This window comes from Camellia sinensis, chromosome 5 (genome assembly GCF_055761805.1).
Source record: "Camellia sinensis isolate YWXY chromosome 5, ASM5576180v1, whole genome shotgun sequence".
In the NCBI taxonomy this organism is placed as follows: Eukaryota; Viridiplantae; Streptophyta; class Magnoliopsida; order Ericales; family Theaceae; genus Camellia; species Camellia sinensis.
Window position 1 is genome coordinate 213,357,911 of NC_138965.1, and position 51,330 is coordinate 213,409,240.

The window sequence follows — 51,330 nt, forward strand, 5'->3', positions numbered from 1 at the left end:
AGCTGAAGAATACAAAGAGTTGGTTTAATCCAGCCAACTATCTAAGTTAGTTTTTTCCAGCTAACTTAGAATAATGTTTGGTTATTCCGACCAAACGTCCTGCAGCCTTTATCCTGGGCTTAGGAAGGGTGTTGGTTTATTCCAGCCAACCATCTAAGTTAGTTTTTTCCAGCTAACTTAGAATAATGTTTGATTATTCCGACCAAACGTCCTGCAGCCTGGATCCTTATCCTGGGCTTAGGAAGGGTGTTGGTTTATTCCAGCCAACCTCTAAGTTAGTTTTTTCCGGCTAACTTAGAATAAAAGGTTTGCCATATTTCTAACTTTACTAAAGCTAACTTTTACAGAGAACAATGCATGCTGAAAAGAATTGATTGTTTTATTGAAAGAAAAAATTACATATGTTTGAAAGAGAAAATGCTAAAAATAAAACAACCACCCACCCTCCACCTGAATTTCTAGTCTTCACACTCTTCAAGCTCTCCACAAAACTTCTCTGATAAGTTCTTAAACAAACAAAAATAAATGGACAATATTACCCTTCAAGTCCTCTCCACAATACTCCTACCATTAGCCACCTTAGCCCTTTACTTCCTCCATCGGCAACCACCACTTCCGGCAGCGGCACCTCCACCGTCACCGCCTTGGCTTCCGATAATTGGCCACCTCCACCTCCTCACAATCAAGCCTCATCACTCCTTAGCTCAACTGGCCCACAAACTCGGCCCCATAATCGACCTCCAACTCGGCCGAGTCAACACAGTGGTCATCTCCTCGGCCCAACTCTCGCCCAACTCGTTCTCAAAACTCACGACCACGTCTTTGCCAGCCGGCCGCCGCTCCTGGTGATGCAGTACCTGTCGTTCGGCTTCTCCGACGTCACGTTCTCCCCCTACGGCGCTTACTGGCGCCAAGCTAGGAAAATCTATGTGACTGAGTTACTAAGTTCGAAACGAGTCAGCTCGTTTGAACTCGTCCGAGACGTGGAAGTGAACCCCCTGATATCCTCCGTTTCGACTCGAACTGGTTTTGAACTTTTGACTTCCTTTCATAATTTAATCAAATATTTATATTGAATATTGTTTCATGTTATTATATTGAAATTTAATTATTTACATCTAATTATCAATTCTGTAACATCATGATTTTATTAGTATATTTCATTTCTTCCAAATCTGTCCATATCTACCTATCTAATTTGTATATATGTACTAATATATAGCAAAGATTCAGGTCTATTTTGGCGAGTCACATTTTTAATTAAAAAATAAAAAATTAATTACCTTGTTTGGTTTCCAGTTTTCCAAAACACTTTTCAGAAAATTCTACTTTCTTATTTTTCGTGTTTTTTTGTTTTTACTATTTTTTTTAATATTTTAAGCAATTTTTTTACTTTTTAGACAAACCTAACATAAATACACCTAAAAAGTAAAAAAATTACAAATTTTTTTTTTAAAAATTTACTAAATACCAAAAATACAAAAAAATACAAGAATTCCGTATATTTTTTTGTATTTATTAATTTTTTAAATAATTTTTTCACCATTTTTTTACTTTTTAGATACATCTAAGTAAGGTGCATCTAAAAAAGTAAAAAAAAATGTTAAAAATTTAAAAAATATTCACTAAAAACCAAAAACCAAAAAACACAAAAACTAAAAAAGTCAATTTTCAAAAAACTTAATCCAGAAAACTCAAACCAAACACAATGAATATGTTCTCTTTATTTTTTTTAATACATTTTTAAAATATAAAAAAATTACTATAAAAAGTCAATTCTCAAAAAAACCTCAAGTTAATATTTTGAAATCTTTACTTTAAATTACACAATATATAAATAAATATTTATTTATAGGATAAATTTGTGAAGATTCTTATCTGAATTTAAAAACCGAAATAGGTTTGAACTAAATTTTTTTTTTTGAAACAATTCATAGATCTAAGCAATTATATTGTCCTAGAAGTATTTTGAGCAAATCAAAAAATTGTAATTCTACCCTCGACAATGCTACGTAGCTCAAATTTTATGGCTCAAAAGTGGCTCAAATGGCCAAAACGACGTCGTTTTGAGTACAGAACAACATAAAAATGGCCAAAACAACGTCGTTTTGGCCATTTGAGCCACTTTTGAGCCACAAAATTTGAGCTACGAGACATTTTCCTTCTACCCTAACTCAAATGAGTTTTCTAAAAAATTAGAGACATGATTTGAAATATGACATTATCTCTGTTTTGGATCATTTTAATTTATGACTTTATCCTAATATTTTGATGATCGTGAATACTAAATGAAATTATAAATAAATTAATAAAACCAATTTTAAGGTAGACTCGTCGGTATTATTGTGTTATTTTGTAGAATTAATGACACTAAAACCCTTAAATTATCAAAATATTAGCTACTCTAGATGTATGAATTTTTACATTTTAGTCCTTTCATTTATAAAAATGCAATCACTCTTACTCCCTTTCACTTTTCTAAAAAGTGAAAATTTGCACGGATTTAATAATTGAGATTTCAACATGTAGTAGCTTATTAATTGTCAAAGAAAACAGATGAGTGTGATATTAACTAATAATTAAGAAGATATTGATATAGTTAATCATATTAATTTTATGAATAAAGATTGGGACCCTCTTTCCCCCACCCCCTTTTGACCCCCTTTCTTTTTTGATTGGTCACTTCTTTTTTTTTCTTTTTTTTCTTCTCCTCCAATCACCACCCGCTACGTGTGTGTGGAGTGGTGGAGGTTGAAGTTTGAGAGAGTTTAAATCACGGCTGTAATTTTATATTCATTAACTTCATATGCTTACCATTTATTACTTCAATTTGGATAGGGATTTTCTCAAGTTAATATTTGAACTCAACCGTGATGGAGTCCATAGCAAAAGTCGTTAAACTAGTTATTTTGTAAAACCTTCCTTATATATGCCATTTATGAAAAAAAAATTAAGTTGATTTAATAATTATAATATTTTTATTTTATTGCATCTATCTTCAAAAAATAAATGATCTATTTAAAAAAACGTACATACTGTTCATTTTTTAAAAATAAATGTGATAAAATGAAAAGACTATAATGATCAAATAAATTTTTTTTTTTGGGCCTGGCCTTCCTCCAATCCCAGATTGGACTGGAGGGTGCTATTGGGCTCATGGGGGCTCACCACGGGTCCCATTTCGATAATCCAAACTGTTTAATGTGTAGAATTCGTCAAATACTATATGTGTGTATAGAATCGCGTTGATCAAATATCAATAACTATGTGATCACATCAATTTTGTATAAAAAAAATAGGCGGTGAAAAAATAAACGGTTGACAGAAAATTGATCCGATAGCTATCGATATCAAATCAATGTGATTTTTTACAGGCATATAGTACTCGATGAGTTCTACACATTGAACTTTTCGAATTTTCGAAACAAAATCCGTGATGGGTCCCTACGGGCCAACAACACCCTCCAGTCGGATCTGAAACTGGAGGGAAGCCCGTGCTTTTTTTTTTTTTTTTTTGGAATGATATACCTGTGACTTCCTAACACAACGGTCCAGTTCAGATTTTGAATTTGAGATAATCACAATCCTTAATTTTATTGTAATGTCTAATTCATTTCACCTTTTTTTTAATGTAGGAGTTGCAACAAACATAAGCGAGTTATTCTTCAACCTAGCAAGCGACATTCTCTGCCGAGTCGCTCTCGGGAAGAGATTCATGGGCGAGTCCAGAGGAGAAGAGAGAAAGAAGCCCGATTTGGCCACCATTTTGACAGAGACACAGTCGTTGCTCGCTGGGTTTTGCATCGGCCATTTTTTCCCGGAGTGGGAAAGGGTTAACTCAGTGAGTGGAATGAAGAGGAGGTTGAAGAACTTGGAGGAGTTGAGAGAAGTATGTGATGAGCATGTGAAGAAGAGAGAGAGAAAGGGTAATATACAAGATTTCGTGGAGGTGTTGCTTAGGGTTCAAGAAAGAGATAACCTTGAGGTGCCTATTACTCATGATAACCTCAAAGCTCTTGTTCTGGTACTCTCTCTCTCCCCTCTCTCTCTCTCTCTCTCTCTCTCCGTAATTACTCCAACAAGCTGCCAACCTTCAACGTCAGATATTTCCGTGGAGTGCATGCATGCAGGGTGTGACATAGTTATCACAATTTTGATTCGGATATTAACGCTTGTTTCTCTGTCTGGGTAAAAACTATTTTTTATAAATTTAAAAAAAAAATATATTTTATGATGAAAGTGATTGTGGTGTGATGAAAGTGGAGGCGGAGGTAATGGTGTGGCAACGAGTGGTGGTGGCGACAATTATAGTGACGGTGGCCGTGGTAATGGTAGTGTGATGGTAAAAGTATGAGTGATAGTATGATGATATTGATAAGATTTTAATCTGAAAAATATTTTTCCTGTTTAAAAGTAAAATCTATTTTTTGTCCAAATAGATTTATTTTGCGTTAACTATGAAAAATATTTTCCATTAATTTTCATTTTGTATTATACCAAATAGCCAAAAATAATATTTTCCTTACCAAACAAACCAAGCTGAAGATATTATGATTCTATGACCCCAGTTTAGCCCAAAAAATATTTAAAAAAAATATATATTAGAATTTAGAAGTGATTACAAGTCTAGTATAAAAGTTTTCATTCTACCAAATTTCATTATTTTTATTATTATTATTATTATTATTATTATTATTATTATTATTATTATTATTATTATTCTGATTCTAAGATTCTAGCCCTTGAAATTTAAAACAAGTCTTGTCTAAGAGAAATTATTCAATATGTTGTGATAGTGCTTTAAAATACAGCACGAATTTTGTTAATTGATAGATGGTATTGAGTATTATCCCAGAAACACCGTAGTAGTTCTTAGATCATACCTCAAATGCCAATGGCTGCTACCTTGAACATGTGTATGTTATAGGACATTTTTGTTGCCGGGACTGATACAACATCATCAACCCTAGAATGGACGATGAATGAGCTAGCTAGGCACCCAACAGTAATGGTGAAAGCAGAAGAAGAAGAAGTCCAAAAAATTGCATCCACAAAAGGGAAGGTGGAGCAAACTGACCTCCACCACCTCCATTACCTGAAAGCCGTGATAAAGGAAACAATGCGACCCAACCCACCAGTCCCCCTCCTGGTTCTCCGGGAATCCATGGAAGACTGCATTCTCAACGGCTACAACATACTCGCAAAAACTAGGGTTCTGATCAACACTTATGCCATAGGCAGGGACCCAGTGTCGTGGGAGAATCCCCTGGAATTCAATCCTGATAGGTTTGAGGATGCTGATGCCGATGCCGATGCCGATTTCAAGGGTAAGGATTTCAAGTTTCTACCGTTTGGAGGAGGCTGGAGAGGTTGCCCGGGTTTTTCATTTGGATTGGTGACGGTGGAGATTGCCTTGGCTCGGCATCTATATCATTTTGATTGGGGATTGCCTGATGGGGTTGGGGCTGAAGATTTGGACTTGGAGGAGATTTTTGGGTTGGCCATGAGAAAAAAATCAGCTCTAGTTCTTGTTCCTAAGTACTCTCAGTCAGATTCTGCTCACTAGGACACTAGTGTGATGGGGCCAATGTTAAGTTAGGACTTGGCCTGTCTTGAGGGAGCGCCTGCAATTCTCCTGTGCCCGTGTAGGTGTTGTTGTCCCCCTCCCTGGTGGGTAGGGGCTCCTCTTATCACTTCAAAGGAAGATTACTACAGTTGGTTACCCCTTCTAATTATTTTGTTTGAAAAAAAAAAATATATATTCATATATACTCTTGGGTTGAAGGGGAGTTATACTCAGTGAGGTCTTAGTTCTGTACTTTCCAAGCATGTTGACAGTGTTTTTTCCCTTGTACAAAAGTGTTCCAAATAATGAATTTTGGGGTTTGATGTGTTCATACTCTAGATACGCACCCTTGTCAATGTAACATAGATCTTCCTCAATTCCGACAATTCAAACACTGTAACCTTGTTCGATGAAATGTTTTAGAAAACTGTTTCAAAAAATATCTTCTGAAAACCAACTTAGGAAACACCAAAAAGTTTCAAATTTTCAAAACTGTTTTTGCACAAAAATTATTAGAAGAATGATTGTTTTCATAATTTTTGTTTCCGGAAACATCAAAAACAAAAACATAACCCAACAAACACTGTATAACACTTCATTAATGTGCAAAGAAAAGCTAGCAGAGGCTCAATTCTGATGGAAGCGATAACACACTCTTTTCAGTACACAAAGATCTATGGACAAAACTGTGCAGTAAATCTGTTGTGAAAACTCACTTTGTTTTTGCTGGATAGTGATTTTGAACTATATGAAGCTCTTCAATCTCACAGATCCTCCGGCCACCGCAACATGTCGAGTGAATTCTTTTCAGCTTCAGCTTTTTACCCTGGAAAATCAAAAAATCATCAAGATAACGATCAAACGGCTGTTAAAACGAAGGCCTCGTTTGGAAACAAACTACATTAATAATTTTTTGACTTTTTACGAAAAGATGTGCAGAAAAATAGAGAGTGATGTGACTACTTATAGTGAATATTTGGCTAAAATACTTATTCATATAACTCACTTGGATTTCTCTTGGGGGTTTTCCTCCAACTCCTCTGTTGCTGTTGAATTTAGGGCTGTCATTTTGCCAAACGATTCCTTGGCATCCCCGAAGAAGTCCTTCACTTTATCGAGCACTGTTTTAAGCTCATCTTTTGATGGGAGCTGATAATTGCATTTGGGGTTGAAAGTTATTTTAAAAAACCAAAGAAGGAAAGCAAGAAAACCAACTGGCAATCCGATCTGAGTTTAGAGAGAGTGTGTGCAATAGGAATATGAAAACCAACTCTCATAAATCCAAATTACAAATCAAGATTTGCATATTGGATATACCATCATTCTCATTTTATGCAAGCAATTGTCTTACATGGATTCTTCTATTTTCCTTGAAGTACTAGTGTCTATCAGATACACTTGGATCTTCCAATTTTTACTATGCTTAAAGAAGAAACTTACGGAGTATTACATTTTCTAACAAAAATTCCATGCTTTTACTAAATTCTATTGAATTTTACATTTCTACATAATTCACATCATTCTATCTAAAAATATTATATAGGGTCTTGCTAACACGTGCCCTAGGACACAAGTAAAAGAAAAATTATTTATAAAACACAATACACTTTTCACTAACTTTAATGCCCTTTTATTGAAATCAATACATTTTTTAATATTTTTACATATTTTCAAGACACTTTTTATACATTTTCCAACCTTAAAAACGTCTAGGGGGCACTTGTTAGCATTTGCCTATTATATAATATGTAATATATGTAAGTGTCCATTATATCTTCAGGTACCTATATCCCATTTTCAGATACAATATCTTAAGATTTAAGTTTATAAAAATCTGACACTTTTCATTTATAGTTCAATAACCCAATATAACTAAAACCACATATCTATTGCCCACCTCAATAACATCTGTGGTAGAAATAGCTGATCTCAAATTGTTATTCTCCTGCATAAATTAGCACGTCGAAAATTAGAAAATAAGCTGGCAGAGACATCTTGCTTGTGCAATTTAATCTTTGTGATGGCAAGATGGAAGATTTGACAATAGAATGTTATGCAGTGTAATGTATAATTTATAGGGACATTACAACAAGTTTGTAGCCATATTTGAACTCGGTGGCTGACCGCAACACGCGATGCTGCTTAAGTGCTGTCTTCTGTATCTCCTTCTCATCCTGTTTAAATATAAACCACCTGTCAGTTACATATAATTAGACAAATACTCCAGATCTCTAAAGAAATAAAGGAAAATAAAAAGGCACTACTAGGGAATGATCACCGGACAAATTTTTTTATCATAACAAATGAATTCATACATCAATAGTTGAAAAAGAAATGATTTGCTAGTACATAATCTGTTGTTCAGGACATGCTTAGAACTGAAGCCAAAGTCTTGGCAATGGCAGAAAAACCCCCTCCATTGTGTCAATAAAATAGTGACTTAACAGAAAAGTTACAGCAATTTCTTTTCATGCCACTCATCAGAAAAAAGGAAAGACCATTCATCCAATTTGCTTGGAGAACAAAAATTCTACATGAACAGGGACCAACTTGGGGGAAAAAAAATATTTCATGTAACAAGTTTTAGCTACAATACAAAGACAAGCCTACAAGAAATGAATTGATAAAAATAAGGAAATTAAGTCAGTCTAACAACATAGCTGCAGCAAATGTGTTGCATTGAAAAGTCCATATTAAACATAACACCGCATCTAATACTCGTACCTAATACATGTAACAACATCTACAACTGATACATATTTATATTTTCACTCTTATTTCAACTTCAGCTGCCAACATGCGCATTCATTTCATTTATCATTGAAGTAAAACATAAATTACACAATCAATCAATCAATATTATCCCAAAAAGCTAGGACCTTGAACAGCCTTGTAAGTTTATTACAAATTCAAAGTAAAGATGACACAAGTTCTCAGTGAAAAGAAAACTTACTCTGTAAATAACTGCTGCAAGATTCCTAGCAAGAGTATCTTTATATATATACTTCCCCACAAAATTATCTTTCGCTGCAACCATAATCTTGGCAGTTGTACCGCCACTTATAATACTGAGTGGGTACCAAAGATAAACCTGCCCAAGTAATAATGTTAGTCCCTAGTGAAAGAAAGTTGACAATTAAAATCTATAATCAGGATACTCATGATCACTAATCAATTGTTTAGAAGGATTGTTCTAGAAAATTGTTAAAATTATCAGAAAGTATCACAAAGAATTGAGAGAGAAAAAGACAGATAATCGGGCCACTAAGATTGTGTTTGAATCGTGAGTATATAGTGGGATTGTGGTGGAAAAATCGCTCTACAAATACAAAATCGAAACACAGGACAAGAAAAATTACAAAGACATTTAAATGATGGAATAGTAATCACTTGGAAAATAAGTGACAGAAACAAAACTAAAGGGTTGAGAGTTGCATATCGGTCCTGTTTGGTAGGGCTTATTTTCAGCTTATTTTAAGCTAATTTGATGTGTTTGGTTCAGCTTAATAATATAGCTTATACCTTTTTGTAAGTTAAAAATCAACTTATTCTTTGAGTGGGGGAGAAGAATCTTAATTTATAAGTTAAAAATCAGCTTATGTTCACAGTTATAAGGTATAAGCTGTTAGACTATGAGTTATAATCACTTTCCCATAGCTCTACCAAACGGGTCCATCATAGAGCTCTTTTTGGCTGTAGCTAAGTTGTGTTATTTATTTATTTTCTTTAAGCTGGGTTCATTTTACCTAGTTTTACATTTTTTTTTTCCCTCTTTCAAATCCCTTCAAAAATCCCCCCAACCAAACGCACCTTAGGAAATTTTTTTTTCCCAACTTTGAATTGAAATATTTTATTTTTTAGAATAGACTTACCTAATATTTTTTTTAAAATTGATTTATTTTTGCCTTTAGCTAACCTTTTATCTAAATTATTATTTTGATTTTTAATCTCAGGATGTCTGTGGATTATAACCCAACTTATTTGCTAAAAAGCACTCATTTTGCTTAAAAAAACTTATGGCATTTTTTTTTTTTTTGGGGGGGGGGGGGTTTTCAAAAAGCCCACTTTAGTTACCAAAAAAAAAAAAAAAAAAACCTAACAATGTAACAAACTAACAATCCTTTGATTGGTTTGAGTTTTTTAAAAACATTTTTTTAGAAAATTCTATTTTCTTATTTTTTGTATTTTTCTATTTTTACTAAATATTTTTAATATTTTAAGTAATTTTTAAAAAAATTTAGACACACTTACTATTAAAAAGTATATTTTTCGTAATTTTTTTAAAAAAATTCACAAAAAAATAAAAATACAAAAAAATACAAAAATTCACTAAATACCAAAAATACAAAAATTCAGTATATTTTTCATATTTTTATATATTTATTAATTTTCAAAATATTTTTTCATAAATATTTTATTTTTTAATACATATAAGTATGCTGCATTTTAAAAAGTTAAAAAAATACTTAAAATTTTAAAAATACTTACTTAAAAACAAAGAAAACACGAAACTGAATTCAGAATACTGAAATGAAGTTAATTAGGTATTGATTAAGCTAAATCCATTTTCAGGCATACAAATTTCTGTTATACAGCAACTGAGACTCATCACAATAAATCGATCAAAAATCACTCCAAGAACATAATTTTACAGACCCATGACATGAACTTCAATCAGCAAAATCAAAACCATTCCGATTAACAAAAAGAAGGAAAAAACAGAGAGAGAGAGAGAGAGAGAGAGAGGACTAACATTGGCCATGCGGATGAAGACAACGAATCTAGGGTTTCCATCGTCTTCAATCTTGGGAAGAGAAGGAGGCGGTGGACGTTTGAACTGACGAGCCATCATTCCTTTCTTACCCTTGGCTTTAACCACCAACAATCGTTGCCGATGATGATGCTGAAAACAAGGGTTTTGAATCGTCCGAGAAGAGACCAAGGAGTGCTTGATTAGGGCTTCTTCATGTGCTCTTCTTGAATTCGACATCGGTACACCAACCAGTGCGTTCAAAGACATACCAACAGCCTCCATGTCTGTTCTACAGCTCTGCAATGCAACTATGGCGCTCTCTCTCTCTGTAGATTCTCTCTCGAAAAAGTGCAGAGTGTTTTTGATAGGTAGAATGGAGAGACAAGTCATCGAATTGGTTGATGGAGGATTATCCAGCCGGAATTAATATTGGCCAAACACGTGGCAGGCTCAGGAGGACAGAGGAGTTCAGTCATCCGGGCCCACACGATGATGCTAATAAAAAATAAGTCGATAATTTATTCGCCGTCTATTTTTTTTTTATACAAAATTGATTTGATCACATAGCTATCGATATTCGATCAACGTGATTTTTTACAGCCATATAGTACTCAAAAATTTTTACATATTGACAATTCAAATTTTCAAAACGAAACCTGTAATGAACCTCCATTAACCCAACAAGACAGTCTAATTTGATGATAAACTAGACCAAAGCCAGACCCAAAATAACAAACATGAATTAGACGAAAAGTGAATTGAATGATTAGAATTTATTTTCAAAATTAATTCATCATAACTGAATATTGAATTTATTCTCAATCACTAAGCCTTCCTTGCATTTTTAATCTTGGGTTAAAATAGTTACAAAATAATAAAATAGGTTAAAAAATTAATAAAATAAAATATTACATCTAAATTATAAATATTTTATTTTTTCTTTTATAAAAGTTAAAAAAATAAAAAAAATTATCTCAAACGAAATTTTTTAACCCAAGTTAAAATAGTCAAAAGTCAATCCACATCTTAAACGAATCCTAATTGTGTTTTGTGTGAATCAATAGAGAAATTATTGATTGGTCTTGAGCAATACATCATGTTTCAACCGAATTATGATTGATAAAATGATAAAATTCATGAATTTATGTTAGATAATTATAAAATATGGAGGAGTATGATAAATTGTGATTAGTGATAGATTATTTTGAAAAGTTGGTAAAAAGTGACTTTTTGATTTTTAACTAAGCTTTTGGATTTTTTAGACAAATGATTTGGGAAGTTAGTAAAAAGTTATTTTTGGCTTTTTTGATTAATATTTGTTTATGATGTCAAATCACAATAAAATAACCAAACTATCCTTATTCAATTTAAAATATTTACAACTTCACTCATGTAGCACATTTTGATCCATAAGGGGTAGAATTATAATTTCACCAGTGACTGAAAACCAACTTTTCAAATGAAAAAAATACAAAAAAAATAACTTTTCACTTTTGCTACAAACCTAAAAAAATTACTAAAAGTCCAGTTCTCAAAACACCCCATAACCACGTGGTGTTTTTGGATCAATTAATAATTTTTCAGATCAATAAGTGATCTAATATATTACATATGAGTAAAGTATTTGCATAATTTAAAAAATTAATAAAAAATTATAAAATACTAGAGTATTTGGACACAAAAATTTCAATTTTTTTTTTATTTTTATTTTTTTGAACTGATACGTCGTAACAAATTAGTGATGAATTAAACTCAAATTATAATGAGATAGATGTAAAAAAAAATTTAAAAGAATAAGTGATCAATGTAGTATAAAATAGCACTATGATATTTTAGCATACCATATGCTACATTTCGTAATTTTCAAAAATAATTTTAGGGTTGCAAAAATTCAATAACAATATTTTCATTTGTCTTTACAAGTTTTTATATAAATATATTTTTATCTATTTTAATGTATACATATATTAATATCATGGGTAATAATTAGCATTTTTTCATTATTCCCAAGTTTTGTGATAATAAAAACATGATAATGATATTAGTACTAGCCTAATTTTTTTGGATTCTCTCCCTTCTTTTGGAGTCTATTAATTAATTTCAAAATTTGTAATACAAATTGAATAATTTTATAAACATTAACCTCTTTAAAAAAAAAAAATAATCTTACTTAGGCCTCGTTTGGGAACCTCCATTTTAGCCAAAAAGTCAAAAAATTACTAAATTAGCCAAAAAGCCAACAACCAATACCAAAAAGCCAACAACCAATACCAAAAAGTCAAAGATTCTCTTTTCTCTCTATTTTTTGCACATCTTTTCGTAAAAAGTCAAAAAGTCATCCCAAACATACTAGTTTTTTTTAGCTCATATTTTAGCCAAATAGCCAAAAAGTTACTAAATTAGCCTGTTCCCAAAGGAGGCCTTAAAAGTACAATAAGCCTATGAATGGTTGCCAAAAGTTGCAATGATATTTTAGTACATTGCTTACCAAAATTAATCTCTATTCTCTCAAACTCTAACCTTACTCCCATTAATGCTATAGTAGTTGTCAATTGACACAAAACTACTGTTATTTACTTTGTACCAAAAAATTGGAAAAAAAAAAAAAAAAAAAAAAAAAAAAAAAAAAAAACATGTTTATCTCAATTGTTCTCCACTTCAACAACCTACCAATCACATGATTCCGTTAGTCTGTGTTTAGAGCATAGATTTGAAAAAGAATTTAGAAAAAAAAGAAAAGAAAAGATAGGTAAAATATAAATTAATATAATATAATTACATGTCACACACTTTTTTTTTTTTTTTTTTTGGTTTATAAATTTCTACTCAAATTTATATTCCAAACACAACCTTATTTTCTCTGAATCCTACTCTGTTTCTCTTCTTCAAGTCATCAAATCAAAAGCTTTAGAAGCATTTCCAACAAGAAGCTGCAACAATGGGCTTTGATTTCCAGCCAAGAACCAGGCAACCCTTCTCTTCCACCACCGTGTATCCCTCGCAAAAATTTATTTCTCCCAACCATTGCTTCGCCTGTGATAGCATCTTGATGGGTGACGGTTGAAACCCCGCCCGGCTCATCCTCCTCCGCCACTGGTCCAACCTTTCGTGCCTCTCCACCCTGGCCGGCCCCTCACAGCTCACTATGTTCTTAATCTCCTCCGCGAAAAAAAACTGCTCCATCTTCACTCGCCTCGTGTCATACCTGGCATTGTTTTTGAATCGTGAATCATTTTGTTAACACTTGCTTTATTTAGCATAATCATATGATTAATTAATTTCCTTTTTTATTTTATGAAATAATACCGTTTTATATATTATACTAACAGAATTAAATTGCAATTGAATTATAACCATTTACTCAATTTAAAATTTAACAGCACTAATCGAATCATTCTAATTACGACTTCTATCAAATCGTGAATTGCAAGATTTGTAACAACGTACCTTGGCAGCATAGCATCTAATGAGTCAAAGATTGCTGCGTAATAGTGGAGAGCCTCCATGAACCTCCCAAGAAAGAATGGTCCATTATGGCTCGAGTCCTGCTCAACCAGAACAAGAGCCTTCGGGTTTAGCTCATGCATCGTTTGCAGCATCGAATTCAACGCTCCTCGGCTCTCTTTCACCACACAGTGTAATTGAAGGACGCTGTTGATAACCAGAACCTCACTGCCACGGACACCGAACTCCTTGGCTTGCAGGTTTTCCAGATTGCTTTCCACTACCAAAAATTCAAAGTTCAAATCCAAGGTACGTGCATACCGCTCTAGCTCATCACCGATGCCTCTGAGATGCTCACCACAACTTCCAACACCAGTTATGCGAACACGGCGTGGTGGTTGGCCTGCCCGGTTGACTAGACCGTGCATCAACCTCCGCCATTGGTGGCCGTGTCGTAAACAAAGTGTCATACCCAAGTCCACAATATGAACAGAACTCTCTCCCTCAAGGGCTTCCAATATTGCTGCATTGGCTATGAAATGCCCAAATTGTATTTGTGGACAAATGTCATATACAAGGCTTAAAGCCTCTTCCTTTTCCAAAGAAATAGCCATATTTTTCGGAGGTGTTGCCGCGGGCACAATTCCCCTGAGCAGATGAACAAGCGCAAGGCGGTCAGAGAGGCCCTGGACAAAGCAGGACGCCACTCGTTGAAAAGATGTCCCGAAAACCAATGCTTCGCTTCTGAGTTCAGACAGTAATGCTGAGGCGTGGGATTTGTCGCGACAAGCCACAGCCTCGGCACAGGCGAGGAGTAGTTGGACTAATCTCACCCCATCTCCGGTTACTTCTTCCTTGACATGATCATCTCCCTCGTCATTTACCAACGCTTTAGCTGCCTCATTCATGGCCTCCACCGCTAGGTATCTTTGCTTATACGCCCATATATGATCCCGGAAATGGAGCCCTGGCAAGCTATTCAAGCTATTTGCACTCCGACTGAAAAGGGTACTACTATCACTACAAACACTATTATTGATAGACTCAGCACTTCCTATCAGCCACAGCCTCAGCCTCTTATGGGTTCTAGTTTTGTCCGAGCAAGGAGTGTAACAGGTGGAAGAACTATTCTCCAATTTGGGCAAGCGAGGGAAGACGTAGGTCGACACGTTCAGGTCAAGCCCGATAGCGTCGTCGCTTTTCTCGTTGTCGTGAAATTTGGATTGAAGGTAGAGACCAGAAGCCATCCTCTGTTGTATCAGAAATTATGTAGAGCAGAGCAGAGCAGAGCTGAGCTCTTATTTTTATCAAAAATGAATGCAGCAAAGCTCCATCGATGACAATCTGCCGAACTAGCGCATTTGTACAGGGCTCACCTTGTTAGGTAGAGTGATGAATTCAATGTTCTCGAATATTTAAACATGGCGAAAAGCAAACGAAAGGGATGATTTGTAATTACCCTAGATTCCAGACAAGCAACAATGTTCAGCATAGACCAATCAAAATATATTCCTAATTTCCATCACTTTCCTAGGATTCTTCTAGGGTTTTTATATTTGAGTATATTCTTCATTGTTTCACAACCCACACACCTACTACGATGCTGCAGTCCATCTGCCACGCTTCATTTTCTGACAACTTTTCAAGTAATTTTCAACTCCGAGAACTCAACAATCATCAGAGAGAATATACCACTAAATTTCTTTTTGTATCAATGATTTTTCTCCAGCAAGGCATAATAACTTTTCCACAGTAAATATCAATCTATAAATTAAGGGCATGGGGGACAAAATAGAGTCTGAAAAAATTGCTGCATTTTGATTTACATTTTTGTAAATGAATGACAGAGAAGGCAAAGGTATACATTCAATTTGAGTTTCAGTTTCTTCCCTATACATATTTATAATAAATCTCAGTAGCGAGAAAAGAACACAAACGAATGAATATGCCTACTCAAAAATATTCTCAAAAACTGTTTCCAACCTCCTCAATAAGAAAACTCATGACCTCTAAGTGATATATACTTCTTCACCCATATAGCAATATCTTCTGCACAAGCCAGGGCTTGCGGTGTCTTGAGGAGCACGTCGAGGGTTGCAAACTCGTGCACGGCGTCCTTGTAATCGAGAAGGGGAGCGTCAACATTAACTTTTCGAAGCTCTTCTGAGTAAGCGATGGCCCTATCCCGCATCCAATCGTGTTCAGCCACAACTGTTAGTGTTGGTGGCATATACTTCAGGGGGGTTTCCCGGGTAGGGAGGAGAGGGTTGGCAGCAGGGTGATCTAGGGCGAATTCTTTCTCGGGTAGGAAGAGTTTCCATGTGAGTATGCTCATAGCCTTGTCGTAAAAGTAAGAATTTGCCAATCTAATCTCGGAGTGTGTGGGAATACTACCAATGAAGAAAGGGTACATTAGCACTTGTGCCACCACTCTTACAGGATCTAAAAGCTTGCCCGCTTCCACAGCTTTTTGAGCAACATAATCTGCAATATTAGCACCGCAGCTCACACCTAGGAGGACACACCTAGTTAATATATGACCGAATTAGTATAAAAATTGGAGATGAAAAAAGCATATGAAAGTGTAGAGCATTTATAAAGAAAATTTGCAGAGTAAAAAGATTGGAAAGACCCATAAATTTATAGTTGTTTGCACATCATGGCTGCATTGACAAGACCTCTGTTTATAAAATCAACAAAATTAACATAATATGTTTCAAAAAGAAGTCTACAATGCCTCTCCATACACTTTTTATTACAGTATTAAAAAAAAAAAAATTTACAAGCTTGTTATATCAAACTGGAATAAGTTGAAATTTTGAATAATATGAGTCCTTCTCAGGAAAAAGGCATTCTCCAACAAGTGTTTCCTGTGGACGCCACTTTAGAAACATTATGGAACCAGTATAAGATGTTTCAGAAACTCCAGCATAATTTAATTTGCATTTAGGTACTTTACACCGATTGTGAACACTATCTTCACCTGTCATCATGTTGCCCTTCCAACTTTTGGAATAGTTTCCTCAATATTTTCAAGGTCATATTATTTCCCATATTCTTTTGGGTAGAATTACCCCATATTTCATGTCATCTTCCACTTTTCCAAACAAGTAACACGCCGCAAAAAACAGTCATAAATAGAAGGTTATCGACAGCACTTGATAATTAACCAATCCCCCTAAAGCTAAGAGCTCTGCAGTGTGAGAGCTGATCATTTTTCATTGATTGACTGAGGTCACATAGCTCTGTTTTCAATCCGATTATCATCTTTTTGGAACAAAGGTAAAGTACTTTTCACCATTCCTCTTGCTACTGTGAAAGCTTTTAGCCATTTTTCAGTTTTCTTTTATTGTCAATGATACTTTTAAGTAATCATAATGAAATAAAAAAAGCCCACCCTTATGCACGTGTGTGGTACATAGAAACATAAAAAAGAAGGTGATAATGATTATACAAAAGCAGCGATGGTTGAATCAAACAAATCTTTTGGCAAGTGTTCTATATAAGACTACAATAGTAATGTATGCCCTAATGCTTCATAATCATTTGAACAAAGAAAATGTTCCGAACTCTAGGAGACCTCTTTGTTCATGGTTATTAAAATACTTTCTCACTCAACACTAACTATGAAGTGCTTTTATTTATAAATTCCCAGAACCAAAAGCTCCTAAGCTTCCTTCATGCCACAGTGTTGGTGATATCTTCAATGTCTAACATTCATAATATCACCTCATCATACATAGGATGTAAACAAGCATTGAATTTTATTTATAAGATTCAAATGATAAGCAAATCAAAATCTGGACATCATCAAACGGTTGTTATTGTATAGATTTGGCCTTAAATTATTTGTTCACGGTGGTTCTCATAAATTGTTGAATTAACATCAATTCCAAGTTTGACATATCAAATTGTTTGATTATAGATAACTTGCAACAAAATTCAATGTATTTGATTGAACTCAAAAGAATTTACCTTGAAGGATCCCCATGAGCAGCCAACCAAGGCTCCACCATTGAAGCCCCAAACCCATCAACAATTTGCAGCCTCCTCACATCAAATCTCCTAACATCCCCACCGACAATACACTCCGCCAAATTCGCTTGCTTCCCCAACCAATTCAACACCTTTACCCCATCCTCAAACGCCGCAGGGTACCGATTCTCTGGCGCGAGCCTATACCCAACCGCCACAACAATGGCATCCAACAATTTCGCAATTCTTCTACAAAACAAATCATTCGACACCGCATCGTTGCTCCCGCTAACAAAGCCACCTCCGTGAAACTGCAAAATCACCGGCAATTTGCGGCAGTTCCGGCAATGCCGATCGATCGCCGGCGAATAGCCACCGTATATGCCATGATCGGGGTTTTTTTTTTGGGAATTGGAGAGGGCGGAGTCGGGGAGGAAGATACGGAGGGAGAGGGAGGTGAGGGGATCGATGTGGAGGTCTTTTGTGGCGACGCCGTCGGAGGAGAAGGTAGGATTGGCGGAGGCGACGGCGTCGGAAGGGCGGGAGGTGATGCCGAAGGGGGTGGAGGAGAAAGGGGATTCGATTAGGGTTTCTAATCGGCGTTTTAGGTGGAATTTGAAGAGGGCGCTGTAAAGCTTCACCGTTACGGTAGGCATGCTGAGAAAGAGGAATTGGATTAGGCTTTGGATTTTTATAGAGGCACCATTGACGATAAAGAGAGAGAGAGAGAGATCGACCTGTATCAATTTGAGATTCGATACAGGTCTGGTTCGAGAGAAAGAGAGAAAAAAAGAAAAAAAAAAGGTCCTGGTTTTGAATAACAATCTCCGGTGAGAGAAACAACGTTGTTGGGTTGTCTTGTCTGCAATTCGACCGCGTCGGGTTAAATGTAAATTAATTTGGTTAATTTATAGATTTTGGCTTTAAATTATTTTTCACTGTTTATTTAAATCTTTTTTAAACAATTTTTTATTGTAACAATTTTTTTTAGAATTTTTTTTTTTTTTGGAAGGGGTTTCTTGAAAATAGAAAAAGACCAAAGTATACACTAAATTGTGGATTGGAAAAAACAAAAAAAAATTAGTGGAAATGTAGACTTGTAATTAATAACAAAAATAAAGGTTAATTCAATTATTACTACCAAAGGTTAATTAAACTTAGGGTGATTCTACTTATACTACTATTTAATCTCTTTACATCCTCTATCTTATAATATCACTAAAAAAAAATGTAATTCTCATTACACCTCCAATATATTATCAAAACTAAATCTAAATTAACTATTTCATCTCTTTACACCATTAATTTTGGTAACACGGTGCTAAACAATTTACATTATTCTGGTGTTATGCTGCCGGAAAAAATAGATCTCTCCAGTATTTTGTTGCTATACATTTACACACTTTCTTCCAAACAATGATTTTTTAATTTGTGGTGGGCCTATTCGGTAATACAACGCTAATTAATTTGAATTACTTCAGTGCCATGTTACTGGACAATATTTTTTTTCCCATCATTATGTTGCCGTCCAATTAGATGATAACAAGAAATTAATTTAGGTCACTTGTGAAGTGCATGTTTAGTAATATATTGTTATACAAATAGGATTACTCTAGCATCATGTTGCAAAACTATAATAGAGTCGTCTAGATTCTCGTCGCTATATATTGAAAGATTTACTTTTTTTTTTTGAAACATTCATAAAAAAATTCATAAATCAAACACACATCGATAAAATCATACATAAAAAGTATCCATAAAATTATTCATAAAAAGAATATCCATAAAGTATTCATAAAATCTATCTTTATTTGCATCCATCAATCAAACATGTTATCACAATTCGTCTTGGTAATTTGTAGACAATTTCCCCCCTTAATAGAAATAAACATCCACACTTTTTAGAATCTGTCAACTTCAATCATTGCCCCTTGATCTTCCTGCTGTCTCTATAATAACCACTTCTTTTACAAGCAAGTGTAAGTCTTGATTTTCTGCTATTGCCTCTTGCATCTGATGTGTTTATAACAATGACAAATTAAGTTTTCTTTCCAACATCAGAAGCCCATTTAATTAATACTTCACGACTATGAAAAATCTAAAGATAATAAATACATTTATACGTCAAATAATTAATAAAACTCAATACAAATTAAAAATAAGAAAAAATCAGATACATAAAAAAAAACTTAACAAATCTCGTCTATAATGAATTCATGACTAGAGTCCCCTAATATTACAGTACTTGCGTTGTTGCAATGAGTATAAGTATAATTCTTCTAGGCAAAAAAATAAAAAATATAAAAAAAAAAATGAAACTGAAAATGCATGGTAATGAGAAGTCGAACAAATTAAAAAAATTCAGTTTGGGGTTACCAGAAGTATATCTTTTATTCGATAATTGGTTACCAGACTTATATTTTTTGTTCGGCAATGTGATGTCGGACTATTTTATTTTGTTTGATTTCGAACCACCGAACGAAAGTCGAACACTAGTCCAGAAAAACAAAACAAAAACCTACCCAATAAAAAAAAAACTCACAATTTCACTTTTTTTACGGTTATTTACCACTATTTCTTCATCTATTGCTTTCTTTAATGATCAAAATACTATGATTCTCACTTTTTAAAAAGAAATGTGTAAGAGAAAAGAAAAATTAAGAAAGGAAAAAGAGGAGTAAGGATTGAAGACCAAGGGATGTAAGGAGATAACAAAACATATTTAATTTTAGTGTTTTGTCCTTAAAGGTAATTTCACACATGGATAAAATTGAGGAAAAACAAAACTCATATGAAGGTTGTAAAGAAGTAAAGTAGTAATGTAAGTAGAATTACCCTTAAATTTACTGTTAGCAGGGTTAAAAATGACATTCACACATAAAAAACACAGCTTACCAATTTAAATTTATAATTTAGTAGCTGCACTCTGTTAAGTTATTATCTATAATATGTTTTAACAGTCGTATCAAACAGCATTTGAAAACTTTATTTTTTAGTGAAAATTGTTTTTGTAGGCTTTTCTTTAAAAAAATTATTTAGAAAATCAATTCTCAAATACACTTTAAATAAAATAAAGGTAAATTTTCACTCTTATAATTTAATTCAAATTTGATTTTAGTCGTTATAGTTTTAAATTGAATAATTTGATCATTACACTTTAAGTGTAATTTTAATTTAATCCTTCTATCTAAATTAGAGACTGAAGTTAATAATTTTGAGACATTTATTAATCTTCTAAGATGTACAAGTAAACAAAATTAATAGAAATTTAGTCAGAATGACCAAATTAAAAACGGACTTTAAGTGTTGGGAACAAATTATTCAAATTGAAATAATAGGGATTAAAAGGAAACTTAAGTCTAACTATAGAGGTAAAAAGTGTAATTAATTCATTTTTATTTTTTTTGTTTTTTTGAGAACATGAGAAACATTTATATTAAGAAACATCAACACCCATATATAAACAAGACCCCAAAGGGTCATCCCAACTAAAACCCAAAACGAAAAAAAAGAAAACAAAAAAACAAAATCGTCAAAAAAATTAACTACGATTTAGTAAAAATTACTGAACTTCTTAAATATATAGTTTGGAAAGCCCACCATCCCCGTCGACGTTCCCATCGCAGTTGCCCAACTTCGTTACTGTCGCCGTCGAACTTTGGACACCGTCAAGAAGTACACCCACAATGATATGGGAAAAAACTTGAGAGAAGAGAGAACCATTGTAGATGTCGAAAATCCAAAAATATATACTGAAATCGGAGTAGAAAACTCTCAAAACTCCTATTTTAGACATAAAAATGTCCAAATCTATAATTTAGAAGTGTAATAGAAATCGCCAGAGCATCGTCGGAACACCATCGAAAATCTCCTAGAGAGAGAAGCTTTGCTCTCTCTCTAGAACTCCTTAAACATTAACCCTAAATTAAATTTAAACATTTTTTAAATAAAGAACTTAAATATATCTTAAAATTTCTTGACGCTGTGTTTGATTGGAGAATTTGAGAAAATATTTGAAAATGAAAAGAAAAAATATAGGTGAAATGTAAATAAAATACATTTATATTTTATCTAATTTCACACATTTTTCTTTCTCATTTTCAAATCTCTTTTTAAATTTTCAAACCAAACACGTAAATCTTTTAATCTAGTTCGAAACCCAATGCAATAAATTTATATGCATTATATATAATCAAATAAAAAGTAAAAGAAAAGTAAATTATACTAACTTTTTTTTTCTTCTTTTTTAGATCAAAATATATATATATATATATATATACTCAATCATTAGCTCTAAATAGTTCAACCAATACGCAAATATTGTTCGTAGCTAGACACAACAAACTTCAAAATCACCAAGTTCCAACAATCGTTCAAAAAAAAAAGACAAGTTCCAGTTGTTTCTAGAAGCCCAAAAAGAAATAGCCATAAAGGCCTACACATTGCATTGGCTAAAAACAATGTCCCAACTGCTAAACTTCCACATTTCCACCTCAACTCTTCATAGGACCAAACAACGGCCAATCAATCTCCATTCAACAAGAGTTAATTCTGGCATCTTTCTAGAGGAAAAAATTATACAATAAGCCTCCTCACCAATTACCATTTATTATGTCTCACATTTTTTTAATTATCTAACTCAAATGATTAATACTCCATCAATCGGCTTTGTGATTGTGATAGCAATTGTAATGGAGGGAAATGAAAATAGGGTTTCGGATGAGAGCATACCAGTATTTGATCTGAATCGAAAGTAGGAATTTCATAGGCAACCTTCTCTGAATCTCTATCATCGCCACAACTAGAGTTTGATGTATGGCGGTGCCAAAATGAATTTTTCGTAATAAAGTTTTATAAGAAAATACATTCATGTTTCATTTGTTAGAAGCTCATTTGCCATAATTTGTAAGGTAAATAAATAAAGAGTCGTGCTAGGGAGCTCGAATCTGAGCTCTCCGAATCCCCCTAATCCCAGAAACGATGTCGTTTTTGCATTTTTTTTTTTTCTGGTTCAATCAGAAACGAAGAAGATGAAGAAGGAAGAAGGAGAAGAGAATGAAGTATGAGGAGGAGGAGGAGGAGGGAAGAGGACTGGAGGGGGCCCTAATTACAGGGGGAGGAGGAGGCGGAGGCGAGGCAGAGGCGGGGGCTGCCGGAGACGACGATCGGGCGAGGTGACGCCGGGTGACGCTGCGATGAGCTGCTACGAGGACGCCGGGCGACGATCGGGCGGCGACTGCGAGCCCTCTTCCCCTCTCTTCTCTCTCTCTCTCTCTCTCCCTCCCTCCTGAATTTCGAGGGATTCGGGGGGAGGGGTTTCGAGCTCCCAAACTTTATTCATAAATAAAATTTAAAAAAAAATTAATGAAACATTTTTTTAACTTTTGGTAATAGGAGAGGTCAACTCCGCCGGGGTTGTTAACAACTCCGCCGGTTCCAAACCCGGGTTAAGGAGGAGGGTTGTGTGTTAGGTAGCCGACAGCCAACACGTAAAAAAGCCACTCGGATCCCTTATGAAAATGAATCCTACTTTGAATCGTTTAAATGCTAGGTCGTTCCCCTCAAGTGACGCGTTGCGCCTGCCTCCGGGTGATTCGAAAAGTGAGCAAGGGGCGCCGCATCGACGCCTGGGTGCGGTGAAAAATGGGCAAAGGTTTTCGCGTTTTTCTGGACGAGTGCGAGTAAAGAAGCTAGTCCAAGACTATAGGTTTAGGATAGCCACTTGGAACATAGGAACCTTAACTGGTAGGACGATGGAATTGGTAGATGTTATGATTAGGAGGAGAGTTAGTATAGCTTGTATACAAGAAACTAAGTGGACGAGAGAGAAAGCTAGAGAAATTGAGGATACTGGTTTTAAACTTTATTATAGTGGTAAGGATAGACGCAGGAATGGGGTAGGAATCATAATTGCCAAGGGTCTTATGGAAAGTGTGGTGGCGGTCACTAGGAAAGAAGATAGGATTATGCTAGTTAAACTAGTTATTGGAGGGAATATAGTGAACATTATTAGTGCTTACGCCCCTCAAGTAGGGTTAGATGATCAAACTAAGAGGGATTTTTGGAAGCAAATGGATGAGATCTTACAGGAGATACCCATAAGAGAGAACCTGGTTATAGGTGGAGATTTTAATGGCCATGTGGGCATAGATAAAGTAGGTTATGAAAGGGTGCATGGTGGATACGGTTTTGGTAACAGAAATGAGGCTGAAGAGAGAATCTTAGATTCTGCGTTGGCTTCTGACCTGGTGGTGGCCAATACTATGTATAAGAAGAGGGATGAGCATTTGATAACCTTTACGAGTGGATTAGTTAAGAGCCAAATAGATTATTTCTTTGTGAGAAAAGTGGACTGCCTAAAATGCAATGATTGTAAGGTGATTCCTGGAGAGAGTCTGGTCTCTCAACATAGGATTTTGGTACTAGATTTATGTTTTAGAGGGCAATACCAAGCTAGGAAGGATGGTGGGCGTCGTAGGACGAGATGGTGGGACTTAAAAGGGGATAAACTAGAAATATTTAAGAATCGAATGGATAAGGAAGGTACTTGGGACTTAGAAGGTGATACTAACACTATGTGGAATTCGATGGCCAATTGTATGAGAAGAATCTCAAGGGAAGTGCTTGGAGAGTTGAAAGGAATGGAACCCAGCTCTAGGGAAACTTGGTGGTAGAGGGAAGAGGTCCAAGCGGTAGTTAAGGCAAAAAAGAGTGCTTTAAAAAGTGGCAAAATGATAGAACTGAGAAAAACCTTAAGAGCTATAGATTGTCTAATAAGGAGGCCAAGAAAGTAATGAGAGAGACTAAGTTGAAAGTTTATGATGACCTATATACTAGACTAGATAGTAAGGAGGGAGAAAAGAGGGTATACAAACTTGCTAAGATACGGGAGAGGAAAACAAGAGATTTTAATCAAGAAAGTGCATCAAGAGTGAGGATTCTAAGGTATTGGTGAAGGATGATGAGATTAAGGAAAGATGGAAGAATTATTTTAAGAAACTGTTAAATGAAGAACATGGAAGTACGACAATGGGGGAAGAAATAATCAGTAATACGATAAACTAAGACTATAGGTTCTATCGCAGGATTAGGAACTTTGAAGTGGAGATTGCACTTAAGAAGATGAAATCAAATAAGGCTTTAGGACCTGATGATATACGTATTGAAGCTTGGAAGTGTTTGGGTAAAAAGTGAGTTTCTTGTTGACTAGGTTGTTTAGCAAAATTTTGTTGACTAGGAACATGCCAGATGAGTGGAGGAAGAGTATTTTAGTGCCAATCTATAAGAATAAAGGTGATGTCTAGAATTGTAACAACTATAGAGGAATTAAGCTAATGTGTCATATAATGAAAGTGTGGGAGAGGGTGATGGAACGCCGATTGCGAGACATAACAGAGGTATTAGAGAATCAATTTGGGTTTATGCCTGGTAGGTCAACAATAGAAGTGATCTATCTTTTGAGGAGAGTAATAGAAAAGTATAAAGAAAAAAAAAGAGACATTCATATGGTGTTTATCGACCTTAAGAAAGCATATGACAGAGTGCCCCGAGATATAATATGGTGGGCGTTAGAGAAGAAATAGGTGACAAAAGGCTACATTGACGTGATTAGGGACATGTATGAAGGGGTGGTGACCACTATTAGATCGTCAGCTGGAGAAACAAATGAATTTCCTATCACTGTATGGTTACACCAAGGATCTACCTTAAGTCCTTATCTTTTTGCTTTAGTTATGGACGAGTTGACGATAAATATTCAGGATGACGTGCCATGGTGTATGCTTTTTGCAGATGATATTGTGTTAGTAGATGAGACTAGAGAAGGAGTTAACACAAAGTTGGAAATTTGGAGAAAAGCTCTTGAATCTAAAGGATTTCGGATAAGCAGAACTAAGACAGAGTACATGGAGTGTAAATTTAGTAACAGTAACAATGAAAGCAGAGGAGAAGTGAAGATTGAGAACCAAGAACTGCCTAAGAGTGAACATTTTCGTTATTTAGGGTCGATTATGACAACAGCGGGAGAGATTAATGCAGATGTGGCCCATAGGATTAAGGCGGAATGGTGTAAGTCGAAAAGTGCGTCTGGGGTATTGTGCGATAAACGAATACCCACTAGACTAAAAAGTAAGTTTTATAGAACGGCTATTAGACCAGCTATGCTGTATGGGATGGAGTGTTGGGCAACCAAGAAACAACATGTAGATAAGATGAGTGTGGCTGAGATGAGGATGCTAAGGAGGATGTGTGGTAAGACTAGACAGGATAGGATTAGGAATGAGTATATTCGGGAATGGGTAGGAGTAGCACCGATAGAAGATAAGTTGAGAGAGAATCGTTTGAGATGGTTTGGTCATATTCAACGGAGACCAACAGAGGCAGTAGTGAAGAGATGCGATGCTGTAACGGTAGATGGAAGTGTTAGGGGACGGGATAGGCCTAGATTAACGTTGACTAGCTTTATAAATAGAGATATGAATCTACGTAATTTGACTAATGAAATGGACTTTGATAGGGCCGCGTGGAGAAGAAGGATTCATGTAACCGACCCCATTTGATGGGACTTAAAGGCTTGGTTTGGTTTGGTTTGGTTTGGTAATAAGAGAGGTCTATTATGTTCTTTCTTATTAGTTAAGGTTCTCAATAATATTATTAGAATCTGTTACGAGTTGAAATTTCTCTCTAAAATTTCTCTGTAAAGAGCTAAAAATTTTCTGTGTTGAAATTTCTTTAAAATGTTAAAGGACCACAACTATTATAAAAATAGTACATGTCATTTATCTTATAAAATCTTAATATCATAGATTTTAAAGTAAAAACCTCTAAAATATAAACATTTTTTTAAATGAAGAACTTCAATATATTTTAAAATTTGTAAAATTTTAAAATTTGGTTTGAACCTAACTCAATAAATTTATATGCACTATATAATTATAATTATATAAAAAAATTAAGAGTAAATTACACTAATCTCTCTTAAAATTTTAACAAAATACATTAAACCTTACAAATCTAATAAAATTACATTAAATTCATTTTGAAAAAAATTAATTCAAATAACATTTAACTTCCCTTTCAACAATGTTTTAATTTAAATTATAAAAAAATATTAATAATATACACATCAACACAATGAGGATCACCAAAAGTATTCTCAGACAGTGATATCTTAATTATTTTAATCAGGGATGTGAATATTTTGATTTTTTTAATTTTATTTTATGGTAATGTATATTTTGATTATATTACAAATTTCGAAGCTAATCCATGTATTAGGTTTGTTTGGAAAGAACGTTTTTTAACATGACTTTTTGTTTATTTTATTTTAATTAAAAAAAAGTTTCGTTTAGAATTAACTTTTGGTTTTTTTGTAATTTTGTTAGAGAAAAAATGAAATGATTATAATTTAGATGTGACATTTTATCTTATTAATATTTTAACCTATTTTATCTTTTAATAAGCTGAATTAGTTCCCAACCATCTTGACAAATAAAGACTTAACATCTTTGGAGAATGATTATAATTGTGAAAGGATACAAAACTGGTTGTATTAAATTTGCATGATTAAGCCCCCACCAAATTAAGGGTGGTGCTAATACCCTCCACTTTTTTTTCTAAGGACTCTTGTCTATTGATTTTTTTTTTTTTATTGACAATTATAACTTCAATTAAAATTATTATAATAGACACAAATTGAAATAGGACACCCACCATCATGCAAATAACACTTAGAATTGAACCCCCAACACTCATAGTCTTATCATTCTTAGAGTAGAGATTCAAAGAAATGAGTCCTTAAAAAAATTGTGAGTCTATTTGCGCCACCCCAAATTAAACTATATGTCACAGATGAAGCATATATCGCTAGGCACCTGCAGGCGAAGACATTCACAATTTAATCCTTGTTTGTTTGTCACAAAAATACAAAGCACAGATTGTAAAGATTTTTGCCAAAGAGTATAATAATTTGAAGGTACAAGAACCTTTGGGTAGGACTTCGAAAAGAGAAACAAAAATCAAAAAAATAATAACTTATATTTTATTCACTTTTTTTTTTTCTTCTTTTAGAAATTATTACATAAATTTGGATCACGGTGATTGTGTACTCAACTAATAGTATTTTTTATTTGTCCACCATTTTCTTTATTTTTCAAATCATGTAAGCATTTATAATCTTTATTTATAGGCAAATACACAGTTAACATGGTATTCCAGAAAGACAGAATAATTACACCTAATCTCCCCTCCTTTCCCATTAAACAAAAAACCTATGGAAAACATTCCTTATTTCTCGTCTTTAGGGTTCAAGACAATGGCTTCATTTGCTCTCTTTTAGAAGTTAAAACCCCATTGGCCTGCTCTCTCTAGTGTCTAATAACACAAGTTTGTGTATCGTATATGTTAAGTGGATTAGGGATGGTCTGTGCATTTGAAAACTCATATCAAAGTCCCTATCCTAATCTCTTACATGGACTCATGCATGGTTATCATGGTTTTCCACTATAATTTCAACAAAATCTTCTGAAAAAAAGTAAGTCCAAGCTCTTAAGTAACCAATAATTAATGATTGTGCACATGCTTAAGTAACTTAACGGGCATTTGACATATTGCAATACAGCATTGCTATGCCCTCAAAAAAATACACAGACGTAGATTAGATTCATTCTCATGTTATACCACTACATTGGTGCAACTATGAAACAATTAAACTTTTCTTTGATCATCACAAAAATACCACGACAAGTAACAATAATTTTAAATGTGTGGATCAGAATCATCCTGTATATAGCCTACACTACACCAAGTTTAAATCTACACTATACATTTAAATTATGAGTATACAACATTTTTATTTATTTTGTCATGTAAACAAACATGGTCAAGTTCAGAGAGAAGGGGTCTGTTAGCTTTTTTCAACTTATATAAGTTATTTTTGTCTCATAAGTTACTTGAAAAAAGAAAAAAAGAAGAAGCTATAAACAGCTCCATGAACTGCATCAAATAGGGCCAAAGTTCACTTGAATGTGTGACACATTCATGTACTACGTGCATGGAGGAATCTATTTAAGAGCAATGCAATGCCACTCACTACTTGCACAATACCAAACGCAACAATCTCATACACACAACACTACACTTTGTTTATGTTCTAAAACTAGACCATCGTAAGAAAACAATGAAGGTTGAAGTTGAAATCATCTCAAAAGAGACCATCAAACCATCTTCTCCAACCCCTCACCACCTTCACACTTACCAGTGCTCCTTTCTTGATCAAATATCTCCTCCAGTCCACATGCCTATACTCCTCTTCTTTGAAACTGATGCCGACAAACTCAGCAACGCTAACATGTGCGACCAGCTGAAGACGTCCCTATCCGAGACCCTAACACAGTTCTACCCACTAGCAGGACGGCTTGTAGACAACATCTCCATTGACTGCAACGACGAGGGCATCTCCTATTTGGAAGCCCGAGCCAATTGCTGACTCTATGAAGTCGTCGATGACCCAGTCCCCGCTGAGTTCAACAAATTTCTACCTTGAGAACTTGACTATATCGATGACACGGTGCTCTCTGTTCAAGTCACCTTCTTCGACTGTGGTGGAATGGCCGTTGGCACCTGTGTATCCCACAAGGTTGCCGATGCCTTGTCTGTTGTCTTGTTTGTCACTAGCTGGGCTGTGACTGCTCGCAAGGATGGTCACCTAGTGTGCCCACAATTCGACTCAGCCAAGCTCTTTCCTCCTAAAGACATATCGGGATATAAACCAACTGTTGGGATGACTAAGGAGGCAATTGTTACAAAGAGGTTTGTTTTCAGCAACTCTGCTGTTGCTGCTCTGAGAGACAAGTACACCGATAGCACCGACAAAGACTCTCCAATACAGCCAATGCGAGTGGAGGTATTATCAGTTGTCATTTGGACCCGGTTTGCTGATTCAACCGAAGTGGAGTCAGGACCCAAAAGGAACCACACAGTGATTCATGCAGTGAACTTGCATCCAAGAATGGACCCCCCACTGCCGGAACATTCTTTTGGAAATCTTTATTGGTTTGCAATGGCAATACCATCCATGGACAGCGGGGACGAGAGTCGAGGCCTTGTGAGGCAGATGAGAGAGATGATAGAGAGTGTTGATGGGGATTTCGTTACGGAAGTCCAAGAAGGGAGTGACACTTGAATTTCATCACAGAGCATGGCCAGAAATTCATTAAGGGAGAGGTAGTTTCTTTTAACTTCACAAGCTTGTGTAGGTTGCCTTTGTATGAAACTGATTTTGGGTGGGGAAGACCCGTGAGGGCGGGCTCGGTTCGGTTGCCGTTCAAGAACTTGGCGACTTTCATGGAGACTGGAAAAGGCGATGGCATAGAGGCAGGGATACATTTGGAGCAGGAAGAGATGGCGAAATTTGAAGCTGAAAAGGAGTTGCTTGCATATATTGCAACAACCTATGAATGATCCCAGATATGTTCAGAGTTCTTTGGGAAGAAGAAGAAGAAGAAGAAAGGTTCTTCCAAGAAGTGGCTTTTAAGTGTAAAATGGAAGTCTGCTTATTATGAGTGTTCTTAGTTTGGATATAAGATATGGGTTAAGTATGAAGCTGTATATATGTGTGAATTTCTATCAAAATAAAATAAGGTTATGTGGTGTATTTCCTTGTTTGTGATGTAGCTTTACCAAATTTTACCATACGGAGGGGGCAGCATGGGAGATGGGGAGGAGGCAGGAGGTGGCGGATGGTGGTGGGGGAGGTCGCTGGATGTGGTGAAAGGGGGTTTAGTCTTAGGGTTTCTACATGAGTGAAGTTGTAGACAAGGGCAACCTAGCGTTTTCACATTGGAATTTGACTTTTAACTAATTTTTTTCTTCTCAACTCTCTTACAGGTGCATGTGATACAATTTCTGTCAATTGGAACAAAAAATGTAATGCTAATACTTTAGTATAAAACTACGTGAGGGATATATAACTATTTTTAAACATGGAATGAAGTGCTCTAGAGCCAAATTCCCAAAGTAAAGTGGAATTTTCTCTTAATTCAATATCTACGAAACATATGAATAGCAAGAGTTACATCTAAGACACGTCTTTATTTATCAATGCAATAAATATTTAATCACAAAAATGCATATGGGGCCTTAAACATGAAATGTGCCTAAAAATGCATTAACAACATTGTATTATTGGACTCTCAACACAAATAAAGCAAAGAAAGCATATGTCAATAGACCAACTGAACAACCAGCTATAAAAACAGATTCAAACAATAAGCCATCAAGCTCAAAAACCATTTCACCTGCCAAAAAGACCCGTAATGAAAGCGCAGGTGAAAATAGTCAGATGTTAACCATTAATGGACAACCTTGTTTCAAGCCAAAACCCTAGAATAAGATGGAGAGTAGGATCTGATGTTTTGTATTAAAAAAGTCACAACAGAATGCAGCGAGCAAGGGAGCAAGAATACCCAAACTTCAGATACTAATTATATTCAAAGAATGACTAAAAGCTGAATCATAGAACTTCAAGAAAATGAAAATGGAAAACAGAAAAAGAAAACAGATAGACATCCTTCTTAATTTCTAACCATGGTAACAAAATGTACACCAAACTAAAATGCGGTGAGCTGAGAGCTCTTAATTCCCTGGACCACATATTTAGAAGGAACAAAAAAAAAAATACAAAAACACAATGTCCAGAAGGGAAAGAATCAAAAGGGTATCATTCAGGACCTAACTCCGACAAATAAGAATTACTAGCAAACATTTTTGCAAAATTAATCCTTTTTCTCTCAAAGCTTCTATTCTTGGGCCTTAATTTTGGATCAAAATATTCCTTTGATATTTTCTTTTTCCTTTTCTTTTTCTTTTTTTAAATTTTTAATAAGCAAGATTCAAAATTGAAAAGGAACCAAGGCACTACTCGATTACAACATGCCTTCAATAATTTCATTGTCTGTACAAGTTATTAAAAGAAAACAATGGCAAAGCTGAGAAGCACCTACCTGCTGTGCTATTGCTTTGGGTTTTCCACGAGTAGGCAAGGAAGAATAAAATCAAACAACTATAGTACAAAAGATTCAACCTTCTACACTATCATGCAACTAATTTATGAATATCCGAAAATAAAATAAAATAAATTGAGGCCACTAGAACTACATAAAATCTCTCTCTAACATGAAGGCATGCTAGGGGATACCTGAATGGGTAACAATCACTGCTTCATTACTTGCAGCTTTCTTTGGAGCAATTTCTTCTAGACGTTTCCACATGGTTTCACGTCTAGCTTTTACCTCTTCTTCCTTCAATTCATCTTCTTGAAACTTGAGCATGCAATCTTTGAATAGCTCAGGGTCAATATCAAAGAAAGTCTTGCGGACGCTTAATGTCAAACTGTGGACAACTTGGTTCCAGTGGTTTCTAGCATTTCTCTCCAATGCAGGGAAGATAATGGGCAGTATGACCTCGCGATTTTGTCTAATTAAGTTGTCGATGTGATCGTTGTTCCACAAGAACAATGCTCTCTCTGCCACCTGAAAGAAACCCAAGTATTGGTCACACGATGATTAAGGATTCGAGAATTGCCCCCAATAAAGCTACAGTAAGACTAAGGTTAAATATATATATATATATAGACGTGATTTTTTCCTCTCCTTTTTATTTATTTATTTATTTGGTTACTAGCGAAAGACATGACTTCTCCTTGAGGAAATCCTTTTTTTTTTTTTTTGGGAAAAGAAAGCCCTGTTGATAAAATATTTTATGTAAAAGAAGTTCTCAAAAAGAGTTGCTTCCAATAATTAACAATGTTCATCTTCATCCTCAGTTTATCGTTTGTAGTCGGTTAACACTATGTCTTCCTGACAGAGAAATTATCCTTACATCAAGTGAAAGTAAAAACTTAGAGAGTGTTAACCTAACAGGATGTGGGATATCATCACTAAAGAAGCGCTACTTAGATGAAACCAACAAAGGAAATTCAAACATGCATGGAATTGAAAGAAATCAAATTTTGGTAACCCACATTGGGAAGGTATATTGACCCCAAAACAAAACAAAACCGGTCATACGAAACATATTTCAGAACAAAATACATTTAGAAAAAGATGAAAACTCACGACCTGAAAGTGCAGACTATTCAAGCAACGAGCAATTTGTCGAAACAATGGCACCATAAAGCGCTGGAATTCTGGCAGCTGAGTAGCTTCTAGAACTTCCTCCAACTCATTCAGAAACATGACTTCCTTCGAACTATTAGTGATTGGCCAATACTTCAACAAGCCCCTTACAACAGTATCAGCAAGTTTGAAATCTTTCTCCACAAATTGTGTAATACAGTAACATAACTGTTGATGATACATAGCCAAGCATTTTGGTTTGTGCAACGGTATTAGAGCCCGAATGAGAAACAGTTTGTGTTCTTCTTTGAGTGGCAAAGCAAATCCATTAATGATACTTCCCAAAATCTCTAAAAGTTCTGCAATACCATTATGCTTTTCGGTCTCAAAGACAAAATTATAAAATATGTTGTTAATAGATTTCCGGATGAACGGGCGGTGTACCATGAATTTCCCATAGATTCGATGTAGTATAGTTTTCAAGTATTCCCTTTCTCTAGGGTCATCAGAATCAAATAGATCCAACAACTTGAGAACAAAGGAGTGGTCAACATACCTTTTAGCCAATTTCGCATCAGTTTCAGGTGATGCAATGAATCTCAGCAAAAATTCATAAACAATCTGCAAATGAGACCAAGCTGGATCCATCAAAGGCTCGTCCTCTTCCAAATCAGAGGCTTCTAAAACATTGTTTTCACGTGGTTGAGGAGTAAAATCCCGGAATATATTTGCAGATACCATCTTTATAGCTTCTTGCATAGCAGTTTCTGTGAATTTCCCATTTGCGGAAGTGATATAATCCACAAGCTCTAACAATGTCTGTCGCTTGATCTCCTTTTCCTTGACGTTCGCTGTTGCATTGCTGAAGTCAAATACAACACAACACATGTTCAGCTTTCTGATAAACAAGTCCTGTTTCTCGAAGCTTGGAACATCCCGAAAACCTGGCAGTGCTTCATAAACAGCAAGTGAATTCACATCCATTTTTGAATTAACCCCAACCGAAAACTTATGATCTTGATTGTATCCCATAGTTGATGCAGAATAAGGGGCTGAAATTGATGCATTGTTTAGATTGCCCGACTTGTCACTTCCTGCCTCAGCACTACTCTTTGTACTTCTAGCAGCATCTAAAGAAGGGGTAGAGCCAACAAATTCAAGATTTGAAGCTGCCTTCGAGGACTTCTTAGGAAGCTTTTTGAGAAAGTGTTTAAACATAATTGAATTAGATGAACTAAATGCCCCTTCTATAGCTTGTGCTAAGAACAGCCCAAGTTCTAAACACTTTATGAGGGAATGTTTGGATATTGCAAGTATACATCAGAATGGACAACAAAACTAGGCACAACCAAACAAGAAACAGAATAACAGAAACAAGTCCACAGCAAAGACCATAATTCAAAGCTCTAATCAAACACAGTTCACCAAAGAGTCTCAAATTCTTCGTTCTCAACAAACATACAACAACCCAAAATCATCAAAACCCATATGAAAAAATTACTGATCTTTAGAAGCATATACCATGTCCATGCTTCAGAAAACAAAAAAGCATCCACATCTAGGTTTCTTGCTCTCTGTACATAATGAGGAATATAAAATTACACAATTTTCTTCATTCTCTTTATTTTCTCTCTTTCAACAATCTATAATCTGGTAAGTGAGAAATCAAACTTACTTTCCACAGAGAGAGAAAACCCAGATACAGAATCCAATTCTGAACTCTCAGATCAGACCAACCATTAATGTCTCGCAATCAACTCAAACAGAAACCCTTGTTCACCTTCATGCCCCAGTCAAAAATCTCTGCATTGCCATCACTTTTCACCAAAACCCTGATTGGAAAGACTCGAGCTTTTGAGGAACTTCAAAACCCATGTGTGTAAAGCCAATTGAAATCCATATTAAATTCAAGAAAGCCCCTTTGCTTACTCTGTTCTTCCACTGAGAAATAAAGGGTATATCGATATCACTTTTCTCTACCTTCTTTTTTACAAATTAACAAGCCCTTTTTTATCAAAAAAATTGCATTAACTGAACCGAAAAAAAAGCCCGATAGTATAAGCAAGTGAACAGTTTAAGATTTTGTTCTAACACAGAAAGTTCAAAATCGGAGAGAGAGAGAGGGGGCTTTCTACAATGCTTACATACAAAGGAAAGAACGCCAGTTAGGATTCACTGAAGGGAAATGAATGGAATAGTCTCTCTCTCTCTCTCTCTCTCTCTCTCTTTTTTTTTTTTTTCTTTTTTTTCCAATCCTCTTTTTTTTCTTTTTCTTTTTTATTAATAGGGAAATGGTTGGGTAATAATTATGAATATATTTGTTTGAAAATATCGCCTTATTTGAGAAGTTGAATATTTTGATTAGTTATTCAGTCTTTTTAATTATTTTAACTTGATTAAAATAATTGTGTTTAGAAAGTTTGTTAATTTTTTTATAATTGATTTGATAATTATAAAAAATAATAATAATAATAATTATGAGTTTAATGTAACATGTTGTTTTAGAAAAATGCTTCGCACCCCCAGTATTGGAGACCCCAGCTGAGGTGGCACTGCACATTATTGTCACGTGACGTTAAGACCCAAACACATCTTCGGTCTTCATTTTGAAATCTCCCCCTCTCAAACACGTATGTCTTCGCTCCAATGATAACCACTCTGACGCCGGCGACCACTCCGACCCTTTACTCCGACACAGCTCGTTCCCGTTTCTCCCGAATCTCCGATTAAGAGGTAAATTTATCTGGGTATATATATATCTGTATATATATCTATCTGTGAAACCTGTATATATCTATCTATCTGTGTATATCTGATCTATATCTGCGTAAATCACTCTTTGGATTTGGATTGAATACTGAATACTTGAATTTGGATTGAATACTGAATACTTTGAATTTGGATTGAATACTGAAAAATTAAATTTGAATTTGGCCTTTTGATTTTCTCTGTCATGCTATCTGATTTTGGGGATTGAATTTGGCCTTATCATTTGGGAATTGTGGCCTTTTCATTTGGAGTCTTACATTGCCATAAACATGTTCGATGAAATTCCTCAACGAAAAGTTAAACCTATGCATAAACCTGTTTCTGTCACTTTATAAAGCTTTATGACAGTGATTGATAAACCAGGTTAAACCTATTCATAAACAGTGATTTACGCAGGTTAAACCAAATTCAAGTATTCAATATTCAATCTGTGATTTACGCAGTATTCAGCATTCATAAATAATGTATATCTATGATTTACGCAGGTTACCTGTTCATAAGCTGAATTTGGAATAATACTGAATACTTTATAAAGCTGATTTACGCATGTTAAACCTGTTCATAATGTATGAAACCTGTATCTATGAAACATAATCTTGGAAACCTGTCTATCCAAGATTATGACAGGATAGACATAATTTCATAAACCTGTCTATCCCAATCTTGGAAACATGTTCATAATTTCATAAACCTGTTCATAATCTATGAAACCTGTATCTATGAAACATAACAGGATGGATCCAAGATTATGAAACATAATCTTGGTTTTCATAATTTCATAAACCTGTTCATAATCTATGAAACATGTATCTATGAAACAGGTTTTCCCATTAAATGAAAAGGTAAATAATGAAAACCTGTATCTATCTATCTATCTATCTATCTATCTATCTATCTATCTTCTAAAATGAAACAGGTTTTACTTGATCATTTTGAAGACTAATGTGTCTAGATTTTTTATGAACACCCTGTCCCTGTCCCTGTCCCTGTCCCTTGTCCAGATTTTTATGAAACAGGTTTTACAGGTCCAGATTTTACTTGAAACCTGTCCAGATTTTTTATGAAACAGGTTTTACAGGTTTTACTTGATTATTTTTATGAACACCCTGTCCCTTGTTGGCTGAAATCCCCATCCTCAACTAAGTCACTCCTTGAGGGGCTAGTGTCATGACAGTTGGTCAATGTAGACTAAGAAATAACACTTCTATCTGAATGAGTGCTAGTAGCATCTAATGATTGAATGAAGTCACAAGCACCCTGTCCCTGTAAGAATTTACATAGTATTATGAAGCACGAATAGCTTTTAAAGATTTATTTGTCCAAGGAGATAAATTTCAGAAGTGCAAAAATAAATGAGTAGTTAATATCACAAACCAATTCTATGGTTCCACGTACATTTATTGTTCCATTGATTAAAATGACACTTTTGTCCTCATAAGCCATCACCACACCTCTTTTTAACTTCTAATTCCATACTGTTACTGCCCATATTCTACTCAACTTATAGATTTTAGCTTAAATAAAGCAGAATCTAACTGTTTGTTACAGCTTTATGACACCAACTACAACTTATAACAGCTTTTTTGGAGGGTAAATAAGCTGATTTTCAGAATCACCTCCAAGGGTGATTCTGATTCTGAGCTTATGCAGAAGGTAGTGCACCTTGAAACCCATCACTCGAACTTCATCTCTCAGCAGCAGCAACAGCGTGACAATCTGAGAATAGCAGCTCCACTACCTCTCTGTGAACTATTTTTTATTAACTTTAGGACTAGTACTATGATAAATGTGTTCCTTTGATTGGATGAAGTGTTCCTGGTTTGAAAATTTCTTTTTTGGTTTTTATTTTTAATGTGCTTCATAATGAATATATGCAAGTGCTGTCATGTTAATATTTGTCCATTTTTGCAGATGTCAAGTTCAAGTGTCAATGGCAGTAACTTAGACTGGTTGACATACGTCAACAGAAATTGTCGTACATGTAATAAAAAGGCCACCATTTTAATATCACAAACCGATCGAAACAAAAACAAGTTATTATACTCTTGTAATAATTGTGGTTTTATCGGATGGTGTTTACCTACGAATCCAGAATATAGAGGTCATCAAATTCCAAGAGACGAAGTGCCAACTGTCAGCGAACAAGTTATGACCGAACAACTTCGAGCTATGACCGAACAACAAATAGAGATGACGGAACAACTTCGAATTCAGAACACAAAGATGCAAAAGTTGATATGTATATTGTCCGTGTTGCTTGTAATTGGTGTCTTTAAACTTATGAATATGTAATAACATATATATACATATACGTAAGTTAGAAGTAAAAGTAGATGTCAATGTACAAGTTCAAGTAGACTGAATACTTTTGTGATGTTTTCGAGGAAGTTATGTTTTGTTGTGTATTGAAACCTAATTATTGTACCTCTTTTGTGGTGAATGGAATGGAAAATGACTTGTTCAAACTTGTATACTTTCTTCAATACTCATTGAATCGACTTTGTTAAATACTGGAAACTGTTGAATATACATGATTGAATACAGTGAAACTATTTAATATACATTGTTAAATACAGGGAAATTACTGAATATACATGTAGACACCCCATTTTTGACCATCCTCAAGACTTGGACGTCATCGTTTGAACACTCGGTGATCATCCATGTTTATGTTCGTTTGGAGTTCCCGGAGGTCTCGGCTCGCGCGCCTTGCCTCAGGATCTCCGAACTCGACCGTTTAGTGTCTGGTTTCACACCAAACACTTGTGTTTTGCCTTGAAGGGGCAGGGTAGGGCTTGTAGACCATCCCCACCCACCACCGGCAGTGGCTAGAGGCCACCGGCTGGTTTTTGCTTCCATCGGCACTTTTTATTGCCGGCCGGCACTATTTGTTGCCGGTCAGCACTATTTAGTGCCGGTCGGCACTCCTTTTGGCCAAGATGGCATTTTTGGCCGGCCGACTACTGTGCATCTGCTTTTGCAGATATTTTAAGACAGCTGTCTTGCTTTTGGCTCCCCTCCATACACGTGTATGGAGGGATCTCTCTCTTGGAAGCTTGTCTTGTAAGCTTTACAAGACAATAAGCCTCTATAAGAGAGAGCCTTGTCTCTTGGCCTTGGAGGTTAGAGACTTAAGATATTTTGAGAGCTTAGACAGCCATTGTTGAGCTCTGGTTTTAGGGTTAGGGTTAGATACACATCCTATCTCTCTTTCCCTCTCTTTTGTGCTCTAGGTGTTTTGTGTCTTACTATTGCACACAAACACCTAGTGTTTCACCTTTGTCTAGCTATTGAGGTTCTAAGGGACTGATTTTAGTACTTTGGTGTTGGATTCAAGCCAAAGAAGGCCATTGGAGCATCATTGTTGAAGAAGGTTTCAAGGGTAAGAATCTCACCCCTTTATTCCCCATTTTTGCACCTTATTTCTACCTGTCTTAAATTCGTTTTTGAGCTTGGTGTATAATACAAAAAAGTTCTGTTTTTAGACCCTCTTGATTGTTTATTAAGGGTGTTTTGTGCTTTGAGGGTGTTTGACCCCTCTTAGGCCTTGAAAGGCCTTATTTTGTGCTCTTTTGTGCTAGTTTCGGGACTTTGGTGTTTGGGCCTCTTCACCACTGAAATCTTGAGGGATTTCAGTGGTGGAGATGGTGCCTTGATGTCTCTAAAGGGAGAGGGCCACCCCATCTCCTTGTTGTCCTTCAAAAGGGCATATTTTGGCCTCTAAGGAGAGCCTATGTTTGAGTGTGTATTTGAGCATGTATAGACTGTTTTTCATGCTTATTTTTCCATAATATAACATGATTTTAAATTGGTTTTGGTACTCCATACATGCTTAGCATAGTTGCCATGTAATGCCTTGTGATCCCTTAACATGTCTTAGGTTGTGTGCCTTTGTTTCTAGCATGTTTTAGGCTTACATTTGTGAAGATTTTGTGCTTATCTTGACATGTTTTAGGTCTGTCCATAAGTGTTTGGGTTGATTTTAGCATGCTTAGTAGAGCCACTTTGTATTCCGGCTTGTTGGCCTTAAGTATGTGCATGTATAGCATGACATCTTTGCATTGATTTGGTGATTTGGGGTCACCCTACATGTTATTTCAGTCCCATTTTCATGCCTATATGTTTGCCTTGAATGCATCTTTAATGCCTCATAAGCTTGTGTAGCAATGCTCCTTGTTTTGGCACTTGTGCATGCCTCTAAATTTGAGCCACTTAGATGCCATCTAAGTAATCCCTTAGCCTTGTTTTAACATGTTAAAAACCTGTTTTTAGTTGTTTAATGCATGCCATGATTGTTGTGATAAATGCGCTTCAAAGCTTCATGACTTGCCTCAAGTATTTGGGCCGTAACATGTGTATGTGTGCATGTGTGTTTAGCCTCCATTTTTGGGCATTTTGGCCACTGTTTTAGGACCATTTAGGGTTGCCTAATTCATGCTTTAGTCCATCCTCTATTTGGTTTGCATGCTTACCTTGCATGTTTGCTTGTATGCTTTGCATAAGTACATTGCATTGTTCATGTTGCATGAATGATAACATGCTTAGGTTGCATTGCATCAACATGCATTCCTTGCCCCTTGATTTGGTGATAGGGATTAGGACTTTGGTTTGATTTGGTTTGCATGCATTTGAAATCAAAGTTGCATACTTGATCACTTGGACCATCATGCATGAGAATGTGTGATCGGTGGTCCGGGAATCGAGGCACATGTCTCTTTGCGTCATTACAATGATAAGAGACATGATTGGTGCATATATGCCTTGAATTGTGCTGCCATGCTTTGCCTTGCCCTCTGTTGCTGTCATTTGCAGATTCTGCAGGAACACTCTGCCGACCGGCAGTGTAAAGTGCCGACCGGCAATCATTTCTCTGCCGATAGCTTCACTTTGTGCCGGTGGCCACATACCACTGCCGGTGGCAATTCCATGCAGCCGGTGATGTCTCCCAGCATCCAAGGAAGCAGTCCTGAGGTTTTGGCAACCTCCAGAGGAGTGAAGGAAGGAAAACAGAGGCAATTCACGCATGGCGGCGCATTTCTCGAGGCGATTTACTGTTTTCTTAGTTTAATTAAATTTGCTTAGTTAATTAGGCAATTTGTAATATTAATTAGCTTGCGTAGTTAATTAATTTGTAATATTTATTTGGTCCCTCCGAGTGAGGGAAAATCTGTAATAAGTGTGTGTGGGTGATGTGTATGTCTTCCAATCCCCACTTATTTCTTCCCTTTTATTTACCTGCTTATGGTGGTAGATTAGGGCATTTTTTAAACTTAGCATACCTTATGCTATGCATGCGTGCATCCATACATTTCTATTACATACATTAGGCTCGGTACATCACGCTAACTGCATCTGTACTTCAATTCACAAATTGAATATGTGGTAGTTGATCGCATTTCACATGCCATGTTTAGGGTTAGCCGAGCCTGCTTAGATTGCATTTTTGCATGTGATGCATTAGCCATTTTTAACATGAACTAGGACATGCATGTTTGCTAACTAGTTTACTGTTTTGGCACGGAGTACGATGTAAGTATTTATGCTTTAGCATCCCGCATGCATGTGAATGTTTCCATGACAGTATGCCTGCCATGCGGCTAAGTTCTTATGTGTTAAAATGTTTGAATGCCTGTGGGTGAAGGTTGGATTGTTTGAGTTGGAAAAACTCGTTGAAATCTGCATTTTAGCCTACTTGCGAGTAGCAAATCCCAAAACACTTTTCAAAACCAAACGGATATGCAATGTTTATTTCCAAATTAGGCAATCTAGTCTATACTTGTTTGCTGCGCGCATAACATAGTAGTTCTAGGCTAATAAATGGAATAAAAGCACGTAATGTTTTCAAAATCGGATATCATGGTTAGTAGAGGCCGGTCTTCGGACCGGGCGAAAAGGGGTGCTCATAGCTGACCTTCCCCGATCGTACCCAAGCTCCCGAGCCGAGACAACTCCGGTGATGACGGACATGTGGCCTTCGGCACCGAGTCAGGGTTTCCTAAATTTTCCCATTTTAAAAATATTTAGGTGGCGACTCTGTATCTGGCAAAGCAGTCCATGTTTGGCACTACTTTTTCAAAAATCTGTTTCTCAAAACGATTTGTCATATTTGGACTCTTTGGTTCAGATTAAGAACCGCGACAATAAAATCGCGAGTCCGAACTGTAGTAGCATAAGGCCCCCCCTTCCGCGGGCGCGTCTACAATACATTGTTCATCACAGGAAAACTATTGAATACACATGGTTGAATACATGAAAACTATTCAATAAACATTGTTCAATACAAAGAACTGCTAAATAAACATTGTTCATTACTAAATATTGCAACATCTTCATTACATAACAAATAGTAATAATAACATAACTTCATTAATAATTAGTACACCACATGTTTTACAAATCCACATGTTGAATGTCAATAACAAAGTTGTAACATAAGCTACAATCTCAAAAACAAAGTTTGAAACTCAGATTAATAAACTACATAATTTCCAACCTCAAAAACAAACAGTTGGAATACATAGAAACTAGTCAAACAAGTCTGTAATATCCAAGCTTCTCGATGTGCATGCATGAGAAGCTGATGGGGTTAGAGATGCAAAACCATAAATCTGAGTTGGAGCACTCATCAAACTTCCCTGTGTGCCACTTATGAAGTCCGATGGAGTAAGAGACGTGCCTCCAATACCATGGGCCACCTATGACAATTCATTGCAAAAAGTACATGTTAGAATAATACACTTTGTAAAAGTACATGAAGTCCTCTTTCGAATACACTTTGTAAAAGTACATGAAGGCCTCTTTGGAACACGTACCGGTACATACATACTATTTTGTGTGCCAACCATATAAGGATAATACGGTGTTTGAGCTTGAGCTTGAGCTTGAGCTTGAGCTTCAGCTTCAGCTTCAAATCGAAGCAACTTAGCTGCCTGTATGTTTTGAAGAATAATTAAAGATTAAAATTTATGAATTGCTTTTACATACTTGAATAAAGTTTGTAAAAAAAAATTTTGAATACACATTTTACCTTTGCTTTTGTCTGTTTTTTTGCCGTTGCCTTGAACCGACTAACAATTTGATCTACTTTGGCAACCTTTCGTTTCGTAACTGGACGACCTCTTCGCCGAGCAACCAAATGACTAATCACCTTCCTACTAGTACCTCCTTGTGTAGAACCGGTGTGAATCGAACTTTTTGTGGAACATGGTAAATTACTCCCATCACCGGATTCTTCTTTCATGACTCTCTCCTTGATTTCATCCAACCCAAGGTCTATAATTCTAGTTTTGCCTTCAGAGTTACCAGCAAGTTGTACAATGGCAATCAATTTTTTGTTCATCCTCTCATAAGTACTTGCATTGAAATCATTCCCAAAGCCGGTGTATGTGGTTTTGATGCATGTGTATTCTCTATCCACATATTTTCTCCACCGGGGCAAAATGTATTTACTTAGCACTTCATTTATGCATCTTCTGACAAGCACAGCGAGTGAGTGAGCACACATAATGCCTCTAAACTCAAACGACCAACACATGCATTGAACTTCACATTCAGTTGAATTAAAATAGACAACAAAGTCCACATGCTTCATCTTCTCACAAACTACCATCGCTTCTTGGACATTATATGTAGAAATTGATCCCTCCTCTTTCACAATCACCGCCTGACAGTAAACTAATCTCTTCAACTCTCCTTGAACTTCTTTGAATTTCGCATTGGTGTAGGCTTGCTGAAATTGCTTCTCAAAACCATATATAGTTAGGCAATCAAACAATTTGTGTCGAGACTTGAAGTCTGCTTTCTTCTCTTTTTCTACCTTATTTCTCAAGACATTGTCATATTGTTCAATGAATTGCTTCAATGTAGTTTTTGGATTTACATATCCATCAAAAAACGTATTCATACTTTCACTTCGTTGTGTAGTTGACATGCCAGTCCAAAAAATGTCTTTAACATAGACAGGTACCCATCGATTCCGCTCATCATATAGTACCCCCAACCACTCATTATCATAAAGATTGAATGTTACAAGCATCTCTTCCCATTTACTCTCAAATTCAGCTCTTGTCAAACAGTCATAAACTGCATTTTGCATAGCCAACTTTATGGCTTCATACTGAGCATATCCTTTCAACTTCTCCGGAATTTTCTTCATGATATGCCATAAGCACCACCGATGTCGAGCTTGTGGAAACACAATTTTTATAGCATTTTGCATAGCTCTACACTGATCAGTTATGATAGCTTTTGGCGGATGACTTGACATGCAACTTAACCATGACTTGAATAGCCAAACAAATGTGTTAGTGTCTTCACTAGACAACAATCCACAACCAAACAAAATGGACTGGCCATGGTGATTAACTCCGACAAATAGAGCAAATGGCATGTCATATTTGTTCGTCAAATAAGTTGTGTCAAATGAAACGACATCTCCAAATGCTTCATAAGTCGCCCGACTCCTTGCATCAGCCCAAAACAAGTTTCTAATGCGAAACTCCTCATCAACATCAATCACATAAAAGAATCTCTCACTATGTGCTTGCATCCTCATAAAATAACTTTGAAGTGATTCGGCATCACCTTCCCCAAGCCTCAACCTTCTAGCTCTCTCAATGTAATTTCTTGCATCTCGCTCGTCAAATGTCAATGATTCGTATCCCCCTGCTTCAACAACCATTGAATGAAAGTTCCTAGACACCCCAATCCTTGCTTGATCATTAATTTCTAATCTTCTCTTTACAGGAGTAAAAATTTTCTTATTCATTGCAAAATGATGTGAGCCGGTGAGAATCAAATCATGATTATGCTCAAGGTTAACTGTGGTTAGTTTATATCTCTCATCCTTTTGTACACTACCCATACCCTTGCTGTGCAACCAATCTTTGTGGACAAACATGGCTTCAGAGGGTTGACTTCTAATTTCTTTTTTCTCTACCCCGCTCAAGAACATTCAATTGCAAAGTTTAGCAATTGCCCATCATCTCCAAAATGTTATGCTCTATGAGCTATAGAAAATCCAAGATGCTTAGCATATTTGCCATAAAATGTGTACACCTCTTCCCTTGAGCTAAAACACATACCCTTTTTAGGTTCTTCAACGTCTTCGTCCTCATGTATTAAAGGATTCTCACCAACATTTGAATCAACCCCTATTCTTCCACTTTGCGTACTGAAATAACAATTAAACAAATACAGCTATTAGAACAATTAACTTGCAGCACAGAGAAAATAAACTTGATTGAAGCGAATGAACTGTAAAAGAGGCAATAATTGTATATAAGGGTTCAAAACTAATGGTGCACCAAAATGAGAAATATCTCCACTGCCATTACAGAAACCTGCACATTGATCCTTAATGATATACTAGAAGGAACTGAAGAACACAATTCTGAGTTGGATTACAGTGAATGATCTAAAGAACCTAACAATTTGAATTTCAAAGGAGTCACCACCAATTAACAAGCGAAGAGGATCCAATAATTCAATATCACATGAAATAGTATTAGTACCTACAGAGTCTATAAGTAAGTCCTCAACATTTTTCGGATAAATTTACTTGTGAACTGCGAAAAGCTCATTACAAAATCTGAATTGCCTAACACAATTAAGATGTTTTAATCACATAACAGACTCCAATCCAGAACAAACCCCTACAGAACATTCTAGGTGATATATCATCAATAGGGCATACGAATGAAGTTATACTACAAAGGCAATAGAGTAGTAAAACCAAAATACCCAATGGATTTGGATATGACATAATGCCTTAGGTTCCATTCCATTTTCTTAAACTAGCATATCTACTTGAAATTTTTCAGGGAAAAACTCATCATATCTCAACATATACTTTGGTAGAAAATTTATAATGCCTCTGCAGTGAGCTAAACAAAAAGAAAAAGATATCTCTTTACACCCAACACTTGTTTTCCCCTGTTTGTTTCAACTGAAAGTAGTTCCTGAAAATTGTGAACAACAACAATTAATTATCTCCATTCAGTTTACTACCTATAGTGGCACAGAACTATAAATTTTCCTACAGATTAATGGACAGAGGACAACCAGATTGCTGAGAGCGACGAAGATTGAGGATAGATGAGAGCGAGCTATGGAGATATTACCATTCAAAAGTGTATTGGAGGCACAGTAATCTGATATTGCTCAAAACTTTAGCCGTCGTCGAAATTCCCGCCGAGCTATGGCCATTGTCCAGAATACACTTTTGCGAAAATTCCGACGAGCTATGGCCATCATCGGTAGAGGAGGAGGATGGCGGCGAGAGGTGAGGATAGACGAGCTACAGGTTTGGTTCCCGCTTTTTCCAGATTTTGTTTTTCTTTTTTCTTTTTTTTTTTCCAGCTGTGTTTACACATCAGCTGCCATGTCACTGGGGGTCGCAAGTCACTGGGGGTCTGTAGCGGGGTTGTTTATTTTATTAACTATTTTAATTTATTTTATCTTTACTAAATTATTTAAATACAACAAATATTTAACAACAAATGTTTCAGAGGTCAACAAAAATGTCCAAATTGTGGACTTCTTTTTTGGAAAAACTTGACTTTGTCACCTCAGACTCTAATGCTTGTGTTACTTTATTCAAAAATTATTAATTTAAATGATTAATGAGTTAAACTATTAACATTAATTTATTTTATTTAAATCATCAATGGAATTAATATTTTTTTACAGTTGATATAAAAATATTTGCTCACATGATTTTCTTAATTTGATTGTATTTGGAGACAGTACTTTGTTATAATTGATTGTATTTTATATTTTATTAAATATTGTCAAAATAATTGACTTGTATTTTGTTGCATGGTATTTTGAAGAAATAGAGTAAATATGATTTTACAAAAATAATCCAATTTGTGTATTGATTATTGCAAAACAAATATGGGATCATTTAAAGACGAAATTAATAGTCTCATGACTAAATTAACACTCTTCCAACTCGTCATTCTCATTTGAGTAAAACATAACATTTTTTGAATTTACTTGTCTTTTTTTTATTTATTTTGTACATTCTTGTTTTGTTCACTTAGGCCTCGTTTGGGAACAAGTTTTTTTAGTAACCTTTTGAATTTTTGGTTAAAATATAATGTAAAAAAAACTAGTATGTTTGGGATGACTTTTTGGCTCTTTACAAAAGGATGTGCAAAAAGTAGAGAGAAAAAATAATCTTTGATTTTTTGGTATGAGTTGTTGGCTTTGCGTGAGGATCCTCTAGAGTTTCTTCTCTAGAGTGTCTCCTAGAGTGAACAATCGAAGGGCTGAGATTCGCCCTCACCAAAACGACGTCATTTTGGTGTGTAATTTGAAAAAAAAAAAACTCAAATTTCAAAACAGAGAGAAGGGCTGAGAGAAAAGAAGAGAGAGAGAGAGAGAGAGAGAGAAGGGCTGAGAGAATGAGAGAAGAGAAGGATGTCGCCGGCATGGCTCTACCGCTGCCGCGGAGATCTGGAAGAGTTTCTATCGTTGCCTTCGTCTTCGATTCGTCGACGAGCTGAACTTTAGTCGCACCGTCGTCTTTGATCTCCTCCGTCGATCTCCATGTCTGCCAATCTCCATCGTCTTTGATTCTGTCTTGACGAAACTAAATGATGCTTGCGTTGATTTAATCTTCTTTTTTATTTATTCAAATCTCACGGATCAAAATCCATTTTCATTTGATTCAATCTGTAAATATACATATAGATATACATATATACATGCGGTCTGTTGTTGATCAAAAAAAAAATATACATGGGGTCTGTAAATATACATATATGCATATAAAGATACATATTCGTATAGGTTTGTGTTGATTGTGCAGAGAATGCAAGAGCACTTAAAGAAATTGAAGGGTGCTTGTGTTAATTTAATGTTCTTTTTTATTTAGATCTCACAGATCCAAAATTTATTTTCATTTGATTCAAAATTTAATCCAAAAAAAAAAAAAAACAAAACAGAAGTGGGTTTGCCTTGTGAGATTGCTTTGTAGTTTTTGGTCATCCTACTCGTTTCATACATAAACCTCCTCATTGATTGATGATGATTTAGCTTTTAGAAGATAACCCATGATTTTAAGGCATCAATTTGTATTCTGCAGCTGGGTTTTGGGGAAAGAAAAAGAAGAAGAGAACATAGACAAACGTATGGTTTGTTATTGTTGTTGTTTTTTTTTTTTTTTTTTTTTTTCAATATCAAAAACAACATCGTTTTCTATTCCTTAATATCAACCATTGGATCTAACTGTAGAGAGATCAACTCTAGAGAAGAAACTCTAGAGGATCCTCACGCGTTGGGTTTTTGGTTTTTTTAGTGACTTTTTGACTAAAATAGCCACTTGCCAAACGAAGCCTTAATTAGGATCGAACACATTTGTTTGGCCATGTTCGCTCAAAATTGATTAAGGGGTGTTTTATGAAGATGGTTAAAAATTATTTTTTGACTTTTATTATGAGAGAGGGAAGCGAGTTAAAAGTTAGGAAGTAACTTTTAACCCACTTCCCAAAATTAGCCTAAATTAGTTACATGTCTTAAAATTTTGAATAATTTTGCACCGCTTTAATTAAAAACCATGTGAAGCGTTAAAGTAGAAAAGTTGAACCAAAATTCTATAAAGCTAAGCATCTGCTAGGGTTATGTTCTAAACAAAGAAGAGAATACATTGGCTTCGTTTGGGATGTGAATTGGCTTTTTGACTTTTTAGCTATTTTAGCTTGAGACTAAAAGTCTCTTTTGAGATAAATTTTTTGATTTTTTTTACCTTTGTGAGAAAATAAAATAAAATGATTATGATTTAGATGTGACATTTTATCTTATTAGGCTAAAAAGCCTATTTTATTTTTCAGAAAAGATTCGTAACTCGAATCCTGTGACTCGAAAATGGCCCGACTTCTATATGCACCCACATATCTTTGTACACCCTCATTTATTCATCTCAGTTTTAACCCATACATTTCATTTCAAACATTAAAAAAAAAAAGAAAGAAAGAAAAGAACAGAGTAGAGAGAGAGAGAGAGACCCGTATCACCGATTTACTATGCAAAATCTGTATGTGCCGACGACCTGGTGCTACCGCCGACGAGGCTGGTGCATGCTGCCGACGAGGCTGGTGATGTTTTCTGATGGTAAACAGAAATTTCCCCCCCAGTTAATGAATGTGTGAATGTGCTTGCGCTAATGCATGCATTTAAATAGGTGGTAACGATGTGCATTTTATATCTATAGACTTGGGCTTGCATGTACCTTCATTTTTTTTTATAGATTTATTCCCAAATTTTCCAAGTTTTGGTTAATTTTTCTCAATCTATGACAATCAATCTGAGCTTGTTCTTGTTAAATATAAGTAAACTATTTAAGCTTGATGTATCCAAACGTGCTTGCAATTTAAGCATGCTACATTTGGATATTTGTCGAGGAGAGCTGATAATATTGACCAAGTGTTTATAGAGATCTAATTTGTGACTTGGTCAGTTAATTGATTGGTTGAATTGATCATCAAGTGTTTGATGATTTGCCTAGCTGAACCATTAAGTGTAAATCAACCATCTAAGGGAACAAAAAAAAAAAATTAACTTCCTAATTGGTTTTGAAAGGCGAACACACCTCTATTGCTTCACCTCTTCCTTTTCTCTTGAATATTGACTACTTGTTTTTGTTATGTCTCTTTTTTTGCTTCCTGCATTTCAAGCATCTTTGTTTAAAGTTGTTTACCTTTTGAATTGATCACTGTTTATGTTTATGTTTATGTTTTGATTTACTATTTATGAACAAGTATTGAGTATTGTAAGGAACAATATAGGCAATTTTTATGAACAAGTTTTTAGACATTGGAGGTATGGAGAGGGAGAGAATTCTGCCTCTAACGAATTATGCCTCTGGCTATTTGATCATGTGTGAATAGAAACATATGTGAATTGAGTTTTTTTGTGTTGTTATTGTTGGTTTTCAGAATTTGTATTTGTACTGTTAAACTTAAATTGAGTTTCTCTGTGAATGTCTATTTTTTTTTCACTTTGAAACTACAATGGATATTGAGTCAAACAATAATTAATTCAATGTGAGTGAGGAAGTTGAAGAACATGATAACAATCTTGAATTTAATGAGAGTGATGAAGTTGAAGAAGCCAACAAGGGGATGTATTTTACATCAAAGCAAGAAGTGTACACATTTTATGCAAAATATGCGAAACAACTTGGATTTGCTATAGCTTATAGAACACAAAATGTAACAATGGATGGGGAAGTGAAGTACTTTGGAATTGAATGTAATCAGGCACGGAATAGAACAAAAAGATTAGAAATAAATCCCCTGGAACCATCTTTGTCATCAAAAATTGATTGTAAAACAAAGGTAAGAGCCGGTCTACAAAAGGATAGAAGATATAAGTTAACTGCAGTTGTACTTGAGCACACTTATGATTTGATTCTTACTAAATCAAGACATTTTGCAATGAATAAGAGGATTCTTACTTCGGTGAAGAGGAGAGTAGAAGTTAACGATGCAGCAGGGATTGGGTTGGCTAGGAATTTTCATTCCATAGTTGTTGAAGCGGGGGGATATGAGGCATTAATGTTTGATGAACGAGATGCAAGAAATTATATTCAGAATGCTAGAAGATTGAGACTTGGAGTAGGAAACGTGGAATCAGTTACACTTTATTTTCATAAAATGCAACACCAAAATTCGAACTTCTATTCAGCAATTAACCTTGATAAAGATGGTCGCATGCAAAACTTGTTTTGGACGGATGCAAGGAGTAGGGCGGCTTATAAAGCATTTGGGGATGTTGTCTCCTTTGACACAACCTATTTGACAAACAAATATGATATGCCGTTTGCTCCGTTTATAAGAGTTAATCACCATGGACAGTCAATTTTGTTTGGTTGTGGGTTGTTATGTAATGAGAACACTGAGACATTTGTTTGGCTATTCAAATAATGGTTAAGTTGCATGTTAGATGCTCTCCCAAAAGTTATAATAATTGACCAGTGCAGAGCTATGCAAAATGCCATAGAAATTGTCTTCCCACATGCTCGACATCGTTGGTGTTTATGGCACATAATGAAAAAAATTCCATAGAAATTGAGAGGATATTCGCAATATGAATCCATCAAGGCTGCTTTGAGTAATGAAGTTTATGATTCATTCACAAAAGATAAATTTAATGAATACTGGGAAGCAATAATTGCAAAATTCAAGCTGAATGATAATGAACGGTTGGGGGTATTATACCGTGAGCGACATAGATGGATTCCTGCCTATGTTAAAGACATATTTTGGGGTGGCATGTCAACTACACAATGAAGTGAGAGCATGAATGCATTTTTTGATGGATATGTGAACTCCAAAACAAGTTTAAAGCAATTTGTTGAGCAGTATGACAATGCCTTGAGAAGTAAGGTAGAGAAGGAGACAAAAGCAGATTTTAAGTCTCGTAACAAATCATATGATTTCTTAACGGTGTATTTTTTTAAGAAGCAATTTCGTGCAGCTTACACTAATTCAAAATTTAAAGAAGTTCAAGCAGAATTGAATCGTCTAGTGTACTGTCGTGCGAATCTTATCAATGAGGAGGGAGCAATTTGTACCTATCATATGAGGGAGGTTGTTCTTCTGGGTGAGGGATGAGGAAAATGGAATTTGTTTTGCATTGTAATTCAACTGAATGTGACCTCCAATGTATGTGCCGGTTGTTTGAGTTTAGAGGTATTATGTGTG

General features: G+C 35.4%; 6 protein-coding genes and 2 pseudogenes across 6 annotated transcripts; 3 read left to right on the plus strand and 5 right to left on the minus strand.

Moving 5' to 3' along the window:
• Window positions 1-408: 408 nt before the first annotated feature.
• Window positions 409-5,566, plus strand: LOC145792079 (tryptamine 5-hydroxylase-like; annotated as a pseudogene).
• Window positions 5,567-6,135: 569 nt separating this feature from the next.
• LOC114296168 (protein HHL1, chloroplastic) lies at window positions 6,136-10,717 on the minus strand. The gene is made up of 6 exons (XM_082871442.1): window positions 10,320-10,717; window positions 8,520-8,657; window positions 7,654-7,740; window positions 7,464-7,511; window positions 6,573-6,715; window positions 6,136-6,392 (listed from the first exon to the last, which is right to left on the minus strand). The coding sequence occupies exons 1-6, from the start codon at window positions 10,707-10,709 to the stop codon at window positions 6,380-6,382; spliced, it is 819 nt and encodes a 272-aa protein (XP_082727568.1). The 5' UTR covers window positions 10,710-10,717; the 3' UTR covers window positions 6,136-6,379.
• Window positions 10,718-13,065: 2,348 nt separating this feature from the next.
• Window positions 13,066-15,427, minus strand: LOC114272948 (GRAS family protein RAD1). Its single transcript, XM_028214656.2, has 2 exons — window positions 13,767-15,427; window positions 13,066-13,524 (listed from the first exon to the last, which is right to left on the minus strand). The coding sequence occupies exons 1-2, from the start codon at window positions 15,008-15,010 to the stop codon at window positions 13,227-13,229; spliced, it is 1,542 nt and encodes a 513-aa protein (XP_028070457.2). The 5' UTR covers window positions 15,011-15,427; the 3' UTR covers window positions 13,066-13,226.
• A 135-nt stretch (window positions 15,428-15,562) lies between these two features.
• Window positions 15,563-18,617, minus strand: LOC145791185 (putative carboxylesterase 16). The gene is made up of 2 exons (XM_082871444.1): window positions 17,739-18,617; window positions 15,563-16,288 (listed from the first exon to the last, which is right to left on the minus strand). Exons 1-2 carry the CDS (start codon window positions 18,392-18,394, stop codon window positions 15,751-15,753), a joined length of 1,194 nt encoding a protein of 397 aa, XP_082727570.1. The 5' UTR covers window positions 18,395-18,617; the 3' UTR covers window positions 15,563-15,750.
• Window positions 18,618-28,914: 10,297 nt separating this feature from the next.
• LOC145792080 (stemmadenine O-acetyltransferase pseudogene) lies at window positions 28,915-30,197 on the plus strand (annotated as a pseudogene).
• A 1,436-nt stretch (window positions 30,198-31,633) lies between these two features.
• On the minus strand, window positions 31,634-35,121 carry LOC145791186 (serine/threonine protein phosphatase 2A 57 kDa regulatory subunit B' theta isoform-like). The gene is made up of 2 exons (XM_082871445.1): window positions 32,855-35,121; window positions 31,634-32,266 (listed from the first exon to the last, which is right to left on the minus strand). Exons 1-2 carry the CDS (start codon window positions 34,067-34,069, stop codon window positions 31,922-31,924), a joined length of 1,560 nt encoding a protein of 519 aa, XP_082727571.1. The 5' UTR covers window positions 34,070-35,121; the 3' UTR covers window positions 31,634-31,921.
• Window positions 35,122-42,144: 7,023 nt separating this feature from the next.
• Window positions 42,145-45,405, minus strand: LOC145792081 (protein FAR-RED IMPAIRED RESPONSE 1-like). The gene is made up of 5 exons (XM_082872567.1): window positions 45,362-45,405; window positions 44,704-44,792; window positions 42,648-44,554; window positions 42,433-42,549; window positions 42,145-42,315 (listed from the first exon to the last, which is right to left on the minus strand). Exons 1-5 carry the CDS (start codon window positions 45,403-45,405, stop codon window positions 42,145-42,147), a joined length of 2,328 nt encoding a protein of 775 aa, XP_082728693.1.
• A 458-nt stretch (window positions 45,406-45,863) lies between these two features.
• LOC145792082 (protein FAR1-RELATED SEQUENCE 5-like) lies at window positions 45,864-51,240 on the plus strand. The gene is made up of 5 exons (XM_082872568.1): window positions 45,864-45,923; window positions 45,980-46,030; window positions 49,678-50,532; window positions 50,692-50,835; window positions 50,989-51,240. The coding sequence occupies exons 1-5, from the start codon at window positions 45,864-45,866 to the stop codon at window positions 51,238-51,240; spliced, it is 1,362 nt and encodes a 453-aa protein (XP_082728694.1).
• The last annotated feature ends 90 nt before the right edge of the window (window positions 51,241-51,330 follow it).

Bases quoted from the DNA above. Each gene is read 5' to 3' on its own strand.
- LOC114296168 (XM_082871442.1), bottom strand. From the start codon at position 10,709: ATGACTTGTCTCTCCATTCTACCTATCAAAAACACTCTGCACTTTTTC. The intron at 7,741-8,519 runs GTAAGTTTTCTT...ATATTTAAACAG, and splicing joins TTGCAGCAGTTATTTACAGA to GATGAGAAGGAGATACAGAA. The intron at 6,716-7,463 runs GTGGGCAATAGA...TGCAATTATCAG, and splicing joins CTACCACAGATGTTATTGAG to CTCCCATCAAAAGATGAGCT.
- LOC114272948 (XM_028214656.2), bottom strand. From the start codon at position 15,010: ATGGCTTCTGGTCTCTACCTTCAATCCAAATTTCACGACAACGAGAAA. The intron at 13,525-13,766 runs GTACGTTGTTAC...AAACAATGCCAG, and splicing joins TTAGATGCTATGCTGCCAAG to GTATGACACGAGGCGAGTGA.
- LOC145791185 (XM_082871444.1), bottom strand. From the start codon at position 18,394: ATGCCTACCGTAACGGTGAAGCTTTACAGCGCCCTCTTCAAATTCCAC. The intron at 16,289-17,738 runs GTAAATTCTTTT...TATATTAACTAG, and splicing joins GCTCATGGGGATCCTTCAAG to GTGTGTCCTCCTAGGTGTGA.
- LOC145791186 (XM_082871445.1), bottom strand. From the start codon at position 34,069: ATGTTTAAACACTTTCTCAAAAAGCTTCCTAAGAAGTCCTCGAAGGCA. The intron at 32,267-32,854 runs GTCGTGAGTTTT...GGTTTCTTTCAG, and splicing joins TGAATAGTCTGCACTTTCAG to GTGGCAGAGAGAGCATTGTT.
- LOC145792081 (XM_082872567.1), bottom strand. From the start codon at position 45,405: ATGGAATGGAACCTAAGGCATTATGTCATATCCAAATCCATTGG. The intron at 44,793-45,361 runs GTATTTTGGTTT...TTGTTATTTCAG, and splicing joins GTCATATCCAAATCCATTGG to TACGCAAAGTGGAAGAATAG. The intron at 44,555-44,703 runs GTATGTGTTTTA...TGAGCGGGGTAG, and splicing joins CGTTGAAGAACCTAAAAAGG to AGAAAAAAGAAATTAGAAGT.
- LOC145792082 (XM_082872568.1), top strand. From the start codon at position 45,864: ATGGCCATCATCGGTAGAGGAGGAGGATGGCGGCGAGAGGTGAGGATA. The intron at 46,031-49,677 runs GTCTGTAGCGGG...AATGTGAGTGAG, and splicing joins GGGGTCGCAAGTCACTGGGG to GAAGTTGAAGAACATGATAA. The intron at 50,533-50,691 runs GTTTGGCTATTC...AAAATTCCATAG, and splicing joins ATGAGAACACTGAGACATTT to AAATTGAGAGGATATTCGCA.